At 37.0% G+C, this 72,089-nt stretch overlaps 5 protein-coding genes and 2 long non-coding RNA genes across 9 annotated transcripts in view; 3 read left to right on the top strand and 4 right to left on the bottom strand.

Moving 5' to 3' along the window:
• Positions 1–5,023, top strand: part of LOC103953015 (pantothenate kinase 2) — an 8,667-nt gene extending 3,644 nt beyond the window's left edge. For both annotated transcript variants that reach the window (XM_009364737.3, XM_009364738.3), the window contains exons 10-23: positions 25–137; positions 260–452; positions 1,443–1,651; positions 2,001–2,045; positions 2,202–2,250; positions 2,523–2,605; positions 2,842–2,958; positions 3,072–3,135; positions 3,413–3,559; positions 3,660–3,818; positions 3,898–3,981; positions 4,073–4,267; positions 4,401–4,472; positions 4,617–5,023. In XM_009364737.3, coding sequence (XP_009363012.2) covers positions 25–137; positions 260–452; positions 1,443–1,651; positions 2,001–2,045; positions 2,202–2,250; positions 2,523–2,605; positions 2,842–2,958; positions 3,072–3,135; positions 3,413–3,559; positions 3,660–3,818; positions 3,898–3,981; positions 4,073–4,267; positions 4,401–4,472; positions 4,617–4,706 — 1,620 coding nt within the window. In that variant the 3' untranslated portion in view covers positions 4,707–5,023. The remainder of the gene's footprint in view (positions 1–24; positions 138–259; positions 453–1,442; positions 1,652–2,000; positions 2,046–2,201; positions 2,251–2,522; positions 2,606–2,841; positions 2,959–3,071; positions 3,136–3,412; positions 3,560–3,659; positions 3,819–3,897; positions 3,982–4,072; positions 4,268–4,400; positions 4,473–4,616) is intronic.
• Positions 5,024–5,994: 971 nt separating this feature from the next.
• Positions 5,995–10,383, top strand: LOC103953013 (serine/threonine-protein kinase ATM). Its single transcript, XM_009364735.3, has 3 exons — positions 5,995–6,249; positions 6,474–10,153; positions 10,238–10,383. Exons 2-3 carry the CDS (start codon positions 6,521–6,523, stop codon positions 10,268–10,270), a joined length of 3,666 nt encoding a protein of 1,221 aa, XP_009363010.2. The 5' UTR covers positions 5,995–6,249; positions 6,474–6,520; the 3' UTR covers positions 10,271–10,383.
• A 436-nt stretch (positions 10,384–10,819) lies between these two features.
• On the bottom strand, positions 10,820–12,366 carry LOC103953017 (50S ribosomal protein L7/L12). Of its 2 annotated transcripts, XM_048587829.1 has the most exons (3): positions 12,209–12,302; positions 11,770–11,833; positions 10,820–11,685 (listed from the first exon to the last, which is right to left on the bottom strand). In XM_048587829.1, exon 3 carries the CDS (start codon positions 11,542–11,544, stop codon positions 10,963–10,965), a length of 582 nt encoding a protein of 193 aa, XP_048443786.1. In that variant the 5' UTR covers positions 11,545–11,685; positions 11,770–11,833; positions 12,209–12,302; the 3' UTR covers positions 10,820–10,962. The 2 variants fall into 2 exon arrangements, with proteins under 2 accessions (XP_048443786.1, XP_009363017.2); XM_009364742.3 differs by lacking the exon at positions 11,770–11,833 and having other exon boundaries at positions 12,209–12,366.
• A 1,078-nt stretch (positions 12,367–13,444) lies between these two features.
• Positions 13,445–16,075, bottom strand: LOC103953018 (dof zinc finger protein DOF5.6). Its single transcript, XM_009364743.3, has 2 exons — positions 15,656–16,075; positions 13,445–14,948 (listed from the first exon to the last, which is right to left on the bottom strand). Exons 1-2 carry the CDS (start codon positions 15,704–15,706, stop codon positions 14,016–14,018), a joined length of 984 nt encoding a protein of 327 aa, XP_009363018.2. The 5' UTR covers positions 15,707–16,075; the 3' UTR covers positions 13,445–14,015.
• Positions 16,076–28,389: 12,314 nt separating this feature from the next.
• Positions 28,390–29,358, bottom strand: LOC125478990. Its single transcript, XM_048587937.1, has 3 exons — positions 29,139–29,358; positions 28,468–28,992; positions 28,390–28,397 (listed from the first exon to the last, which is right to left on the bottom strand). The coding sequence occupies exons 1-3, from the start codon at positions 29,356–29,358 to the stop codon at positions 28,390–28,392; spliced, it is 753 nt and encodes a 250-aa protein (XP_048443894.1).
• A 7,362-nt stretch (positions 29,359–36,720) lies between these two features.
• LOC125478861 lies at positions 36,721–37,030 on the top strand. The gene is made up of 2 exons (XR_007259635.1): positions 36,721–36,869; positions 36,996–37,030. It is a non-coding gene; the product is annotated as an uncharacterized LOC125478861 (long non-coding RNA).
• Positions 37,031–58,638: 21,608 nt separating this feature from the next.
• On the bottom strand, positions 58,639–65,348 carry LOC103953025. The gene is made up of 5 exons (XR_007259718.1): positions 65,140–65,348; positions 63,632–63,789; positions 61,036–61,156; positions 59,500–59,574; positions 58,639–58,899 (listed from the first exon to the last, which is right to left on the bottom strand). It is a non-coding gene; the product is annotated as an uncharacterized LOC103953025 (long non-coding RNA).
• Positions 65,349–72,089: the final 6,741 nt, after the last annotated feature.

Here is a 72,089-nt window from a genome sequence, read left to right as displayed (position 1 = left end):
TGATTGGACTGTTCTGCTGTGCAGATAGCTTATCTAAATGCACTACGGTTTGGTCTGAAGCGAATATATTTTGGAGGTTTTTTCATAAGGGGTCATGCTTATACCATGGACACTATCTCCTTTGCGGTTCAGTTCTGGTACACATACAATTTTCTTATCAAGATTTAGACTTTTATTCCTCTTCTTCCTTGTCTTTGATATTGAGTATAATTTGTTTACTGTTTTATCGTAAAGTTTGAAAATATCATGTGTTTTTTAGGTCAAATGGAGATGCACAAGCAATGTTTTTGAGACATGAAGGTTTTCTGGGAGCTTTAGGTGCATTTATGAGCTATGAAAAGCATGGTCTTGATGACTTGATGGTCCATCATTTAGTTGAAAGATTTCCTGTGGGCGGTGCATATACCGGAGGAAAGATTCATGGTCCACCACTTGGGGATTTGAACGAGAAGGTAAAATGTTATCAGAGTTGAAAAGACCTGACCCCAAGCTGCTGATTCTCTGATAATAATGGATCTGGGTCGTATGTTTTTCTCTTGTTTAGTTTCGGGAAGGCATGAATTCAGCTTTAATTTATCGGTCTGAAAAAAATTTAACAAGTTTAATGTCAAAATGTCCCGCAATGCATCACAGCTTTTTTCGGGGAGAGAAGCAAATTAGAGTTGGAAATTTGACTCCACTACAATGATTCTCTAGAATCACATCTTTTTATACTTTTCCAAATAAATAAATAACTGAGGCATCTTTGAAGATTAGATTATTGGAGCAACTATACAGGTGCATATATACTTTCTAAAGGCCAACTTGGCTAAAAGGCAGAAGGGTAGGAATCTATGGATGAAATACCATAAGAGCTGCTAGAGTTTGGACCATAGGAATAGGAAAGGTTGAGCAATCAGCTGCGGTTTCCATCGTTATCAAGGACAGAGCTAGGAAAGTCTGTAGGGGTGAGCTACTTTTCTTTTTCTGTTCGAGGTAGGCTAATTTTATAAAAGAAGGTTGTGCTAGTTTCAAACTAGAAAACTTTGGCTTATAGAGCTGCATGCTATTTTTTGAAATTCCAAAATTTACCCTAGGCTATAGCCCACCCCAGCTTATTCTACCTCCGCCCTTGATTGTTATCGACTCTTCAGTATGTACAAGGCTACAAGCCATTGTTTTTTACTGGTCTCACCATGAATGCTCCTATATATCATTCCCTAATGAGAGGAGCTTTAATCTTATGGTACTTTAGGTCTTTGTTGTCCGGGATTTGATGTTCTTGTTCTTTTTCATGTTACTTGTATCAATTTCTTTACTAGTAAAATTTGGGTTTCTTGTAAAAAAAAGGGAAATGATTATACTATGCTCTGTAATGGAATTCTAGTCTTCGGACAATTTTGTCTTTTCAAGTATGTCCAAGAAATCTTAGAACTTAAGTGAGTCAGAAACCTTGATTGCAGATTTCATGGATGGAGAAGTTTGTTCAGAAAGGGACTGAGATTATTGCTCCAGCACCAATGGCTCCTCCTGGAACTACTGGACTTGGAGGCTTTGAAGTTCCTTCGTCCAAAGGAGGTACTCTCCGTTCTGATGCAAGTGCTTTAAACATTGGGGTCCTACATCTGGTACCCACGTTGGAAGTCTTTCCATTATTGGCGGACCCAAAAACGTAAGTCAACTTATAGATTTTTATTGATCACTACCCTGCAAATATAGTTGCTGGGGCCTAGATTAGATGGTAACTATACCTCTCTGATAGAGTGGAGTTCCATGATCACCCTTCCCGTATGTCCTATCCTCACAAAGTGTGCTTTTTGGAACTTCGACAGTTTCACTCAGTGTGTTGGTATCCTTTACAATGATACAAGTGAGACACTAATATGTTTGGTACAGCCGTGGGGCACGTCTTTTACCAGGATTTGATGATTGGTGCTGAGTCTTACACTATTTTGGTTTTTTTAATCTTACATGTCCTTTTACACTAAATACTTGTTTTGTTTGTTTTTCTGATGTTACAGGTATGAGCCTAACACTATCGATCTCTCAGATCACGGCGAGTTAGAGTGAGTACATGCTGTTAGTTTTCTTTTTGTTTGGAAATCCTCAAGAGTCCATCTGCACAACGCTAGTAACTATAATGTGTTATTTGAAATTGTCTATGTCCAAATTTATGAATGATTAGTTTGTTATGGGTAATTTGAGTGTCTTTCGTGTTATAGGTACTGGTTCACTGTGCTGTCAGAGCATCTACCAGACCTCGTTGATAAGGTAAACATAGCATCAGCTAGAGCATCTGTTTCATAGAACTCTATTTTTTTCTACTGTCTAAAGTTTTATAGGCAACCGGGTGTCCGTCAGTTATAGTTAAATGTGGAAAATATTGAAAAGTTCACTTTCTCTTTGGTTTTTGTTTATGCGGTTTTGCATTTCCATTTTGTTAGTGCTCATTGTGTATTTAGAATCTTCCTTGATAATATTAATGCAAACAGAAATTCAGATTGGATACATTTTCATTATTGATTTATGACTGATTATGTTAGGCAGTGGCAAGTGAAGGTGGAACGGATGATGCTAAAAGAAGGGGCGATGCTTTTGCTCGTGCTTTTTCTGCTCATTTGGCACGGTATCTATGCTATGAGAAATTATATCTAATATTTGTTGTATTATATAACATTCTGGTCTGTTATAAAGCTTGAAACTCCTGGTTCTGTGCGTCATACATGTGCGTACAAGTTTGTAATGCTATCATGTATCCTGTCTGAAACCTTTTTTTTTTTTTCTAAAATAATATGTTCTTGGAGATCAATGAGATTTTTATTTGCACTTATTCCATTTAACATCTTCCAACTGGCTGTATAGGTTGATGGAGGAGCCTGCTGCATATGGAAAGTTAGGGTTGGCAAATCTATTGGAACTAAGAGAAGAATGCTTGAGGGAGTTCCAATTTGTTGACGCGTATAGAAGTATAAAACAAAGGTAAAAGAAAGTCTTTAAATAGTGTAAAAGAAGGTCTTGCCTGATGAAAGTCATTGTTTCATATACTTAACTCGTAGTGATTCTAACCCTCTCCTGGTTTACGAATGCAACAGGGAAAATGAGGCATCACTTGCTGTTTTAGCCGATCTGCTGATGGAGCTTGATAGTATGAGTGAGGTACAATTCCTGTTCTTCATTCAATATGGTGGTTACCAAATGCCATTAAGGTATCAGTTGATATTTATCCTATTCATCTTTCATTCGGTCTTTGCAAAAGTTTAAAGAGTATGGAAGCCTACTCTATTATGGTTGAACTGTGGTAAATATAAATTGTTGTGGGCACCTCGCTACATTTTCAGACGGTTTAGTTTGTTCCTTCCAGCACAGTTGAGCCATTCCAACTGGCACGTTTTGAACTGTTGTTCTGATCATTCGAAATCTTCTTAATTTACAGGAAGCAAGACTACTTACCCTTATTGAAGGTGTCCTTGCTGCAAACATTTTCGACTGGGGATCCCGTGCCTGCGTGGATCTCTATCACAAAGGAACGATTATTGAAATTTATAGAATGAGCCGCAATAAGATGCAAAGACCTTGGCGCGTAAGTGGATTCAAAACAAAGTTCCCTTGTCCTTTCAGTTGTTTCAAATTACTTGCCGATTGGGTATTCGAATGTAAAAGAGCTGTTAATCTTTATGCAGGTGGATGACTTTGATGTTTTCAAAGAGAGAATATTAGGATCTGGAGATAAAAAACCTCGTCCACATAAAAGAGCTTTGCTATTTGTGGATAACGCGGGTGCTGACGTTATTCTAGGAATGCTGCCCCTAGCACGGGAACTTCTCCGACATGGAACGGAAGTAAGTTTTGCTGCCAAGGCTCATTCCGTATCTAATTAAGTTGTGCATTGAAAACATCGTAATAAGATTGATTTTGCAGGTTGTCTTGGTTGCCAACTCCCTCCCAGCTCTAAATGATGTAACTGCAATGGAGCTTCCTGAAATTGTTGCCGAATCTGCCAAGGTCAGTCCACAAGCATGATTAAGTCTTTTAGCCTTTCTTTCGTATATATAAAATGATGAGGCAAAAAGAAACTGATTCTTCTAGTCAACAGCATTGTGACATTCTTCGCAGAGCTGCTGAAGCAGGAGGTTTACTTGTCGATGCAATGGTTAGCACTCTAGACGGTTCCAAGGGAAATTCATCTTCAGTTCCATTGATGGTTGTTGAGAATGGTTGCGGCAGTCCTTGTATAGACTTACGGCAGGTTAGCTCTGAGCTAGCTGCTGCTGCAAAAGAGGCCGATTTGGTATGATCCTTGTTCAAACTACTAAAACCATTGTCAAGCATTACTCATAACATGATAAACACCCGAAGAAAAAAACAGAACGAGTTAGAAAAACTCTTTGAATCATTCTATTGACTGAATACTATTCATGCAGGTTATCTTGGAAGGGATGGGCAGGTCTCTTCATACCAACTTTAATGCAAAGTTTAAATGTGATGCGTTAAAGGTGAGGATTTCAATGGTTGTCGGTATTAACCTTGGTGTGATGTTTCCGTTAGAGATAGTGAACCAAGTGAACTTTGATCCAACCCGCAATAGGATTCTAACGTTTTCTTTTACACTGCAATAACAAGAACAACTTCTAATGCAGCTTGCAATGGTGAAGAATCGAAGGCTGGCCCAAAAACTGATCCAAGGCAACATATACGACTGTGTTTGCAGATACGAACCAGTAAGTTAAAAGCTCCGGTTCGCATCATCTTGTAGCGCCCGGTTGTAAGCCATGGGAGGTCTCGATCTTAGGATACAACCGCTCGATACAAAAACGATTAAAGACTATGATTGTATGCAGATTTACAAGGACCCCGATTCAGTGGCGGGGTTAATGGTTCTCTTCTCTGTATGTTATGTATTTGTTCATTGGCATCCGAAAGGATGCGGCTTTTCGATTGTGCAAACAAATTTGACACAAAATAATGTCGTCGACAAAACTAAAGTACGACGAAAAAGAACTGAAATCGTCACCAAAGGTTATATACTGCGACCAACTAGTTTATATCTTGGAACTTTTTTCTGATTACGTAAAATCATGCTTTTAAATGTGCGGTCCTGATTTACATCCTACGGATTTTATGGATCCGCATCTTTTTCAATTATAATTCTTATAAAATATTATGGTTAGCTCTTTGTGAAGGTTATACTCCGATTAGTTTACCAAAAAAAGGTTATACTCCGACTATACTCTTATCATATTTTGATCAAATTTACGAGTTGCTCAACTATAGTTTGTTTCTACGAATTGTGATTGGAAATTCTCCCTTGATTTCTCTTAGAACATTTTCTTTTATCAATGTGAATTTGCATTAAGTTACAGGATCGACTAACCATAATAATTAGTTATTGAATTCTTATCCTTGTGAATTTACATGGTTCTAGTTGAGTAATCTCTTTGATGTTTGAAGATATTCGAGAAGAAAATTACATTGGAGGCTAATTAGTTGATGTTAAGCTACTTTATGAAATAAATGGGTCAAGCAGTAATGTTGTCGTCTTCATTTAAACGTGTGCTATATGAGTTAACCATGATAATGTGTTATTTCTACCACACATTAGTGATAATTAATCTCCCTTTCATGCAACCGTACGAGGCGATAATGTACTTTTAATCTTCGAATCAAACGATACGTCAAAACAGAGTCAATAACTCTAAAAATTATGGAATAAATATACATCATGCTAAAAAAGACTCAAATCTAACAAAAGTCTAGTCAGTCAGTACTATAGTCTTGTGGTATTCCTCTTCGCTTAGAAGTGAGAGGTCTTAGGTTCGAATCTCGTGGATGGTGAATTCAATACTAAATTAAGTTGCTCATTATGTGACTTAATCGAACTTCTCGCTTACGGCAAAAATATCGATCTACTCAAAAAATCTAACTAAAGTCTAGAGTGCTTACGTTCTCACGTGTACTAAGAGGACGTGCAGGCCACAAAAACCACCTTTAAATACCGACATTTTGCTACAACATAGCCGAGAGCGACTCTCTCCCTCACTCACTCACACTCACTCACTCAATCTCTCTCTCTCTCTCTCTCTCTCTCTCTCTCTCTCTCTCTCTCTCATTCAGTTCGATACGCATCTTTCGCCTCTTTGGCCTTTTCCCCATAGATTCCTCAAAACTTGTAACTCTCGAGGATCTCACGCGCCGACCCACCATTCCAGCTTAGGGTTCGTCTCGGATCACACAGGCTCAGCACTCATGGAGCAATCATACATTTTTCTTGAGGTAATTTCATTGTTTCCTCTTCTGTAATTTCTTTCTGGTAGTTATGGGTCTTAAATTTTAATTTTTTAGAGAAGAAATTTATTTAATATTTAGGTCTTTGCTATCATTCTGCCCTAAAAATTTTGTTTGTTTTTTTTTTTGTTTTTTTTTGGGTGCTGAATTTTTTTAGTGATGATAACAAAGCTTTGTTCTTTTTTGTTTATTTTCGTTTTTTTCTTCATTAGGTTTGATGTTGGGAAAAATCGGTGGACTTGTTAGGAATTTGTAGACAATGGAGAGGCCAAAGACCCCAGAAACCCTAGAAGATCAAAACCCTAGTGGTAAAACCCTAGAAGGGGCATCTGAGTTGTTAGGGTGGAGTGAGAACTGTACTGGGTTGGAGTCATTTCCTGGAATTTTGGGAGGTAGTGGAGAAGGAGTTGGTGTTACCGGTAATGATGCGGCACTTGGTTATGTGGAAGGGGTGACTCAAGCGGTGGAAGCCAAGAAAGGAATCCTGGATGGTAATAAAGGAGAGGATTTGGGATTGTTGGGTATGGATGCAGTTTCTGGTATGTTTAATAGTTGCATGAATGGTGTTGGGGTTGAGGAGGCTTGTTGGCTTAATGGTGGGGTTGGTGGGGAAAATGAGGCTCAAATGGGCTCCCAAAGGTTGCCATCCGAAATAGGAAATGATGTTCTGATTGATTTTGCGGAGCCACAGTCAGATGGGAACGGGAACTTAGAGGATTTGGGTGGTAATGAGAATGAAGAGGGTGGAGTTGATGTGGAAAGCGATGCTCAAATGGGTTCCCAACATTCCCTATCAGATAATGGAAATGACGTGCAGACGGATTTTGTGGAGCCACAGTCAGATGGGAACGGGAACTTTGAGGATTTGGGTGGTAATGATAATGAAGAGGGTGGAGTTGATGTGGAAAGCGATGCTCAAATGGGTTCCCAACGATTGCCATCAGATAAGGGAAATGACGTTCAGATGGATTTTGCGGAGCCAGAGTCAGATGGGAACAGGAATCTCGGGAACTTAGAGGACTTGGGTGGTACTGATAATGAAGAGGATGGAGTTGAGAAGATAGCTGATTATGATGATGGTATGAATGAAGGAAAAGCATTGGGATTGAATGGGATTGACTTAGTTGGGGTTGACTCATCTAGCAAGAAGATAGAAGTTTCGGATGATGGTATATCACTGTTTGTGGATTTTAGTGGCCATCCACCAGATGATCTTCAGGTGGCAAGTTGTCCTGGATTTGCAGGTACAGAAACTGTAGAAGAATTTGGACATGATGAACAGGAGAAGGATTTTGATTATCAAGGCTATGGTTTTTCTGTGGGTGACATTGTATGGATTAAAACCAAAACCCAGACATGGTGGCCTGGTAAAATATATGATCCAGTATATGCGTCAAAGTTTGGTGCCAGTGGGGATCCAGGGGGCTGTCTACTAGTTGGATATTTTGGGATGAGTCATGTAGCATGGTGCCATCCATACCAACTAAAACCTTTTCGTGAGTACTTTGAGCAGATGTCGGGGCAAAGCAAGGCTAGAATATTCCTTGGAGCTGTTGAGAAAGCACTCGAAGAGTTTGGTCGGCTTGTAAAATTGAATATGACTTGTATGTGTGTTTTGAAAGAAAACCACCTGTCAGCCAGTGATGCAGAATCTAACAAAGGAATTCCCATGCCTGACCGCAAATCTGGCAAACTTGGTGAATTTTCAGTTGATCATTTTAATTCTGCAGAGTTTCTTGCGCATCTCAAAAATCTTGCACTGGTTGTTTCCATAGGTGGCACACTTGATTTTGTTGTCAAACGAAATCAATTATCAGCCTTCTACTGTTCCATAGGGCACAGCCAACTGCCTATGCATCTACTCCGGGAAACAAATGATGCTGAAGATGGTGCTGATTGCAAGTCAATGGCTAAACGTAATGTCGACATTCGGGTTGGATATGGAGATACTGAGCTAGATGAAGTGTTCTTGAAAAGCACACCATTAAATAACTCTCAGAAGAATGGAAGAAATGAATTGTTAGACAAGGTTTTTGATGGAGACAATATTGCTGATGAAGGTTTCATCTCAGGTTCAAAATTGAGGAGGAGAAAGGTGAAGAGGGATTCTGACTTTGAATATGGTGATGTTGGAAATGAGGGAATGACTGAAAAAGGCATTGAATCAAAAGAACGGAAGAAGAGCAGGTACTTGTCTTACCCGTACATAAACTTGGGACAGAAGGGATTGCCTGCTGAAATGGATGATGAGGGAGTGGCTGCAAATGTTGATGCCAGCCAGTCTAGTGGATCGCCTTCTAATTTTAAATTTACTGGTGAGAAGTTCTGGAGAAAGTGGTATAAAAGGCTTACAGGTGAAAGTAACATATCCGGTGACCCAAACTTAATAAATGCATCTTCTGCTGAGTTGCTTTCTGAAATCTACTCTACAGCTGTCAACTGCCTATATCCGAACGAAAATAAGACATTTGATTCAGTTGCCTGGTTTGTTTCTAGATTCAGGATTTCAGTATTTCATGATGAATCTATTTGTGAAGCCTATCGTAACAATATGGCTGGTCAGGAAGATGCTAACCCCAACCTGTTGGGATATAGCAGTCAGAACGAGGCAAAATCTGAACCAAAGAAAAGGAGGAGAAAGTCTAAGTTGAAGCATCCAGAGGGCGAAGACACTGCCAGCATACCAAATCTAGTTCAAAGCACTTCAACTGGTACAAAGAAAAGGGGACGACCAAATCTGGGAAGATTGAAGACTAAATCCCTTTCTGGACTGTCAGATGTGAATATTGGCATCACCCCTGATAGCTTTTTGGTGCAAGAGTCGTTGGACGTACACCCTCTCATGCCCTGTGGTAAGCAAAAGAATAGAAAGATCGATGATGTAGCAAGTCCAGTGTGTCTGCAGAATAAACAAACTACAGGAATTCCAGATTTAAATGGGAACAATCTTCTACCTGGCCTTCTCGGTGATGATCAACAGGCTATTGGCACTGCTGCTTCTGAAGGTAAAGTTTTGTTAGAAAATAGGTTAGGGAGTGAAACGGCTTCAGAGCATTTGAAGTCTAATATCCCTGCTGGCTTTGTAGATGTGAATGTAAACAATGTGAAACCTGGTTCTTTGGTTGTAGATCTGCGGGTTTCTCCTCAAGCTTTGTCATGCCTGGACCCCAAACAGATTACTGGCTTACTCTCAGCTGAAACTAGGCCTGCACAGAGAAAGAGAAAGAGAAAGGAGAAAGCAGAACCAAAGCCTCCGGCTGATGGTATTCCAGATTTGAATGGAAGTAGTGCTGAATGCAACTTATTGGGAAAGACATGTCAAGAGTTTAATGGCCTTACGCCTCCAATTAAACCAGAGCGGAAGAGGAGGAGGAGAAAAGGAGAAGCTACCGCTATGCAGCGGAAACTGGATGTGAATAATGGTAAAGCTCAGATTAATGATAAGGCTCTGGCAACTGCTCTTATGTTGAACTTTTCCCCAGGAGTAGCAATGCCTTCAAAAGATGATTTGATTTCAACATTTTGTCGGTTTGGACCTTTGAAGGAGTCGGAGACACAGATGTTGAAAGATCCTGGTAGTGCCCAGGTTGTATTCATGGAAAATGCTGATGCTGGAGAAGCACTTCGGAGTCTAGAGAAGGACAACCCTTTCGGAGGAAACCTCGTTAGTTACAAGCTCTTCCATCTTCCATCTGTGTCCAGGGTTTTAGAACCAGGTTGGTCTCTCCCCACAGGTCTAGCCTCTCCAAGTTTGCCTGAAAAGGCACCTCGCCTCGACTTCATAAGGCAGAATCTTCAGATGATGACATCAATGCTGGAGAACTCAGGAGACAATCTTTCTCCGGAGATGCGAGCAAAGCTGGAGTGTGAAATTAAGGCCCTCCTGCAGAAGGTGAGCTCCATGACTGGTTCTTCTTCCTCTCTTAATTGGAATTGAAGGTTATGGAAGTCTTATATGCGTTGTCTGTAAATGTAGGGAGTGACTCCTTCGGGCAGGCTCTGTAGGTGAATTAATGTTAGAATTGGAACCTTTGTAATTTATTGCATGTCATGGCATAGGCAAATGACCTATTGCATTCGAACCTCTATGTATCTCTAGTAATTCGGCTTTTCGTTATTTCATCTCTCTCTCTCCCTCCCTCCCTCCCTCCCTTTTGTAGTGTTATTTCATCACTCGGTTCTCTCTAGTAATTCGGTTTTTTGTTGTATGGATTTTTCTTATGGTTGTGTTTGGGGTTCTTGTTTATGTTTGGGCTGCAAAGTGAACGAAGCTGAATTTAAAACAATGATGAGTTATATCACACAGGTCGGACGATTTGGTTTTGCTGTTTAGACCGGTTTGTTTATGGTTTGTAACTTAAAACAGGCCGGACCGTTAGGTTTTTCTGTTTAGACCGTTATCTTTCAGTTTCAGCCTGGCCGGAGTTTTGGTTTTCAGTGGTGGTGGCAGAGGACTGCCTCCCACGCCGGACGTCAAAATAGTCGAGCAGTGTTTCAATCTCCAAAACAAAGCTGGAAAGCTTATTTCAAACCAAGCTTTTGCAGAAGAGTCACAAAATTATGGCTTCATATCAAATTTGTATTCACAACAGAAAATTCATATTCGAAAATCGCGAACAACTTTCCGGAGATCATGAAACCCGATTGAGCAGAAACAACAATGCAAATCGTTTCAGGAACACAATAAAACAACTTCGAATGCTACTCCATAACGGCAACTCCTCCAGCCGTCTTTATTTTCTCAATTATGTCACTTGCTTCCTCTTTGGTAACCCCTTGTTTAAGCACGCAAGGTACCTTCTCGACAAGATCCTTAGCCTCCTTCAATCCCAGATTGGTAAATGTCCTCACTTCCTTGATCACCTTGATTTTTGCAGCGGCATCGAACTTCTCCAATTTCACATCAAAAGCCGTTTTCTCCACCTTCTTTTCCTCGGCCTTTGAACCACCAGCTGCCCCTCCCTGTGAACCCAAGTCCAAGCCTTCTGTCGATATTGGTTGCAGCTTCGGATGCCTTAGCCTCTCAGCAAGAGTAGGACCAAGTTGGCGCCGTGCTTCAGGGGCCAGTGCTGCAATTCGCTCAGCAAGCTGAATGATTTTATCTGAAGGTGGAGGCCTAGGACCGTACGGGTCATAGAATGCCGGATATTTGTACTTTTTTGGCTTGGCATTGGGATCCCGGGGCACAAAATCAGGTTGGAAGCAACGAAACTGCAAAGGACCAGTTGTTTCAGGGAGAGTGGGACGGGCACGAAAAGATCTGGCAACTGCAATGAGCCTCATGGTTCTTTTTGGATCAATGGAAAAATTGCCTCATAGAATGAAAGATAGCTCAAAAGGCTGTTATCTGCATTAACCAAGTTGCACCATTGGGTTTATATAGCACAATCTGAACCGAATGGAAAATGTCGAGAAGTCGCCTGTCTGGAGGAAAATAAAAACAGAAGAAACTTCAATTAGCAAAAGGAAGAACATTCCTTATCATTGTAAGTTTTACGAATGCATCACCGGTCCTTCTGCAGACTGATTAAGTCTACAGCTTCAGGATCATGTTACATGTCAATGTACATATCTAACATAAAAAAACAACAACAGGAGAGAATTAAAATTAATGGAGAATTCAAAGGGGCATTTCCACAAACGTGTGGCGTGCAATGACAATGGCTCGTAGAAAACAAACAATTTCCCAGAAAATAATGCTCAAAAGCTATCAATTTTAACAAACTAACCACAATATTTAACAACCCCATTAGCTTAAAAATCCCGCCCTAATCGTTTCGTACAAAATTTACCCTTTTTTACTACAAACTCGTAATATGGCTCTGGGTTTCTCATAAAACTCAAAAACCTCCATAGAAGAAAACAAAATCATCTGAATTCAACAAAACCAAAGGATATTCCAAAGAATAGGAAAGATTTAAGAGAAACCCACAAGGAAGAAACTCACCGTAGCTTTGTAAGTGCGAGCGAAAACAGCAGCCAACTCCAGGAGAGCGAAATGAGGCAGAGAAAGCCAAAAAAATACGTAGGAGATGACTGGAAAAGTGTATATGGTTTGGTTCGGGTTACTATTGGACCCAACTAAACCTATTACTGAGGGTGGATTTGCCTACTTGTGTCCAAGGTTTCTGGGCTGGTGGACACAATAGTTTACTCCTAGACCCAATTCTGAGGCCCCAAGACCCCCAAACCAATTAAGAAAACCTACCCATTTAAGAGTTGAGCCTAATCTCGAGATTCAAATCCACAACTTGAGGTGTGTGGCTAAACACTCTTAACCGACTGAGCTACAAATTCTCTTATGCCTGATGGCCAAGTCTAGAAGAACTTTAACAAAACAATCAAAAGTGTGAGAGTGGGTAATATTTTTGGAAACGTGAGACTTGTCGCAGTCAACGGTGGCAGATATAATCTTAAGAAGGTTTCTAGTTAGAGCGCTGTTATTTGGAGCATATTTATTGATTTCATCATTGACTGCATCTCTAATACAAGTAATGTGAGCCAAATAACATTATTCTTGTCTTATATATTCATAAATCTCATGAATGTACTAGTGTCGAGCGCATTGCATGCCCCACCTAACTTTTTGCCTACATAACTATATTATATATACCATGACAAGGCTTTTACAAAATAAACCTTCTTCAATTATTCAACTCAAGTCTGATCCATAGGGCAAAAAATTATAAATAAAAAACCTTAATTATCAAGTAAACTTAGGAGTTTTTTCTCTTTTATAATGCCAATTAGTAACTTTGTTTGTGTTACTATTTTTTCTTACAAGTTGTGCTAAAATTTTCTTCTCCTTCCATGTCTATTTTCTTACACCAACAATGGGGTCCTCATGGCAAGAAAGAACTCAAAACTCAAAGATTAAATAGTAAGTTTTGCTTTCACTGAAAACTCTGGTTTGCTCTCCTTTTATGTCTCAACCATTCCCAACCAGAAAGGCAGTTTACAACACTTTATAACTTAAACACACTCCAATCTCCATCGATTTGAGATATTTTTCAGTGTGTTGGACACACGGTTTGGTATATCATGTGTAATAATAGAATTGGTTGAAGATTTCAAAAAAAAAACAACTATTTTAATATGACACTTGGTTTGCCAAATTGAAAAATTTCTAACATCGACCATGGAGACAAATTGCACATGAAAAAGAGATAATTAAGACTACTGATTAAGTACTAAATAACACATAATCTATATTTAATTAAACTTTTAGACCATAAAGAAACACCACTATATCTTCCTCGGTATTACAACAAATCCTGGACCTTTGAATCGTCTTTCACTTGCAGCCAATGAGTACAACAAATTGGAAGAAAGACCAAAGACAAAAAAGAAAGAAACAAAAAGAAAATTAATAATACAACAAAAACCAATCATATCTTGCAGCCAAATGCAGTACTCATTTTTGGACTCTCCATGCTCCCATTCACACACTCTTTGTTAAGTCAATAAAGATGAAAGCAATGCCACCTCCATACATAACCACTGCCCAACCCAACCACCCCACAGAAAGGAAAAACACAAAGAAATTAAACCGTTTTTCTAAAAGACGTACATTATCTTGAGAATCGGCAATGTGATATTTTGGCACCTATATGCATGTATGTGATGTCGACTCATCACATACATGCATAGAGAACTAGCAGTGCATGCAGTGGTAGTAGTAGTAAATAACCTACTGATCTCAATGCAGATGATTTATAATTAATTGAAGTCACTAATCACGCCTAATTACTTAATTAGACTAATGGATTTGTTGTGGAGGGGACATAACTGTTCATCACATTGCTCCATGATCCTAGGCCATTGAGGTACCCAAATGAGTCCTTTCCAAGGTCAGAGCAACCAGCTTGGTCTTGCCACTCAAGCGATAAGAGCTTCGTGTTTGGTTTCATATCCATTGCATTAATTTGATGATGATCCTCATGATTTGCTTGATCATATGGCAACATTAACCTCTGGCAACTGTCCATGAAATTACCATTCTGCCCATCAAGTGATGACATCCCAAATGGAGATGAGCAAATGCCATGAAAGCTTGACTGATGATCTAATCCATGACTAACTCCACCCATATTATTTCCATATCCACCCATCATACCCAAATCAGCACCACCCCCCATGAAATCATAGTTCCTGGCATTCTCCACTATAGCCTCCAACTTGCTCTCCATGAAATCAATCGGTCTAGGGTTACTATTGTCCATGAAGCTACTAGGGTTCATATTACTTCCAAGCATCAAGTTATTGAGGTGTGAGAACTGCATCTGATCAGGAAAAGAAAGGTGGAGATCAGTTGGGATGTGAGATATCGACGACGAAGATGATCCGGGGTGGTGGTGTTGGTTCATCAACGATGAAGGGCTCTGATCATTGGGTTTCTTGGAAGAAACTTTCTTGTTCTTTCTACACCCGCCGCCGACGGGGATGTTTCTGAGCGTCCCGCCTTTGGTCCAGTACCTTCTGCAGGTCTTGCAAAAGTACCTAGGTTGGGAGAGGCTGTAGTTGTTGTAGTAGCAAAACTTGGTGTGGGTGGAATCGCACCTAGGGCACTTGAGGGCTTGGTCGTGCTGGGGCCTCAGCCTCCGCTCGACCAACGGCCTTGAGCACGTTAACATGTCACCGGATAACGGCGAGGACGAATCCATCGGAGAGTCCTCGCGAATCGTTCCCTGCAGACATGGAAAGGAATTTAGGAGATTGCGTCAGAAAATATTATTTTTGTACTCCATCACTTAATAATTTTAGGGCGACACTCTTTGTCCTTCCGCTGCATATCAATTAATCAAGCCAACATAAAGCTAGCTAGAAAGTACTACTAACATTTAGTGAAAATAGCTTCAAGAAAATTGGAAACTTGAGGGGGGGAAAAAAAGAAACGGCACAGTCGAAACTACTCTACTTTCATCAAACTATTGTTCACATTATGCTCATATTTATGAATTTAATAAAAATTCTGATGGGAATTTTTTTTTCCCTATATGACGTTATTTTGTTTTTAGGTTATCAATGAGAGTTTCGATATTACCCTATCCACATTTCCCAACTAGCTAAAAATTATAGACTTCTTTGGTTATGAATGTGGTTGTCTCATCTCATCACTAGCTAAAATAATAGCATTTTCCATGGCATTACAGCGCTGTCTATAAGATACTTTGGTCCTTAAATTCTAGGAAAAATGTATATTAGTTATTCTGCTAGCAAATATATATTAGGCGCTTTCAATATATTGCATTTTCAGGTGCGAACTCATGATGAACTGAGGATGGAGCTAGTGGTCACATAATATAAATTAAACTAAATTAAAATGTCTGCTATGAAAACAAAAACAAAAACAGAACAGAAATAAACAAATTGGTGATGATGAAGTACAACGTACCTGTAGCCAGTCAGATGAATCCATGCAAACTTGCAGAGAATTATGACCCATCAAACAAAATTAGCCGAACCCAGAGAGAGAGAGAGAGAGAGAGAGAGAGAGTCCAAGCAGAAGCAACAATTTTAACCAAAATTTTTCCCTCATACACACTTCATTTCCTTAGCTCCCTCCAGTTCCACTAAGCGAGAGAGAGAGAGAGAGAGAGAGAGAGAGAGAGAGAGAGAGAGAGAGAACAAGTATGTTAATGAAGGAAAGAGCTACTGAGGGAATGAATGTAGCTAAGTGATGGGAAGAGGAAGGTTCTTATTGTGTGGGAGGGGTTGGTGTTGGAACTATATAACAAGAAGAAGAAGCCACAAGAAAAAGGCGAGTGTGTGTGTTTGAGTAGAGCTGCTGAGCTTTCTAACCCTACACACACTCTCTCACTCGGCAAGGATATGTAAACACCGTCGGTGGCAGCCCCAATGGCCCCTAGCCTGTCTGCACTCGGACCAACACTGGCCCCACACCTTACCTCACCTTGACTGAAAGCCTTCCTTCACAACGAACGGCCCTGATGCCATCATGGATTTTAGGATTAGACAGCTTGGGCCGTTGATGTCATAGTATCATACGTCAGAGATAACGGCGTGGTCGTAACACTTGAACGATCGTCAGTTTATGTGACATGACAGAATGAGAGACTGAGAATATTTGGGTCCTAGATAAAGAAGGATACCGAAAGAGCACTCCACTTGCGGGCCCAAACGTGTGGGTCCCATTCGCCCTCCTTCTACAAGCAAAGGATATATTCTTCCCACCCTCCCCCTAATCATGTGCAACGTTCTGGCACGTGTATATGTCCACTGTTTTCGTAGACTTCGATCGAGTTATCAACTCCAGAAGTCTAAACAGTTTCATTTCTTGATTAGTCATCCTAATATGTTTCTGATTTGTAAATGTTTGATTTTGAAAATTATTCCTAAACTGTTAAGTGAAAGTTTAAACTTTAAAACACTTGCATTTTTTTTTATGAGTAGATTTATCTTAATTGTGGAAAGACAAACAGATAAGTGTAGTCTCACTAGTACTACATACCCTAGAAACTAAAAAAGGAAGAAATCATTGCCTTTTGTAAAGAAGATTCTGATATGATTTTAGTAAAATCAGTTTAGATTATGTCATAAAACTACTGGACAATATATAGAGTAGTAACTTATTATAAAGATATACAATGTCTTTTACTCTCTAATGTAGAATGACGCTCTCAACACGGGGGTCAATTAAGCGTCATTTAATTTCACAATATATGAGTCATACTTTCAACACGCTTCGTCACATATGGCATTATTTAAGCCTAATATAGATACCTTCATAAAAGAAGCTATGGTTTCACTACAAAACTAATTGATAACAAGAGGAAGTAATGATCCATATTAGCACAATGTCCCTTGGTTCCTTTACCTGGGATAAACTCAATAGTACCACTAACCATATGCCAACAATACAGATATCGATCAATTGCTACATAATGTACGCGTGCGTATTACATTAACTAATATTGTTATAACCCAAATCAAATAACGCTTGGCGCGCTGGTTATGAATCAGGACGAGGGACATTCGAATTGAGCTAGCTCTAATCAATCTAACACACACACACACACACACACACACACACACACACACACACACATATATATATATATATATATATATATATATGTGACATGCATGCATGCCATGGATGCTGCTCGATCTTGATAACCTTGAGGGTTTGATGGCGTGAGGAAGACACTCAAAATCAATGGGGCCCAAAAGTTCATCTGTCATATGACTCTATGAGTAATTAAAGTGGGTTGTGTGCCCACGTTAAATTCCACCGTACACTAACGGTTCCATATTCCTATATACAATAGAAGGTCAGTGAATCCATCTGATATCTGTTTTCTTAATCATTTCATTGTTCTTCTCTCAGCAGCTGCTGCATATCTTTTTGATCATTTCAAACGACTACAACTGTACAAATATCCTGGAATCTGATCACACCATCTCTTCCCGATCAACTTCATTTTATCATTTTTGCTTTGTTTCCCTTTAATTATTTGTTAAATAACTTGGTGTATGTTGAACCAGTTAAAGAAACTTTCATAATAACTTTGTGATGAGCTTGCATGCGGGTTTTGAAAGTGAGCAATCATTTTGCTAAATGTTGAGGGAAGAAGGACCACGTGCTTTTCAACTATATACACTATATTAGAGCCTGGATCCAAAGCCTATGATATTAATCAAAATTGTTATGTTTGATCCCTTTTGATTTAACTTATTTTGTTGATTCAACAAAATGCATTTGATCTAATGAAGCTATTTAGTGAGTTTTACAAACCTTGTAGCTATAAATTATCACTGCTAATTGTCAAAAGAGGATCAAATCTCATGCAAGGGGAGTTGGGCACCAGATCTGGAGATGCATACTAGTTTGAATTAATACGTTGTCTAATCCTTTTTATATATAAGGTCATGACAACCTTATACACCCTTAATTAGGCCATCTTCAGCCAAGGGCTATAGGCCACATTTAGTTCTAAAATTGACAAACTTAGTCTCCAACCAAAGGGTAAAAAGGAATCGAGCTAAAAGAATTAGGTTAAGTTTGGCTCCAGGACAAACTAAGTTTGGCTTCAAAAAGTAATAAAATATGAAGGGGAATAAAATATAGCCCTACACAATTGAAGATGAAAAAAATTTAAAATAATCTTTAAAATATTAATTTTAGAAGATTAAAACATAGCCAAGAGCTATGTTTAGCCCTTAATGACTGAAGATGGTCTTAGCCTTTATCTCGTAACTGTCCATTACGTGCCACTTACATGTCGGTAATTGTGAGAGAGAGATGATGATGATCCTTTGTGTCTCACACTGCATGAATGACATGCCTAATCTATACACGTTTTTATGGTACGTATATAAATAGTTACACATCTAGAGTGAGAGAGTAAGTTACACATCCGGTTGCAGATTCGGCATGCTGTCATTCATGAAACACGTTTTAGGGCAATTTAAGCATCGACCATATGACTACAAAACTGACCCAGTATTAACTAGGATACTGCTTTTTTTCTTCAGCATGGCACATGCTGTGCACTACTGGGGCATGCATGCTTTGCATATTCGATAGCAAAGAATCCCCTATACATATAGAGACAGATCACTTTCAAAGCATGTCCCTTTAATTCATTAACTTAATATTAACAACAGGTCGATGCGGAAATCTTGAGCTTCAAGCTTCTGAAAACCTGTCCCGTAATCTTATCTCTTTATGCATATATTGCTTTGTGTTCGATCCTTTTTTCTATATCTTCTCTTCTCTCACTCAAATAAAAGTTTTGCAAAGGACAGTTTGATTCTTAAATTCTTCACATCTTTATCGATCACTTTTTTTATTTTTCCAAATCCAATGGGAGAGAATGTCAATGTTACGTGTTCTTATTGAAACGGTTCAAATTTAAGTTGCTAAAAAATTACATGGATGTTACAGAATATTTGTCCAAATTTCAAATTCCAGATTGCATGCCCGTAGAAACATGATATGATACATGTATGAAATGGTGTGACTAAAGCATTTCTAGCTAGGGTTAATTTGAGTGGTCCTATCCATCATGCTGGTCAAACAAACTAAACCTCGTTATGGGTGCAGTCAATCAGGTTCTTTGGGGGCCAAAGAATGGACCCTACAGTGAGATAGCTGTCGATCCCTATGCCTTATGCTAGCTAGGGCACATGTATGTAATGATGTGCAGGTATTCGAGCAAAAACCAATACCAACTTGATCTTGGGACCATATAATTGGCCAGAAAAGTTTCATGATGTCACTCTAGGTTATTTGGGTTTTGGTAGTGGTGCTAAATTTAGGGGCTGGGTGTAAAAATCTAAGTAAAGGTAAGTTCAGTAATGTGATTAAAAAAAGATAAATACGTAATTGTATATTCACAGTTTGTTAATAAAAATTTTGATATGAAGACATTATTTTAAAACATTTGGTAATGTATTATAAATTTAGAAGTTGAGAGTAGATATCTAAAACTAAATGAAAGATAATGTTGACGAAAGAGAGAGGGACGCATAATTGTGTGTGTGTGTGTGTGTATATATGCATAAATGAAAGCTTAGATAGCCGACTGGGAACGATGGAGTTGCACAATATGTTTTCCATTTCTGTTTGTTATGGGAGTTGCTTCATTCTTGTCTTGTGGTTGGTTTTCTTGTGAGTTAAATTTGGAAGTTGAGTAGAAATCCCAAAGAAGAGGTAAGATAAATTTACAATCACATAATAAAATATAGTTTTTGTAGTATTAATATCATGTTTTACGAGAAATTTTCCAATACATCAGGAACACTATTTGGTACACCAAATGTTATTATATAATTTATTAAAAACTTAAAATAAATTACAACTAATTGTATAATAACACTTAATATACCTAGTCGTATTCTCGGTACTGAAACTTTTTTTCACATTCTACATTCGTTTTCATGCATGTGAAAGAAAAAAGATTGCGTGTGGTTTGTTACCAATACAACCAATAGTCATAGATTATGTGCACTACTTTCTCTTCAACTAAGAAATAAAAAATGGATAAATATATATAAGTCTGCTGCAAGATCACACCATAGTCAGACTCTTAATAATCGCATGCGCGACACTTCCAACGGTGAATGCGGCGCGCGGCATACGTATATAGCAAACAAGTCAAAAATATTCTCTTTGCTATATAAAACTCCACCTAATAATTGACCAATCTACTATTGGTCGGTCGACAGGATCTTCAGCCTCATTCTGCAGAGATTTTTCAATATGATCATCATACGAGATGGTACGTCACGTATCTCTATATAAATAATGAGTTATATATGTTAAAAGTTTAATAACTTAAAAATTAAAACTTTTCACTACTTGTATAAAAACACGTGATGTACCATCTGTGTTCCCGTCACAACTAAAAATATCTTCCCACTCTGTACGGTTATCTATTTTTTATAATTTAATCTTTCCATCAACTAATCTTTAATTTAGTATTAGTTTTCTCCACTTAAAACTTCCATGCAGATGCTGATGCAGGGAATTCTTTATTGTCACCAAGTTATTACGTAGCAAATGTTTATTAAACGGGTGGTTCGTTTTTTAATTACGTGACAAATATTTATGAGAATTGTTATTAACACTAAAAAAATCTTATTGGGCGTTCTGAACTTTCTATAATTAGAAAGAAAAATACACTTATAAAAAATGTAGAATGAGATTTTTGAAGTGCTAATAACAATTCTCATATTTAGTAATTGCGAAAAAGTTTCTCTGTATAACTGGGTTGAAATGCATGTTGATCAAATGCAACCATCGAAATACAAGGAATGTTTCTATGAGAATAATAAAACGTTGCACCTGGTCCAGTTATCAAATACAAAATTCTATTGTCCACTTAATTGAAGGTAAATTCGACTCATATGAAAGTGCAAAAAACATGTAGGCATTTTACCTTAAATGGTCACTGAGATTTGCATGACACATCACTTTGGTCCCTGAGATCAATAGAAGTGGTCCTGAGATTGTCCACCATTCATCATTTTGGTCATTCCGTTAAAAATTCTGTTAAGTGTCCCAGAGCTCTTGGCTGGAAGTTTGGGCAATTTTCAAAGCTTCGTAACTCAATCGTTTCTTAACCAAATTCGACCCATAATATATCAAAATGAAGATAGGAAAGTGTAGAATAAGATTATACCTATTTGGAAGCCCAGTGGTTGCCGGAGATGGCTGGAAAATAGCCTCAAAGTTGACTGGTCAAAGGGAAAACTGGAAAACTGGCCGGAAACTAGGCAAACTTTAAACATTCATAACTTCTTCAATACTCAACAAAATCAAGTATTCAAAAACGAAAATCATACTTCTTGACGAGACAAAGAGAATGATATCTGTTTGTTTTTTTTTTATTTTTTATGGCTAAATTGCCGTGGTTTGGCCGAAAAACTGCTCGAAAGTGGCTAACTTGAGACCAAGACAGCCACTTTGGATCCGTTTTCCGGCCAAACCATGGCGAGTTAGCCATAAAAAAAGAAAAAAAGATACCATTCTCTTCGTCTCGTCGAGAAGTATGATTTTCGTTTTTGAATCACTTGATTTCGTTGAGTATTGAAGAAGTTATGAACGTTTAAAATTTACCCAGTTTCCGGCCAGTTTTCCAGTTTTCACAGAGAGTTTTCCAGTTTTCCCTCGGACCAGTCAACTTTGAGGCTATTTTCCGAGCATCTATGACAACCATTGGGCTTCCAAATATGTATAATCTTATTCTACACTTTCCTATCTTCATTTTGATATATTATGGGTCGAATTTGATTAAGCAACGATTGAGTTACGAAGTTTTGAAAATTGTCTAAACTTCAGGCCAAAAGTTCCGGGACACTTAACGGAATTTTTAACGAAATAACCAAAATGACGGATGGTGGACAATCTTAGGGACCACTTCTATTAATTTGAAATCTCTGGAACCAAAGTGATGTGTTATGTAAATCTCAATGATCATTTTAACTAAAAAGCTAGAAATGTATATATTGAGTTCGATAACTAATTATTCGGTCCATTTTTCAACCGAACTTTATTATAACTAAGTTATATTTCTATAAAAAAAATTAAAAAAGAAAAAGGCCTATCGTTTGTGAGAGAAGAAAAAAACCTATCCTACTTGCTATTCTTTCTTTGTTCTCTAGTCATACGTCAGAATCATTGTTGTCTCTACTATTTTTGCTACGAAATCTATCAATTGGGTCCCATTCTTGTCCATTGAACCCGCCCAAGTCTCCTTTAGCTTACTAAACCAAAAATTGAGATTCTTTCCGGATTTCTTGACGGAGATTTGAATTAGTTAGTTTAAATTTTGCATTTCTCATTAGCTTATTTCATTAATTTATTTCACACAATACAAAGGTCCAGAGCTCTCTTTTTCTCTTTTCAACAACCCGAATGTCGGGGTCTTTGAGCTCTGCACATAGAGATCCAGAGAGGATATTACTCCAAAGCTAGACACTCTTTGCATCACCTTCTTCTGCATATTTTTGTCCTATTTTGAGGGATGCCATTAAATTTGCATTAGTCAAGAAAATAGGCTTAACATAGCAGTAAAGTTACGTAGCTAACTTATTTAGTGGACTATATAATATTTTTAGATATGCATATTATACACGAGGATTATGTTCAGATCGTGTCTCCTTATCCTAAATCCAATTCGAATCGAAACACTTACCATCATCTATTGGTTTAGGATAATGCTAGGGAAATTAAACTTGTAAACTAAATATTATAAACTAAATGACATAAAAGTTGACGGTTTGATTATTACGTAAGTATTGATTAAAGTGTTTATTTTTTTTATTGATGAAACATCATTTAATTTGCAAATTTAATTTACAAATTTAGTCTACCTGACATGACTCATTGGTTAACATTAGATCTTAGGACCTTAATTTATTGAGAATAGGTTTTGCAACTATAAAGTTTACCTAATTATCCAAATGAATGAGCAATTAACAATACCAAACAATATTATTAAGCCTTGATTACTGATACCATGAAAAGCTATATATAACATATATAATTTTAGGTTTTGCACGTACGTGCAATCATAAATGAATCTAAGATATATAATTGTTTGAATGGTGACATATATCAATATCAACAAGTAATGACAATATGTATACTCAGGTAATGAGAATATAAATGTAAATCACATTTTTTTCATTTTAATCTCTCAATCTGATCATCGTCCCAAAATCATCATTTCATAAAACCTTTTGTTTTCTTTACATCTAGATCTACCTTTGAAGGAGTTTGCTAGCTAAGATTAGTGGCGGAGCTAATATGGAAGTTACTGGTTGTCCATGATACAAACCTAAGGAGTGGGATACCTGCATGTGACAAAGCTAAGGACAAAGCTAAGGTGGTGGGATACCTGCATGTGACAAAGTTACTGTGAGAGGTGGGATACCTGCATGTGACAAAGCTAAGGATTTTCTGGATTCAATTGGAGCAAAGTTCAAAGAGTCCGAGAAAGCTGAGATGGGTGGATTGATGACGACGCTGACCAGATTGAAATTTGATGAAGGCAAAGGTGTAAGGGAGCACATACTGAAGCTTGTTGACACTGCAACAAAATTGAAGGACTTGGAGGTCCCGGTTGATGATGCTTTTGTTGTTCATATGGCATTAACTTCTCTACCTCAATCCTTTGATCAACTGAAGATCACTTACAACACACAGAAGGAAAACTGGTCACTAGATGAACTAATTTCCATATGTGCTCAGGAGGAAGGCATGCTCAAATGAAACACCAACATTGGTGCTATGAACTTGGTGCACGAATCTCTGGAATCTACTGAAATGTGGGAGTAAGAAACTCTTATATGAATTCCATGTATGAATGTGTATATGTATTTACATGGTTGTCAGTACGACATTACAATTATGAAGTGATGGTTTAAGACTGAGTTGTTGTAATAAATATGCATGTGCTGAATGTTTATGATTATTCTGAGTTATATAGCTTATATATCACAAAGTGATATATGATTTTCAAGTCAGTAAAGGGAACTGTGATTATCCAAAGATGATCCATAAAGTTGATTGACTTGAATAATAGAAAAATGAATGTTGAAGGTCATTGAAAGTTTGACATCATACATATTAGATTCAAATGACAATGATTTTAGAGTGCATGTGCCAATGAGTTGCACATGGTTTTCTAGAGTTCGACATTTGAACTGATACTAGTAGATGTGGGGAAGCAAGTTACGTATAACTGGATGTGATCACTAAGGAGTTAATATTGTAATTATGATAACATTTCAATTAAATGATTAGTTTATGTCCAAGTAGGAGAATGTTAGAAACTTAATTGGACTAAACTATCATTTAGTGAAGGATGAAATGTGTTTGGTAACAATACAGTCTGACGTAAGTTGCAAACTTGGAAAAAAATTGCTTCCTATTATTAAGGAAATACGGAAAACAATTGTGGAGATAACTTACATCCCACTTATTTGATGAAACTGCTGTTAACCGACAAAAGCCAACTCTCCATGATAGAGGGAAGTTGGTGAATGTTGATCTATATAAGGACTCCCCGCTCGTAAAGAAAAGTTTTGCGTTATTGGGTTCTATCACCTTAAGAACATTAAGTCTTTCAACGAGTAGAAGATATCCTTTTTCTTGTTCTGCAATGGCTGCCTCTGTAAAAACTGGAAAGGAAATGGAGTTTGCAGAAGAATAATTTCTTACGTAATTGACTTGATATTCAATCATACAATGATACATGGCTTTATACAGCAAATGGAAGGCTACTCTAGGTAAATACATCCTAATTGTTTGCTAATTACATTACGATCCTATAATCACTCTAAATGAATAGTTGACTTATTTTCTTTCCTTTAACACTCCCCCTCAAGTTGGAGTGTGGATGTCAATAACACCCAACTTGTGAAGATGCGTTTGAAAGACGGCTTCCATTGTCGGCTTTGTGAATATGTCGGCAATTTGTTCTCCGGTTTGCACATATGCAGTTTTGATCTCTCTATTTTGAATTCTTTCACGTACTATATGACAATCCAACTCAATGTATTTGGTTCGTTCATGATATACTGGATTTGCAGGAATGTACAAGGCCGCTTGGTTGTCACAGAATAGTTTTGCAGGTTCAGGATGATTAACCCTTAAATCATGTAACAAATACCTTAGCCAAGTGAGTTCACATGTAGCAGCTGCCATGGACTGGTACTCCGCTTCAGCTGAGGACTTAGAAACAATTGCCTGTTTCTTGCTTTTCCAAGATACAAGTGCTTGTCCAAGGAATACACAATAACCTGTGACGAATCGTCGTGTAGTTGGACAACGAGCCCAATCTGCATCACAATAGCCGACCAAATTTAATTGGCCATGTGATGGAAAGAGTAATCCTTGACCTGGAGCTGCCTTTAAGTATTGAAGTAACCTGTGGACAGCATCGAGATAAGGCTTTATGGGTTGCTGCATGAATTGACTAAGGGTATTAACCGAATACGTGATTTCTGGTATTATGATAGTAAGGTAAATCAATTTCCCAACCAACCTGCGATAACGAGTTGGGTCCTTGAGAAGGTCACCATCGTTTGGATTCAACTTTAGTTCTGGATCCATAGGAAATTTGGCAGGCTTCACACCAAGTAAACTATTCTCTTCCAATATGTCCAATGTATATTTTCGTTGGCATATTGAAATCCCCGCCTTCGATCGTGCAACTTCAACCCCAAGGAAGTATTTCAATGGGCCAAGGTCTTTAATCCGAAAACAATTACTAAGAAATTTTTTAAGGTCACTGATTGCCTCTTCATTGTTCCATGTGATGATCATATCATCAACGTATAATAGTATCACTGTAAATGAATTTCCACGGACCTGAGTGAATAATGAATAGTCTTCCCGTGATTGCTGAAAGCCAATGTTTTGGATTGCAGATGAGAACTTGTGAAACCAACTTCTTGAGGCTTGCTTCAGTCCATACAAGGACTTGTTGAGTCGACAAACAACTCGCTCCCCCTGTCGACGATAACCAGGTGGAGGAAGCATGTAGACCTCCTCATGGAGATCCCCATGAAGAAAGGCGTTTTGGACGTCCATTTGGTAAATGCTCTAATGGCGAACAGCAGCAACCATCAAGAAACAACGGACGATGATGAGTTTGGCTATGGGGGCAAAAGTTTCTTTATAATCAATGCCTTCGCGTTGAGTGAATCCTTTAGCGATGAGGCGGGTTTTGTACCTTTCAACGGATCTGTCAGCTTGATATTTAATTTTGAACATCCATTTACAGCCAATGGAGTGATGGCCAGGAAGAAGATAAACCATGGTCCAAGTGTTGTTGGCTTCAAGAGCAAGAATTTCAGCCTGCATAGCTTCAATCCACTGCGGGTCTTGACTGGCCTGCTCATAAGACACTGGTTCCACCAAATGGGAAATATTGTGTACAAAGTGTTGATGAGCAGAAGACAAATTAGAGTAAGAGACATACCGATGGAACGGGTACCGCGTACCGGACGTGGCAGGGGAGATATTGCCGGGAGCAAGCAGAGAGGTATGGTGTGCTTGATAATGTTTAAAATGAGCGGGAGGTCGTGTGGGTCGACTAGATTGGCGAAGTGGGGGTTGGGGATTAAGGAGGGTGAACGGTGATGTTGGTGTGGTAGAGATGAGGGCATCATTAGGTTGTGAGGGTAGGGGTTGGTTGTGTGAGTGTATGGGATTGGTGGTTGGAGAATCTGGGAATGAAGAAGAATGAGGCGTGATTTCAATGGTATGGATAAGAGTAAGTGGGATGGAGGAATTGATGGGATGAATTGGGTCAACGGGTGATGGGGTAATGGTTTGTGGGCCGTGAGAAGTTTGGGATTGAGGTGATAAATGTGATGTGATGTTATCATAAGGAAGTGGCAAAGTGGGCTTATCAGTTTGAATTTCTGGTGGTGAGGTGGAGAATGGAAAAACATGCTCATGAAAAATTACATCCCGAGATGAGAAAATTTTCTTGGTATTGAGGTCATAAACCCGATAGCCTTTTTGACCAAGTGGGTAGCCAATAAAAACACATCGTTGTGCCCGGGAATCAAATTTGTGAGTGGGTGTGAGATTGGTTGCATAGCAGAGACACCCAAAAGTTCAAATATGAGAGTAATGAGGTGGTGTGCCATGTAATTTTTCATAGGGTGAGGTGTGCGAAAACAAGGGCGTAGGAAGACGATTTATAAGGTAACAAGCTGTTTGAAGACTTTCTCCCTAGAATTTTAAAGGAAAATTTGCTTGAAATTGAAGAGCTCGCCCCACATTCAAGAGGTGACGGTGTTTGCATTCCACAACTCCATTTTGTTGGGGTGTGTGGGGCAAGAGTGTTGAAAAACAGTACCACAGTCATTTAAAAATGAACGCATGAAGGTGAATTCTGCCCCATTATCAGCACGTAAGGCCTAAATGGTACAATTAAATTGGGTTTTGACCCAAGAGAAGAATGATTTCAATAAAGATTGTGTCTCAGACTTAAAAGACATAAGATGAATCCATGTGACACAAGAAAAATCGTCCACAATAGTTAAAAAATATCGTGCCCCAGAATGTGAAGTAACTTTGTGAGGCCCCCAAATATCACAATGGATTAAATGGAAAGATGCAATTGATTTTATTGAACTTGGAGAAAAAAAATAAACGAGTTTGTTTCGCTAAGGGACAAATATCACAAACATGCTTGGAATCAAAAAATATTTCTGGGATGGTTTTGGATAAGGCTTGGAGAGGTGCAATGGATGGATGTCCTAAGCGGTTGTGCCATGAACTTGAGGTACGGTTGACGCTATGCGATAGGTGTGGGTTTTGGCTTGGCTTGAGGTAGTATAGCCCATTATATTGCTTGCCCAGGCTAATCATCCTTCTCGTAGCCACGTCTTGTATAACACAAAAATCAGAAAAAAAAAATATCACGATACATTCCAATGCTTGAGTGAGTTTGCTAACGGATAACAAATTAACTCTAAACTTTGGTACATGAAGTACTCCATCAAGAATCAAATCAGAGGACAATTTGACGGATCCAATTGATTTGATTTCAGTTTGGCTCCCATCTGGTAATCCCACAAAATCATGTTGTGTGTCTGATGTATTATGTGTTGGAAATGATTTTGATATATGATATGTCACTCCACTATCCACAATCCAATATAATGTTGAATGTGAGTCATGATGAGTAATATTACAGGTTGGTGTGATTATACCTGTAGCATTGGCGAACGATTGGGTATTACCGTTTCCTTTTCGAAGCATGGCCATGATCTGATTGTATTCTTCCGTAGTGAATGTGGGTCCCTCGATAGGCATTGTTTTGACCGGCTGAGGTGGACTTGTCTGTGTATTATGAGCTGATGGTTTCTTGCCTTTTGGCTTCACATTCTTGCCATGAAATTTGTGGCCCACTGGAAAGCCATTGAGGTAAAAACAATCATCTACAAGGTGTCCTCCGTCACAGTAGCTGCACTTGAGCAGTTTCTTTGAGGACGTCGTTCCCTGAGTGGTGGTGGAACGGCTTGTCTGCATCGCATGATAGTTGCTTAAATTTTCACGCCGAGAGGCTACTTCGACTTGTCTCTCTTGCTGAAGGACCAAGGCATGGACCTTGCGTGTGTCAGGAAGTGGGCTCATCATCAAGATCAATCTACGAACGGTGGCGTAAGAGTCGTTCAATCCCATAAGGAATTGCATGACTCTTTCCTTTTCTTCTCGTTCAGCAAGTTGCTTTAGTCCTTCACAGGTGCAAGTGAGAGGATCGTGGGAGGAGGCTAGTTCATCCTAAAGCGCCTTCATCTTGGTGTAATAGGCAGAAACAGACTGTTGTCCTTTCGGTGTTTGACGATTTCTTGTCGAATTTGGTAAATCCTAGAGTCATTACCTTGTGAAAACCTGTCTTTGAGATCATTCCAAACGCCAGCTGCCGTGTCGGTACAGAGAATGCTGCCAGCAATGTCCGAGTGGACTGAATTCACTATCCAAAGCAACATCATGTCATTGCATCGCTTCCAAGTAGCGTATTTTGCCTCTGTGGGTTTTGGGTTTATGATGGATCCATCGATCAACCCGATCTTATTCTTTGCGCTAAGACCAATGCGCATGGCACAGCTCTATTGTTCGTAATTATGTCCGTCAAGAGGTTTTGAGACCAAGATGAGTCCCGGATTATCCGAGTGGTGCAAAGTGAGTGGGTCTGAGATGTCAATTGACACCTCTGTGAATTTCGTCTCACTTTCACCCATCTGGTTTTGTTTGCAGCGGAAGGTGTGGTTGGGTTCCTAGAGGCACCAAGATCGGTGCTCTGGTACCATGTAAAAACTGGAAGGGAAATGGAGTTTGCAGATGAATAATTTCTTACCTAATTGACTTGATATTCAATCATACAATGATACATGGCTTTATACAGCAAAGGGAAGGCTACTCTAGGTAAATACATCCTGATTGTTTGCTAATTACATTACGATCCTATAGTCACTCTAAATGAATAGTTGACTTATTTTCTTTCCTTTAACAGCCTCAGGTATCATGTTAACATCTGTTAGTAATCTAAGAAACTTGTTAATATTATATACTCCTAGTTTCCCAACATATCTATATTAAAATAAAGGGAGAAGGATTTAAACACGGAACTTCGGGTGCAATGATGAATGCTCTTAACCAACTGAGCTACAAGTCACATGCAAATGACACATGTTTTCAACTCGCTAAACTTTGTAGTTAAAACTTATTAGTGATCGGTTTGGTAAGCTATAAACTGGTCCTTCTCACTAATCTCGGGCTGATGTCACACACAGCCAAGCAGTTGAGTATCTTGTTACCGTTCGTGCCTCGCTGTTTTATGTCCTCCACCATTGCCTCCCATGAATCTCAGCCACTCGGCGAACATCCGAATCATGCACATAATGTATGATCTCATGTGGAAGCAAAGCATCAGCCCTAATCTTGGACTTACAACTCGCTTTCACCTCCTTCGAGTACGTTTCTACTACATAGTCATCCTCCGGCGAAATTTCCCCTTCAACCTCATTGATGAGCCAGTCTCGAACTCTGTCGGCGTAACGTGCTTCTCCTGAGAAAGGCTTCCTAGCAATGCTTTCACACAGCAAAGCAGTATGGATGTCACGGTCGCATTCATCCTCGCTTATTCACATATTCTCATCATCGTCATTAATATCATCATATTTCTTTTGCTCCTTCATCAATTTCGGTTTCTGCTCAATATTATCATCGGACTTCTTCAAGTACTTGACGAAAGTATCTGAAACTTGGTCATGTAACAACTGATAACTGGGGTCATGCTCGCACCTCTTAACCGTGCAACATTAATATTATCTTTTGTCTTGGCAACCATTAAATTATCCAAAGGATTTCTAGGCAGCTGTTGTTTGATCATTGTGGAGGAGGAGTGGAGGACCAGCAAGAGTTGCATAAGTATGAGCCGCCCGCGGCGCCAATCTTCTGGCGATCAGTTGTGAAGCTCCACTAATGTTCTTGACATGGTGGTTCTTGTTTGCTTCACAACTGACAGGATTTAGACTTCACCGATGCTTTAATTCAGTACAAGAAGTAGGAACTAGGGTTCAGGAGGAGAAGGACGAGGAGCCTGCACGCCCTACTTTAATACAGGAGGCGGAGCTAGCTGATCCCCCTGTGTTAGGGCCAGTATCCTTTAGGAATGCATTGTACAAACAAACGTTATAATTTTCAATGTAACTATACATTTGCACGTGATGCTATAATTTCACACGTATTATAATACGTGTTACAATACTAATCATGTTGTACACTTACGCTTTGGTTGACTCGTAGCCGTCCCAATAGGATCAGTCATTCGAAGTATGAGTTTCATTTTCTGATTGTAATTAATAGTGAATTTCAATTATTGTATCTTTCCCATAGGTTACGATTTAGTGAACTGATTTTCACACATCTTTATTAGCTCTTTATTTCTGACTACCAAATTGAATGTATCATGGAAAAAACAGTGGACGTGATTAAACAAGGAAGTCTGAGAAGCTAAAAAGTGTATTTATAATTTCATTTTGAATTAGTTACAATTCAAATGGCAAGTAACTTGTAATTCAGTTGGTTAAAATTACTCGCCCATACACTCGAAACCTGTGTCCCAATTCGCCTCCCCATAGTTTAGATGAACATACTATTTCGTATTTAATGTATATTTCCTTATCGTTTGTAAAAAGAATTACGGTTCAATTGAAACCAACAACATGTCGTGTATAAATATTTGTACTGGGGTGGGGTCCCAAACGATAGAAAGAGAAGAATGGAAATATTTACCAGCATCGTCTTTCCCACTTCTTCGTCGGCCGTATTATCAAACATGAGCAATTATTACCCTTTCCTGTCTTAAACCCCTCTTACCAAACAAACAAAAACCCTCTCTCAGAGAGATTTTTCAATGTAATCGGCACACGAGACGATACACCGTGTGTCACTATACAAATAATAAAATATGTGTGTTAAAAATTTAATAACTTAACAAATAAAATTTCTTACCACTTATCTAAAAACACATGCTATACTGTTTAAAAATTTCTCCCTCCCTCGCAACACTCCACAGTCCACTCGCCCCGCCTTCCGTCTTCCCGCCATTTTCTCCGCCGCAAACCGCCCAAATTCTCGCCTGGGAACGAAACCGTAGCTCCAGTCTCTCATACTCAGACCGGCGGGTTCGTCATCTGAGCTTCGGCGGCCTCCGATGGTGACCTCCAGAGACGTCCAGGAGATTGTCTCCAAGCCTTCCTCCGATAAAGTCAAGACTCGAGAAGTGTCTATTTTTTACTCTCTCTTTTTCTCTCACCCATTTGTCTTTACCATCTGTTTGGTCGCCGGGAAAATGCAGTCATACGAAATGAAAATGGAATTGTTTAAACGGGTAGTAATTGCTTTCAGGAATCTGAAGAACTGTATGACTTAATAGCCAAGAGGATCGTCTGTTCTGATTAGTTATGATGATTCAATTTGTAGAAAAATATTTGAAGTTTTTGAAAGTTGAACAGAAGCTTAATGTCCGCTTGATTTCCCAAAAGTTAGCTTAAACTCGGAGTTCAATCGGGTTGAAAGGTTGTTTCGGCTCCGAATGCCCGAAAGTCTTCTGAAATTTTATGTTCAATAGTGTTTCTGAATTGCAGAGTTGTCTATGCTATTGCGTTCTTGCTGCCAAACACAGTAGTACTTCTCCGTTTTGAGGAAATTGTTGTATGATTAAAGTTTTTGAATACATGGTTAGAAGGAGAAAGATCGATTGGTTTCTGTAAATATCTCGGAAGGAACACTGCAGAGCTTAAACCAGATGAAAGTCCTCACGATATTATGATGATTTTATTCAAGATTAATCGCAAAGTTTGTAGTAAAACACATATAATCGTTACAATAGTGGAGTGAACTGCTTGTATTGTTATTGCAGCCTAGACCTGGCCTTTCTTTATTAATCTGTTGATTCAGTGTGCTTCGTTGGAGATATCCTCCTCAAGCAAGCGGCGATTGCCCAAGTTGATATATGCAAAGACTCTACGGATAGTTGTGCAACAAGCAGAGGATGATAAGTTTTCAGGTATTAAAAGCGGTCAGCGGATTAAGCTTTGATGTAGTGCAAGTCGTTACCTGGTTAAACAGTCTACATCTAATTATGCTTATGCTTGTTTTCATCATCCTTTCAGGCAAGCGGTTGCCCTTGTTAGCTGTGGTTAAAAATCTTTTTAATCATATATGTGAGGTCTTACATAATGATAATGTCCCAAGCTTTCAATCGGAATGTGGGATTATTCTCCGGCATCTATTAGCTGTCAGAGACTATCGATTTCAGATGAAGAGGCACACCTATTGCAGTGAGTAAATGATTTGAACAAATAACCTCAAGCTAATATCTCTTCCCACTGTCGTTATTCAGTTTGTCTTAATTATCTTACTCTGCATTGATAAGGCCTAGTACAGAAGTACATGGAGAAGGTAGACGAAAACTCGAGCTAATTTAATCCCGAGGAGGAGGTTTTTCGCTGCGTTCTTACTCTCCATTCACTTTTGGAGAATCCTCCTGGAGATTTCCCACCGAGTCTTAGGGAAGAGATTGTTGAGCATTTTGTCAAAAAAATTTCTCGCATTAGGTAACCCTCCCATCTTCCCCCTGCCCCCCGGCGATTTGGCATTTCCATTTCTATATTCATGATGGAGTACATGATGTTTTCTCATCTTGCATCTTGCCCAGGGAAGAAGGAAAGATTTCACACAAACTTGTGGACTGTATTAATACACTTTTGTTGAAAAATGGCCCAAATTTGGGTTCTGAATCCTTGGGGATCCATAATGCTGTGCAGCAATTTGTTCCGGTGTTGGCTGACAACCCATGATCGAGCCCATAAGTTTTCTTAATAACGCATTTCAAAGCAATTTTGGCAGTTTATATGTATTTTTGAGTATCCTGAATTCCTAATTTTGCTTGCATTTGTACTTATATATACATATATATATATATGAAGCTTTTAAGAGAAGGGATCCCCATTTTTCAAAAAAAATGAGGACATCCTCTTAACCGTTAGATTTGACTTTAATAAAATCCTGTAGTTGAGATTCTGTGGCTTGTGATTTAATCTCAGCCATAGAATTTCATTAAAGTCAAATCTAATGGTCAAGAGGGTGTCCACATTTTTTTTGAAAAAATGGGAATCCCTTCCCTTAAAGAGCCTGTATATATATGAGTAAATTGTCGATTTACTCCCTGAACTTCCACTTAGCTTTTGATTTCCCCCCTGAACTTTTCTATTGGAAAATGAAGGACTCAAACTAATTTTTTTAGCCAATTTGCCCCATACCATTAGTTTTTCATATATTCCATCCATATTTCTGTTAAGTGAGACGATGTGCACAACATGTGAGGGTAATTAAGTCATTTCACTCTTAAAAATGATTAAAAAACTGAAAATAAATAAAAAAACAAAACATTCCCTCTATTTTTTCCCGCTAATTCCTATCCTCAATTTTATTTTTCCTTTTCATTCCTATGCATGAGAAATGACATATGGTGTTATTGTCTTTATAAGTAGCTAAGTTAGTCTTTTTCTTAAAGCATGTACTACTGTTTTTATTTTCTCTAACAAATTAATAATTTGACAAATGCTCATGGTGTTATTGTCTCAAAAGCAGTGCATTATATATAAGAAATATGTTCATAATACTAATAAAAAAATGCTCAAGATAATTACATACTTTCATAATATCATAATAATCCCATACAATTCCACAAAATGATCATTAAGAAGTTAGAAGTTTACACTGGTAAACTTTTGTTTCATGGCAGCTTGAAGAAGCAAAGCTTCTGCGTGGCCAAGGTCAGCATGAGATGGCCTTCAATGGAGTCTCACTTTTTTCGTTTTTTTAATCTTCTCTTAAATAAATGTTTCAGTAGCCTGTTTTGCTCTCGGTACAAGTACTTATTTCTTGTTTTTCTCACACACATATATATATATATATATATATATATTTTTTTTTTTTTTTTCAAATAAATTTACAGGTAATGGAACAATTTTTTTGGTTTCGTCAACACCTTTCTACAGAACCACAAGGATACATGGAAAAGAAGATTAGGAGTGCGTACATACAAGGTATCTTCTTCAACACTAATTTCATATCACGTCATTGTAAAGCTGAAGGTTGATATTTAATTTGGTGGAAAAGAATTCACCAGCGTTCTTTCTTTGGATGATTGTTATAGTGCAATGAGGAATTAGTTCCCTTGATTGTTTTGCATTTTCTTGAACATTTACAGTTTGAAATTTCCGTTACGAAATGCATGTTATCAGGTTTGTGTCATGTATCTTTAATTAGTGTGAAAATTGCATTATTGATTCCGACTGGATATGCATCTCTTTGTTAGAATATTTTTTTTCCTAACAATGATCTTTATCGTTTAGTTCTTTTTACCTATTGAAATGTCACAATTTTCTTGATGAAATAGGTGGTTCCATTTTTACTCCAAGTACCGGTGTTCTTGAATGGGTTAATGGCACTCTTCCTCTTGGAGAATATCTTATAGGAAAGTAATGGGTACCTTCTTTTAAAGCCAACATGAAGATTTACAACGATCGAATAATTTGGTTGTTCTAATTTTCTTTTTTTCAAATTTCAGCACGAGAAATAGAAGGGCCCATGGTCACCATGGAGTGGGGGACTGGTCATTTCTCAAATGCCGAGAACATATGGCAAATGTAAGTACATATTCTTAAAATTTTGTAACGATTGGAAGTTTATTGTGAGTGAAGAAAACCAAATCAAAAGAGCATCATTGAGAAGGACGATTGCTCTCCTGTTTACTAAACATGGAAAATTTGTAAATTTCTTTTAGAGACAGATGTATGTCTGGATACCAAATTAGTACTCTCATTCAAAAGCAGATGCTCACCTTTAAACAAACTTATATAAATGCTTTGGTTTTCGGCAGGGAAAGGACAAGCGCAAGGCATTCAAGGAAGTTTGTGGGAAGTTCAGGTATATCATTTCTCTGGGTGAACAGCTAGTTTTTCAAATATTAAGCCGGTGAGCCTCTTAATTCCAAATAAAAACCTCATGCAGGCCTGGCGAGGTTTTTGCAACCGGCTGACTGGTTTGAGTAGAGACTTTCATACACACGAAGTGTTGCTGCTAGTTCAATGGTAAGTGATTTATACTCATTCTGTGGCAATTGGTGTTGAGTATGGTCTGTAATAATTTTGAAAACCGTGCTCCATATTCAGGTTGGTTATATCGTTGGCCTCAGAGATCGACATTCTATGAATATCTTAACTGAAAAAACGACTGCAGAAGTTGTTCATATAGATCTTGGCATTGCCTTTGAACAAGGCTTGATACTCAAAACACCAGAACGGGTTTGTACTTTGTGATTATTTTTTCCCTGCTAAGCTTGTTTTCCTAGCTTACTGACATAAATACTTCAAAGTTCTTATATTAAACCGATATTTACATATTCCAGTCAGACTTACAAGGGACATCATTGATGGCATGGGTGTCACCGGAGTGGAAGGGGTTTTCAGAAGATGCTGTGAAGAAACTCTTTCTGTTATGAGGACAAATAAAGAAGCACTACTAACCATTGTTGAGGTATGTTACTCGAGTCAATTTCTCTAATTAATAACCAAAATTCGCAGCTTCTCACTTCTCTCGATATCTGATGGGTTTTCGATGCAGGTTCTTATCCATGATCCACTTTATAAGTGGGCTTTATCACCTCTGAAAGCTTTGCAGCGTCAAAAGGAAATTGAAACTTAGTAGTCTGTATACATTCAGCATATGCATATCCAATCTAAGTCCAGGACTAAGGGGGTGGAATAAATTGGAGGGATCACAAAATATCAAACGTTTAATGCAACCAGCCATCTCAGTTGACGTTCTTAAATTGTTTCACCAGTAGCTGTTCGTTATTGCTTACACTGAATACATTTCTTTTTCTTGGTTAGGAAACGGATGATGACGAGAATTTAAGGTTTGAAGGCTCTCAAGATGAATATGAAGGTAACAAGGATGCTGCACGCGTGCACTGATGCGTGTAAAACAAAAACTCGATGGATATGAAGAAGGGGAAAAGCGAAGCATACATGGACAGGTAGTTCTCGTGCGCCACAGTTTCATCAATGTACCTATAATATGGAACAAGTAGCACCAATGAAATTTAGTTGAAGATTATATCTTAGCTTCGGATATCTGTATTAAGAGAAACCCGACTTTGCAGGTTCAACAACTTATACAAGATGCGATTGATCCCAAGCGTCTTTGTCAACTGTTTCCTGGATGGGGAGCATGGTTATGATGATTTGATTTCCTTCGTCATCTTAGTTCCAAAAACTTTGAATCCTCTTTGTACAGGCGGCTTTTGAATGTATTTCGTTTTGCAGCCGTGGGGCAAAAATGCCTAATTACTCCGATGAAAGTATATACCCATTTCCTTTTTTCACCTTTATGAACTTAAAAAAGTAATTTTCTTTTTCAAATCGAGAACAATTTACATGTTATAGGCATGCTATTATGTGACATTTCATTCCAATAAAATAAAAATATGTAACCAAAAAATTTGCATGTTTTTATTTTATTACCACGAGTCATAACATTTTTCAAGAGGCTAATTTTACACTAGACATCCGGATTGTTTGACTTTTTCTCTTTTTTCAGTGCCTTTGACCCAAAAAGGATCAAACTGTCATGACCAAAAAACTGGATGGAAGTGCCAGCTTGGCGGATTTACTCGCGAGTACAACTCTAGTGGTTCAGCTTGAATCCTTGTTCGACCCATGGAGATAGAGACGAGGACCTTAATTTATGCCCATGGCTTCGCCTCCAAGTCCAACCCTTTCTATCTTTCACTTACACAAAACAATCTTGTGTTGATTAGGGGATGTTTGAGATTGATTATTAGAGCGTTAGAATCATATTTAAATTGTTCCGTAAAATTTTAAAAGTTTATAATTGGGAGTAAAATCATTGACATATAAATGAACTGAGAGATGATTCTCTTTAAAAGTAATTTCTTAGAAAAGAAAACCGATAATTAGAGATGGTTCTCCTTAAAAGTAAATTCCTCTGCACATTTTTATTTATTTATTTCTAATTTTTATATGAAAATTTTTATTTGAACCCATACAATATTTTTCTACACTCAACTTACTCTTTACACCCATATTATTTTTAGTTAAAGAATCAATCTCTCTTTGAACCGAAATTTACTATCTAAACTACCCTCACAAACTCAATTCAATATATAAAAATTCATCTTTACACCCATTTAGAAAATAAAATCCCAAATGAGTGAATGAAGAATTAAGATGTTGTCATGCCAACCAATTGTTATAGATGAATTGATCAACAACATCAATTGTTTTTTGAACTTTTGCGACCTTGGTTTGGAGTGCAAGGTTGTTTGGAAATGATCTTTGCCAAGCTCTTAATAGAGTAGTCCAAGTAGCTAGCCTGAATGTGACTTGTGGAATTGAGTGATGAATTTGTAATTCAAGATTAAACATTATGAGAAATAACTCATGTATTTTATTTCTTAGTGAATAAGAAATTACAACAGGTTTATATACAACTAAAAATAGCTTAGTAACTAATTACACCTAGTTAACTCACTAATATAGTAATTAGTTACATGGACAGTTGTAACAAACTTGTAACAAAAAATACAACCAACTATTTATGTGCCTCTTTACACCCCCTCAAGTTGAACAGAGGAGGGTCGAGTGAAAGCTTGGATTGAAGATATTGGAACCGAGCTTTGGAAAGAGATTTGGTGTGGATATCAGCAACTTGGTGCTGAGTATTGAGATATTGCACTCAGAGCAACTTGGCAAGAACTAATTCACGAATGTAATGGTAATCAATTTCCATGTGCTTTTGTGCGAGCATGAAAGACTGGATTTGAGGCCAGAGAAATTGCAGAAACATTGTCACACGAGTGGGAATGGTAGTGAGTTAAAAAGCAACATCTCTGAAAATTTTACACACCCATGTGAGTTCAGCTGCTGTGTGCGCAAGAGATCTATATTCGACCTCTGTAGAAGATCGAGCAACTGTATGTTGCTTTTTGGCACTCCAACTAATCAAGTTTCTACCCAAATATGTACAATAACCACTCTTAGACCTTCGATCAAACACACAACCTTCCCAATCTGCCTCAGAGTAAACTTTAAGATGCAAGGAACTCTTCTTAAACCACATTCCTTGATTAAATGTACCTTTTAAGAACCATAATATCCTTTTGACAGCTTGAAAGTGCGAATCACATAGACAGTAATTGGTAGACTTGATTCACTGCAAAGGAAAGGTCAGGTCTTGTCCAAGTGAGATACTGTAGTGCCCCTACGATAGATCTGTATTCTTTAGGATCAGCCAAAAGCACTTCAACATGATTAAGCTTCTGAGTTCCCAAATGAGTAACACAAGGTTTACAACCTTCCATGTTTGTCTTGACTAAGAGATCTAAAGCATATTTGATTTGAGACAAGAAAATGCCCTCATTGGATATGTGAACTTCTAAGCCAAGAAAATAGTGTAATGGTCCCAAATCTTTAACTGGAAATAAGGAACTAAGCTGCTGAATAAAGTATTGACATAGAAAGGTATTGGGACTAGTTGCCAATATATCATCCACATATACAAGGACTGTCACAATGAATGGTTTAAGCTTCACAAACAGAGAGCAATCAGATTGAGCATTTGTGAAACCAAGAGATTCCAGAGTTTGAAATAGTTTGTCATACCATTCCTTAGGAGCTTGCTTCAATCCATAGAGGGATTTGTTGAGTTTACAAACATATGAAGGTTTGAAGGGATCACAGAAACTTAAGGGTTGTTGCATAAAGACGTCTTCCTGGAGATTACCATGGAGAAAAGCATTGTTGATGTCAAGTTGGTTTAAAAACCAATCATATTGCACTGTAAATGTAAGGAGAATTCAAATAGTAACAGGTTTGGCAACTGGACTGAAAATCTCTTTGAAATTAATATTTCTTGTAATGAAAGCCCTTATCAACAAGATGGGCTTTGTAACGATCAATGGAGCCATCAGGTTTCCTTTTGATCTTGAAAACCTATTTGCAGCCTACCAGGTTTTGATGGGGAGATGAGGGTACAAGAGTCCAAGTGCCTGTGGATTTGAGAGCTTGAAAATTTTCAAGCATGACTTTATTCCAGTGATCATACTTGAAGGCTTGCAAATAAGTGGTAGGCACAAATGAACTGGAATCAATAAGATGTTTTGTAGCTGCTAACACTTTAGGCTTGAAAATTCCTGCTTTAGACCTAGTAATCATTGGATGAGTGTTTGTGGGAACTGAAACTGGTTCAGAAAATTGGAGAAGTATGATGCTCCTGAGAAGTAGAGTCTTGAGGTTGCTATGAGACTAATGATGTTGATGAGTTGTCCCAAAAAAAGCCTGGACTTTGTCCCTGAGATGAATGACACACTTTTTTTATGAAAGTTGCCTCGGCCACAATTATTGCCCTAGAAATTGTTGCGATTGTTGTAGTTAGAATGTTGGACAACATATGCCTGTGAAGGAAGCAATGTAGGTAAGAGACCTTGCTGGAGAGGTGGAGCTTGAGCAGCAAATGCTCAAAATGGTTATGTGAGAGAATATGAATGAGCTTTCTTCTTCCGATGCATGAAAAGCTCTTTGTTCATGAGTAAGCCATGAAGTTCATCTAAGGAAGTAAATGAAATTCGAAGCATTATAGAATCAATGAAGGATTCATAATCATCTGAGAGACCATTTAGAGTGATAGCAATGAGATCTTGTTCTGATACCGGGGCTCTGGTAACCATAAAAGCATCAAAGATGCCTTTGGTACGTTGCAGATAATCAGAAAGTGACATATCTACTTTCTAAATCACATGAAGACGCGATTAGAGCTGATGAATGTGTGCCGTCGAGACTCTACCAAATCTTTGTTCAAGAACCTGCTATAATTCTCGAGAGGAAGTGACCCCGACGGTGAATGGAATGAGATCTTCAGAGAGGGTTGAATTCAACCAGATGAGGATATTTTGATCCTTTTTCAAACTAGATCTCAAAATCAGGATTATGAACTGCAGTACTTGCACCATATTGATCAAGAAGAAAGGGCAGTGGACATTTCTCTGATCCATCGATGATGCCTGTAAATTTGTATCGCCGGAAGATTAGAGTGAAAAGAGCTTTCCAGGCCAGATAATTGTCCCTCTTAAGCTTTGTAGGAACCATACAATTTATGTTTTGGAACTCCGACTATTGTCACTTCGGCCAACACTCAAGATTTATTAGCATAAGAGATCCATTAATACAACTAATCACTTAGTCCAATACTTATTTTTTCTATTTGGCCTAAATAAATAAAACTGAAAAGTTCAAATTATAAAATCAGGCAAATAAATTTGAGAAGGATAGAGATTTTAGAGAGAAATGGATGAGAAAGAGAAATAGGGAGGAGACCTTGGGTGAACAGGTGATTGACGACTTTGTTGGGGGAGTACCTTATTGCAGTTTTTCACAATTTCCTTCAAGCCCTGTATCAACAATTAAAAACCAGATAAACATGACATGACTTAAGGACACTTGTGACATTCCACATCGTTCAGGGGTGAGGATCATATAAGCCTTATATGTATATTCTCATCTCTACCTAGCACGAGGCCTTTTGGAAGCTCACTGGCTTCGGGTTCCGTAGGAACTCCGAAGTTAAGCGAGTAGCACGCAAGAGCAATCCCATGATGGATGACCCACTGGGAAGTTCTCATCTGAGTTCCCCGAAACAAAACTGTGAGGACATGGTCGAGACCCAAAACGGACAATATCGTGCTACGGTGGAGTCGAACTCGAGATCTGGTGGGGGCCTGGGTCGGGATGTGACAACACAAATCAGAACAAAAAATAACCTAATTTTGGGACAAACCTGAGTGGTAGGCAAAGCTCTTATTTATTTATTATTTATTATTTATTTTATCTAATGCCAAGCTACTGATATATGAGGGTGTGAGACTTGTGAGATACGATCTAAATTACTTTTTTCAACAATGAGTAATTTTTTGAGCAATGAGTAATACTCTTTCGCACTATTACAAAATCTCTAAACAAAGGAAGAAATGAAAGTGGATATAGCTATACTATACATCAAAAAACCAAAACAAAATCCCAGCTTGATTCCCCGTCTTATCCTAAATATAGTTGGCTTCAAATTATATTACTTTTACACACAATATATAAGAACATCAAATTATAATCATTGATATCACAACTATTCCTAGGATTTGCTTTTGATATTTGACTAAACATATATCTTTTCCTTAATAATAATGCTTTTACACGTTTTTAATTGGGTTTTTTTTTCTCTAATTAAGCTCACTACATTATTCAATCATCTTCTACTTCTACAAATTATTACTAAAAAAATAGGTAAAACATCATCTTCTCTGTGAATTTGTTTTTCCTAATTAATCTGAATGTTTTGAAAATCCAATGATATTCTCATGGACACCCATGAAATTCTTTCTATGAACAAATTGGAGACATGAATACCACAGCCACACACACGTAATTATTCCAAACCACTATACAAAAATATTATAACATTATAATGTACTAATGGTATTTGAAACCATAATGCATTCAAAGTAATAATCAATTGAACACGCTAAATAAGTGGAAGCATTTATACCTCAATTCAATTTCAAGTTTAAATTTCTTCTTGGAAAAAATTGACCTGCAAAACCAAATTACATTGATAAACAAAAGGAATGAATTTAAAAAAAAAGGAATGAATTTAAAAAAAGCAAATACAATGCAAAAAAAGAAATTCAATTTAGCTTTGTTTGTATTAGTCCGTTCAAACAACCATAAACATTCGAAAAAAAAATTGAAGAACCAACCTTTTTTGCAAAAACCACTGGTCCACCCTTCTAAATTTTAATTAATATACTTAAGACGAAATTAATCTGAAATTAAAACAAACATCAGTACTTAAATCAACCAAAAATTTAGAACAAATACAAAATGACACAAAAACATACATCCTCAATTCCTTTCTATAGGTAAGAAAACAAAAGATCTGTAAAACAACCAAAACCTCATTCCACATCAACTAACCAATAGCTTGAACTGTCCAAAAAAAAAAAAAAAAATTGATTTTAGAAATTCTTCATGAACTTTTTATGTGATTTCAGTATTTCATTTAATTCCTTCTATCTCAGATGTCTTTATGATTTTAGAAATTCTTATATTAACTTTTTTTGACAAAAAAAGAAATATTACTTTTTTATTTTTATTTTTATTGTCAGTAAAAATTTTCTGATTTTTCTGTCTTATGATTATTTTTTGGAGATACTGTATTAATTTTCTTTGACTGTAAATTTGGGGGTTTGTTAAGGTACAATGTTAATATATTGATTTTCTGATTTTGGGATTGGAAATTCTGAAGAGGTTGGACCACTGGACACTTTTGAATTTCTCAAGGTATGTCTGTACGATTGGTGGTTGATTACAGGCGAAAATGACGTTGGAGGGAAGAGGCTAGCATTTGCTGGCGTGACTTCTAGAGAGTGAGATACATTTCCTTGTTCTGGGGTGTTATTGATTTTAATTTTTGTAATAAGATTATTTTGAGCTCTTAGTTTTATAATTCTGCTTTTGAAGGAATTAATTGTTAATTATTATGTTGAATTTCAAGCACGAAGCCAGGAGAGAGTTTCGTCTGCATAAACAAGTAAAAGATTCGATATGACTGTGGATAGCATCTGTGTAGGCATCAAAGGGTTCCGTCTGATGCTTGATATTTGCTAATATTGCTCTTCTTTACTGATTTCGGTTGACGTTGTCAATATAATTTACTGATGAATGTTTTTTGGTACAAATTTAGTTCCGAACTCGAGATGTTGAAAAATATAAGCACTTGAGAGCGTTGGGGACTCACAAGTGTTGTAGGCACTGGGTTCCTGTGCTCAACTATTTTTTGCTCCAATCGGTGCTTCTTTTGCTGATGATGCACCTCTTCCACCTTCTGGTTTTCGCATCATTCTTCTTTATTATGGGAAGGTTAGCCTCTAAACTAAATCCCATTCCCAATTGATGTTTATATGACATAATTTATACAGTACTATGTCTTTTAAGGAGACGTTCATTAATGCTCTGAAAAATGTTTCAGGAAGCTTCCAGTCCAAATCGCACCTTGGACTCTGTTCGTTATTTTATGTTTGTATGTTGTTGTTCTTTCTGTCATTGTTATTTCTTTAGTTTTTTATTTTATTTTTTTTTAACTTCCGATGGTTGCTAAATCCAAATTTTATTCTTTTTTTGGTGTTTTGGCAATGCTCTGTTTGGATGCTTATGTAAGAATTCTATGTGGACTCAACTACTTATAGATAAAGGAGAAAGAATATGTTGGTAATACAAATTAATAAGAGTTTGGATACGTGGAAAGCTACATCATATAATTGAGGGGTATACTTTCATCGTGCATTTGAAAGGAAGCACTAATCACAACCACCTCTACACGATCGGGATTTGAAGCAAAGGGAAAATAACCAACCCTCCATGATAGATGGGAGTTGGCTGCCATTGCTTCTATAAGTGCAAGAGTTCCCTGCTCACAGATAAATACGTTCAGCGTTCTTGGCTCTATCACCATCTGAACATAAGGTCTCTTAGTGGGTAGAAGAAACTACTTGGCATCCATGGCTTCTTTAGGTTTGAGACTAACGATCATTTGTAAATTTGAGACTAACGATGGATATATAAATATATATGTATTGTGAATTGTGATTAGAGTTTCTGTTAATTTACTTAAATTCCAACATTTGGTATCAGAGCCAAATTAACAGGCTCTAATCCTTCGAACATTATTTTAAAAACCCTGACTCTTTTGCACCTGGAATTGAAACAAGTCAGTTAGAACTGGTTCTATATTTATTGCTTCTCGAAAATTGAAAGTTGGGTTTTTTGTTTATCTGTACTAATCGCTGCTTCTTCAGAAAGATGAAGGTTTACTCAAAAGGAATAACTAATTTCCTATTTACTTTCATTGTGATTCAAAACCCATGAAATGTTCACATTCTTTTCCAAAGAGGAGAATGTATAAGTTGTCAGGTGTTTTTAATCAGTGTATAGCATCATATTGATCAGGCTACATTCTTGCCCAAAGACATGATATAATTGCATGATAAGATCATGTAGTGATGGTTGTACAATAAAGGGCAATGGCAGTTTATATCTCTTGCTCAAAGGTGTGATATAAACATGCATTTACAACCACTGACAATGTTAGCTTGGCTTCGTCAGGTATGTCTTCTAGCTCTATTTGTATCATTGTTATCTAAGGTTCATGCTAAAGATTAAGGTTTCGTCAAACATGCCTGAGGCAATATGAGGCTTTCTGGTTTTCTGTTTCAATTACCAAAGTCTGTTTTTAGCTGGAATGAAATGTTTATGCTTCTGGGTATAACTAGCTCGATTAGGTCGAAAGTAGGTTTTGGCTTTGCCCAAAATGAATTGAGCACTGGCTGTTTTGAATTTTGATCCCTTCAATATCAATGATCTGAGAGTTTATCTTGGGGTATTTTGTTCTTTATTCTCGGGGTATTTTGTTCTTTATTCATTCTGTTTTATCTCGTCCGGCTGTTGTCCAATTTTTTGAGAATAAAATTTGTGTTTTGGGTGCGAAGGCAGGTACCATCACATGTGATGATTGAAACTTTAGTTTCGCTCATCCATCCGTAAGCATCACACTTTCCACTTCACTGGAACTTTATAAGTTGGAGTGAGGGGAAATATTGGGTTTCTCTTATTAGTTTAATGCCTCCTGTGATAACTCTTTACATGCTTACTTTATTCGAATTTCATGTTACATGGACACAAGGAGCAAGATTTCACTGGTTTGACTTGGGTAACTTCCTAATATTGTTTGAGTGGTATGCCGCTATACAATGCAAGCCCTCATGTTCCATTGGTCTGGAAAGTCTATTTTTATTTATATGGGGAAATTAATAATTCATATGGCACTCGTTAAGGATAGTAATCAATGATTTGTAGTAGAGGTTCCAAAAATAGCTTGGTTTCTCCTTTTAAGTGCCTAAGCATCAACTAGTCTAGATGGTCTAGATGGCCCTAATCAGGATTGGCACAACTAATATGAAGGCACTCGTCCCCTGAATGTAGTCAAAGTGATGTCTTAAGATTCTCCTACTTAGGTTGTAAGCTTATGCTACTAAGCTCGATATAAATGTTGCAATATGATAATTATGCCATAATTTGTTTTAAATTTTTTTACTGTTTGCCTCAAAGTTTGGTTCTGTCTTTTCAGTATTAGTTTTGGTTGTAAGGAAAGAAAACACAAATACATAAACAATAAATGGCAGTTTGTCTTTCTTGCCCAAAGGTTTGGCACGAACATGTATTTATGAACTTTGAATTTCTTTGGATACTGATAGTCTGTTGTCTCTTAAATGAATTATCGTGCCCTTTGTAAAGTTGTTTTCTTAAATTGATCCTGGATTTGTAGTCTTGAATATTGATCACTATTCATGTGTGTAAAGTTCCTTGGACGCAGGTTGAAAGGCATGAGGATAAAGATAACTCAGCTCAAAGGTTAGTGAAGCTAATAGTTTTGTAGGAGCAACAACAATGATAAATCATTCTTGAACAAATGTTTATATAATTTTCCACCAAAGTGGGAATTATTAGGAAATTTTGTTCAAGGAGTTTCTTAAATGAAATTGTAACCAACAGTTTATTACATAAGACTAATCTTTCCAAAGAAAGACATAATGAATGGTTCAAACCGTGGTAGAGTGTACGGTATTTCATGAAATTCCGAGACAACTTTATGTTTTACTCCAATGACATTGGGTACTCGTGGGTGTGCAATATTTAGTCCTTGAAAGATCCGCTGCAGTATAATTGTTTTAAGTAGAACAAATCTTGACTTTTACTTCAGTATTGGCCTTGAATAATACAGAGATTGGTGGGTCAAAGTGTGAAACCATATTTATAGGCAGGACTCTTGGTTGAGTAACTATTGGGTGATGTTGTGCATACTTTTCATACTTAGTCAAACTAATTTGAAAATTTTCAATTGGTATGTGAACCGAAACTTGTTGGAATAATATGTTTCAATAAACTGCATTTTCCTTTGCCCATCTCCACCAGAAGTTAAATTTATCTCCGTGTTGGTTGCTTTTTTCAGTTATTGGAACTTGATGACCAGTTTTAGTTTCCTTGAAACCTGTTTGCCTTTGGTTTGACCGTTCTTTTCTTATATGGCTTTGGTTCGATGGTTCTTTTCTTATCCTATGAAAAGAGTTGAAGACTATTTCTTTTAAGTATTTTGTATGAGGATGCTGATTCCTTTCTCCCATTCACACTCTGAATTGCACAAGAATTCTTGTTTGTTTGTTTGGAAAAGTAAAATCAATTATAGTAAATCCTAACGTAATTGGGACCAACTCCTGGAGTCTAGTTTTGGACTTCTAATCATGGTGTTTAAAATTTTAAGCAACTATCATTCGTAGTTTTCGTGAAATAATAAATTAATGATTGTTTTGCCCATGTGGGAGAATAAGTATAAGAAATTTTGGGCTTCATGCTCATTAACCTTTTTTACAGATATTGAGTTCTAAAAGATTGTGGGAAATGGGAATTGTTCTTGTATTGTCACAATCAAGTTGAAAGAATGAACTAAAGTTAAATTTTCCTTTTCTGATGAAAATGTTTAATATTTTTGAAACTGGTTGCTGAAGATTTGGAGTTAAATCACGATCTTTTAAGATACAACATGATTAAATTGCATGAATATATATAATGTATAAATGATGTATATGTGCATTGTCTATCTTCCTTGTCTCATTCATATGGTTTCATTGGATGGTTACATGTTGGTCATTATAAAGAGTTTGAGGGCATTAAGAACAACTGTTAAATATCGGTTCGACTAATTTCTAATTGATTTGTACCGTTTGATTTTCTTTGGTCTGGCTTTGTGTATCCATCATTCATGTTTAAATGAGTGTTAAAGGAATATTATGCATGAAAGATTAATTGTGATACTGTTGTGATTTTATCATTCGTATTTATTCATGAGTGTTTGATTCTTGAAACAATTTTGTGAGACTAAAGCTTTTATTTAGTTGCATTTTGAGAGTGCTCATGTATGTACGATTATTAGCAGTACTTGCAGCTAGGGTTAGCTTCATTTGAAGCATTGAAGAATTTCGTTGGAAACTGATGAAGAGGATCATAAAATGAAGATGTTTGCAGACACATAAAGTACATCTTTATTTTCTACTTCATGACATGGTTATTCATTGAATAATTAGTTTATATGCAAGACGAATCGAGGCTTCATTGGAAGCATTAAAGCAAACTCCAATGAGTTTGATAATGGACAAAAGATGATTGTTTTCATTGGAAACATATTACAAAATGCATTAATCATCTTGTTTATCATGTTTTGATGGTGTTTTCATGTGGGGAAATGAGACGTGTCGACAGATGACATCGACACAAGACTGATTCTAGCTGACCCATTGACAAACCCACTGGCTGTGGGAGTTTTAAAGACCATTTTTTAAATATGGGTGTGCATAATGGTTACTAATATGCTGAAATGTGGGAGTAAAGGAAGCCACTACATGTTTTGTTGTATCTTCCTTTACAAGACTTTAGTTAATTTTCCTTCAAACTTAAGAATTGACAATGTCATGTGGGTTTAATTTGTTACATGCAATTAAATAACTGATCATTTTTCCAAAGAACATATTGATTTAGTTTGTTATGCAGGAATATGAGAGGCTAATGTCCAGTGGTTAAGAATGAAGCCTTGAAACCGGAATTATGAAGGTATACTGGGTAGAATGTGGGAGGGTTTGGTTGTGATATGAGTAGTAAATTACTTGTATGAAATGTATATATACAGGTATATCAATTGCATCATATAATATGGTTTTGAGGATTGTGATTCTAGGGTGCGTGCAGTATTAGTACATGCATTGCTTTCTAGGGTTCAAGTCTCAAACGAATATTGATAGATGTGTATATGATGATAGCTGCGATAAACTCAAAGGTGATCACTAAGGAATAATTTGTCATGGACATATTATTTCAAACTATAACTAGTTAACGTCCATGTGGGAGAATGTAAGAATTCTATGTGGACTCAACTACTTATAGATAAAGGAGAAAGAATATGTTGGTAATACAAATTAATAAGAGTTTGGATACGTGGAAAGCTACATCATATAATTGAGGGGTATACTTTCATCGTGCATTTGAAAGGAAGCACTAATCACAACCACCTCTACACGATCGGGATTTGAAGCAAAGGGAAAATAACCAACCCTCCATGATAGATGGGAGTTGGCTGCCATTGCTTCTATAAGTGCAAGAGTTCCCTGCTCACAGATAAATACGTTCAGCGTTCTTGGCTCTATCACCATCTGAACATAAGGTCTCTTAGTGGGTAGAAGAAACTACTTGGCATCCATGGCTTCTTTAGGTTTGAGACTAACGATCATTTGTAAATTTGAGACTAACGATGGATATATAAATATATATGTATTGTGAATTGTGATTAGAGTTTCTGTTAATTTACTTAAATTCCAACAGCTTAGAGAAAGAGGATTTACTTTTGGATATGCTTATAAGAAACTACGATTTACATTTGGTTTTGGTTCTTTACTGATGGCATGTTGTGATGGGGTTTAGTAATTTTTAGTATTCTTAAATTCTTTTTAATCTACAAAATCAAATTGCCTATTGAATTAAATTGATATTGCATAATGTCATCAAGTTTACACCGACAACAAGGAAATTACTAGCTTAGAATTAAGGGCTCTATTAGTTTATTCGAATTTGATGCTCTCATATGGTCGACAAATTTATATAGTTGTCTTATATTTTATAAGAGAAATTTAGTACATTGGACAACATCATTCATCTTCTATGTTTGTTTTTAATTGCTTTTCTTAATCTATTTTTCCGTCAATTATTTTTTCTGCTATGTAATCTCATTTGGTTCGATTTTTCTACAGGTATTCATCTAAACAAACTACTTCATCCGTGTACACTCTACATCACTGCTCAGGTATAGAAAATAGAATTTTACGGCTTAATTTTCATGTATTGCATAATTGGGAATATAATATATACAATCCTTGTTCTCCAAGGTAAACTAAAAAAGGACATAAGAAATATCCTTCCTAATAAAGGACTCTAATATTTACACAATATTTACATTCCTATTCTAAACCAACTCACGCAACACTCCACCTCAAGTTGGAGCATAGATGTCACATATGCCCAACTTGACAAGTGAGTCACCAAAAACTCTACTACACACGGCATGAGTGACAATATCCGCAAGCTGCTCTTCTGAGTTCACAAATGGTATTGACACAATTTTCTTCTCGAGCTTTTCCTTAATGAAATGTCGATCAACCTCCACATGCTTCGTTTTGTCATGTTGTACCAGATTCTCTGTAATTTCTCGTGCTGGCTTATTGTCACAATACAACTCTATAGCCTTCTTTGGTTTGAAACCAAGACCCCAAAGAAACTTACGTAACCAAGGAACTTCACACACTTCATGCACCATACCTCTTAATTTGGCCTCCACAAAAGACCTAGACACCACATTCTGTTTCTTGCTTCTCCAAGTAACCAAATTTCCACCAACGAACGTAAAATATCCAGAAGTAGAACACCTATCAGTCACATCACCTACCCAATCATCATCAGTGAACCCCTCAATTTTTAGATGACCAGAATTTCTATACAATATTCATTTCCCTGGGGCTAACTTTAAATATGCCAAGATACGCATAACAGCAGCCATATGATCCACACTTGGTGAGTGCATAAATTGACTCACCACATTCACTGCATAGGCTATATCTGGATGGGTATGAGCTAAATAAATTAGTTTACCTACCAGCCTCTAATATCTGCCTTTATCCACTGGTTCTTGATCCGGAAAAATCCCTAAGTGATGTTTCTCCATAATAGGCGTATCCCGTTTTTCCTCCAATATCATATCCTGGAGGAAAATGTATACACACTTCCTCCTCCAAATGTCCATGAACAACCACATTTTTTACATCAAACTATTTCAATGGCCAATTCAAATTTGCAGCTAATGAGATAAGAACTCGTACCGTATTCATCTTAGCTACTGGAGAAAACGTTTCTTGGTAATCAACATCATACGTTTGAGTATATCTTTTTGTTACCAATCGCGCCTTATACCTGTCAAGTGAACCGTTAGCTTTGTACTTAACTGTAAAAATCCAACGGCACTTAACTGGCTTCTTCCCTTTCTGCAACTCCACTATTTCCCATGTATTATTTTTCTGCAATGCTTTCATCTCTTCATCCATTGCTTCCACCTGTTCTTGACTCTTCCAAGCTTCCTCTACCCGAGTTGGCACTTGAATTGACTCCACATTGTTTACCCAAGCTTGATGTTCAGGTGAAAGGTTTTCACATGACACATAATTTACTATGGGATACTTTGCTTTTCTTTATGGAGAGAACCTGTCAGGAGGTACACCACGATTTTACCTTGGTGGCAGTTTATATATACTTATAACATCATTAGTTACATGAGCATCACTAGTACTTACCTCAGGGATATTCATAGAAGACGTATTGGACGATGGCACGATCGAGCTAAAGAGAGAGGGAAAACTATGGCATAAATCTCATGGCTCCTAGCTTCGTCAGATGCTCGCGGTGAGGCTAGCTCAGCCTCGGTAGCAGTTGGTTGAACATCACCTGCAGCACAGAGGCTCTTAGTACAAGTTTCCTCAACGAAAATCAGTGGCTGCCCATCTATATCATCTTCGGGAGAAAGCAACTGAGACCTTGTTTCCTCCCTTGGCACGGTATGATCATCTCCCCCTGAATGACATACGTCTTGGACATCTAACCACACAAACACACCATCAAGATCACAAATAACATTTTCCCCCTTGGGATCGGAAGGTGAGAATACGGGAGAATAAAAATACTCAGATTCAGAGAAAGTCACATCCATGGTGACATACATGTGGCGGGTTTCAGGATGATAGCATTTATAACCTTTTTGTTGGGATGCAAAGCCAAGAAAAACACACCGAAGAGCATAAGGATCCAATTTACTACGATGAATCTTGTGGATATGAACGTAAGCAACGCAACTAAACACTCGAGAAGTAAGAGTGTTGGTAGAGACAACCGGAACATGTTCTGTTAGAACTTGGAGTGGAGTACGAAATTCTACAACCCGAGATGGCATGCAATTGATGACATACACGGCATACGTAACGGCGTCCGGCCAAAAACGCTTAGGCACTGATGCGCCAATAAGCAATACAAGAGCAGTTTCCAAAATATGACGGTTTTTCCTTTTAGCCACCCCATTTTGTTGCGGGGTATAAGGAAAAATGGTCTCACGGAGAATTCCTTGATCTTGGAAAAAATAAGAAAGCTCAAAGTTAACATATTCACCCCCGTTATCAGAACGAAGAACCTTAATAACGGAGGAATATTGTGTAGCCACCATCTAAGAGAAAGACCGAATAATCATACTAACATCACTTTTATGTTTCAACAGATAAACCCATGTTATATGAGTGCAATCATCAATAAATGTAATAAACCATTTAATTCCCGAAGTAGTACTAGTAGAGGAAGACTCCCACACATCAGAGTGTACAAGCGCAAATGGAGAAGATGTTCTATTCATACTTGGAGGGAATGAAGCACAATGACTTTTGGCTAAAATACATACTTCACATTTCAATTTTGAGTCTTCAATACCACTGAACAAATCAGGTAATATATGTTTCAAATAACCAAATGATGCATGCCCCAAACGACGATACATTAACAATACCTTCTATAGATTACTATTACGTGACACACGAACCAAATTAGCTCTTCTAGGAACCACGTCATCCACATAATATAACCCCTCTCTCTTAGTGCCACGCCCAATGATCTCTTTTGTCTGAATATCATGAAGCAAGCAAAATTAAGGATACATTAATACAACACAATCTAATTGTTCAGTGACTTGAGGTATAGATAATAAGTGATGGGAAATGACGGAACCAATAAACAATTATGTAAGGGAATAAAGGGTGTAAGAGACATTGTTCCAGCTCCAACAATAGCAACAGTAGAACCATTGGCAGTTGCCACATACTCTCTATAAGGACGTGTCATAGAAACAATTCTAATAATTCCAACCCAAATGGAATATTAGTTGACTTAGAAATGATTTTAATGATTCAACACACAAAAACCTAATTATCCTACCTGTAATATTTTTTGGAAAACTTTTTTGGGTAGAAATATACAGTACCAAGGTTGGCGATATTTCTTCTTCATTGTGTTACGAAGTCGATGTGATGCTGAATACTTTCTTTCCAAAATCAGGTTTGAGTGGCACTTTAAATACAACAAAACTGAAAAAAGGATCTTCAATTGTTCTTTTTGGATTTAGTTCTATTAGCATTGCTGTAAGTGTGGATAAACTTTGTTGATCCAAAATCATTTATTATTTATACTTATACATGCTTTGCCTAGGCTGCTAAAGATGTAAGTAATTTAATAGGAAAAATTAGAAATAGATTTATGCTTACAACATTATTTCTCTAGATTTAATAGAAATTTGGAGTGAAAGTTGCCGTTTATATCAACATAGATAGTCAACTTTTATACAACCTTATAATTTATTAATTTGATATGTAAAATCAACAGGTTAGTGCTGTGATGACCAATGACAAAGTTGACAAGAGGATAGCAAATCCCAAAGTTGTGTACATGCAATCCTTTAAATCAGGTTAAGTTGTGCCTCAAATACGCAATCTTCTAAGAAGTTACTATATCGCTGATTAATTGTGTTGTATATTATTATATAATAATGCATGTTTTATTTAAGAGTTACCTATAAATTTCAGGTTTTTGTCCACATAGGATTAGAATATGGTTTTGCCAATCTTTGCCGAAATTGAGAACGGATTTTAGTTCATTTTGCTTATCAGTTTATCTTACTTCTTTGAACCAAATGCAAATTCCAATCTTGCATTGTTAAGCCCTGAAATTAGAACAAAAAAACTTGCTTGAAATTGAAGTTTTCTCTAATTGAGAACTCATTTTTCTTCTACTTGAAGTTTTCTTTGATTAATTTCTGAATAATTTAGAAATAGGTATGTTAAATTGTGAATTATGATTTCAAAACCCACGGTGGAGCGCATGCATTTTTTCTATTATTTACTAAAATGGTGAGGAAATCCTTCCATTATACTGTCTATATTCAGTTATAATACTTTCATTTGCATACAATTGATGTTGAATACTTTCTTTCCAAAATCAGGTTTGAGTGGCACTTTAAATGCAACAAAACTGAAAAAAGGGATCTTCAATTGTTCTTTTTGGACTTACTTGGTTCCATTGGCATAGCTGTAAGTGTGGACAAACTTTGTTGGTTCGAAATCATTTATTATTTATACTTATACATGCTTTGCCTAGACTGCTAAAGATGCAAGTAATTTATTGGGAAAAATTAGAAATAGATTTATGCTTACAACATTATTTCTCTAGATGGCTAAATAGCCAAAATGGTCCCTGAGATATGCATAACACATCACTTTGGTCCCTAAGATTGAAAATCAATAGAAATGGTCCCTGAGATTGTCCACCATCCATCATTTTAGTCATTCCGTTAAAAACTCTTTGGGCAATTTTCAAAGCTTCGTAACTCAATTGTTTTTTAACCAAATTCGATCTATAATATATCAAACTGAAGATAGGAAAGTGTAGAAAAGGATTATACCTATTTGGAAGCCCAATGGTTGGCAGAGATGGCTGAAAAATAGCCTCAAAGTTGACTGATCCGCAAAAAAATTGGAAAACTCGCCAGAAACTGGGTAAACTTTAAACGTTCATAACTTCTTTAATACTCAACAAAATCAAGTGATTCAAAAATAAAAATCATACTTATTGACGAGACAAAGAGAATGGTACCTTTCTTAATGGCTAATTCACTGTAGTCTGGCCGAAACACGGCTCGAAAGTGGCTAACCATTTTCAAGCCGTTTTTCCGAAAAAAAAGGGCGAGTTAGCCATCAAGAAAGGTACCATTCTCTTCCTCTCATTGAGAAGTATGATTTTTGTTTTTGAATCACTTGATTTAGTTGAGTATTGAAGAAGTTATGAACGTTTAAAGGTTACCCAGTTTTCAACGAATTTTCAAGTTTTTCCGCGGACCAGTCAACTTTGAGGCTATTTTTCGGCCATCTCCGGAAAATATTGGGCTTCAAAATAGATATAATCTTATTCTAAACTTTCCTATCTTCATTTTGATATATTATAGGTTGAATTTGGTTAAGAAACGATTGAGTTACGAAGCTTTGAAAATTGCCCAAAGAGTTTTTAACGGAAGGACCAAAATGATAGATGGTGGACAATCTCAATGACCATTTCTATTTATTTTCAATCTCAAGAACCAAAGTAATGTGTTATGCATATCTCAGGGACCATTTTGGCTATTTAGCCTCTTTAGATTTAACAGAAATTTGGAGTGAAAGTTGCCGTTTATATCAACATAGATAGTCAACTTTTATACAACCTTATAATTTATTAATTTGATATGTAAAATCAACAGGTTATTGCTGAGATGACCAATGACAAAGTTGACAAGAGGATAGCAAATTCCAAAGTTGTGTAATGCAATCCTTTAAATTAGGTTTAGTCGTGCCTCAAATATGCAATCTTCTGAAAGAGTTACTATATCACCGATAAATTGTGTTGTATATTATTATATAATAATGCATGTTTTATTTAAGAGTTACCTATAAATTTCAGGTTTTCTCCACATAGTATTAGAATATTTTATTCATATTCTGGACATGGTACATGTTTTACAGTAAATATGGCTATGCAGCATCAATGAGGTCCCAATTCCTAGCTTGAGCAAATTTTCAACTACCATACTATTGTAGAAAACATTATGCATGTTAATAGTTGTGGAAAAACAGTCGCCTATTTTTAATTTAGCTCCCACTTCTATTTCAACTTATATTCTGGTTGAGCTACTATGATACCTCCTTAGAATGTTGTTTTGTTTTTTATTAATAGTGATGTACTTGCTATTCCTTGGGGAGCACCAAGTCAGGACTTCATATCCATCATATAAGCATGACCCAGTTTATAACGTGGTGGATTAAATATTGGATGCCTAGGTACGACTTCATATTAACAAGGAGTCTTAACATTAATAGTGATTGATGACCATGTAAAACTCCTAAATTCTCTATTGAATATTCAATTACAATAAAATGCAGATATATATAGTAAATCAATTTCCACTTTTATTGCCACATAGCTTAATTTATTTTATTTTATTTTTATTTTATTTTTTTTGACCTTTTGAACATATTCTTAGACTAGCGGTCGTAACAATGCAGAATCCTAACTTCTTTATGATGGGAATCAACAATTCAAATGCAGTGATCATGCCAATTTATAAGAGCAAAGGTTAAAATGCAAAGCGACATGTACTTTAGACAATTCTCAAAATCAAGTTCAACTTTGTCTCAAGTATGCATAAAATTATTGTTGATACCTATAGTAAATTTTGAGTTAAGCTTTGATACAAGTTACGTTATCATTGAGATTTTGTTGCACTACCTCCTTTTTCTACTTATGCTACAAGGAATCATGACTCGATTTTGAGTCTCTCATTTTAACCACATCACCACCAACCACTACTGCACCTTAGATACAAATTAAATAACCATCACTCTCAAATTCATATGAAAAACTCATCATGTGAATTGTATATTGCTGGTACTTGGTACTTAGAAATCCAATCTTGATGAATTATTTAGAAATAAGGCTTCGTTTGGCATGCCGTATAAGACCACCGGATAATGTTAATAATACGGAGCGGATGTTTGGTGAGCTTCGTATTAAATAAGCACCGGATTATTTAATCCGGCCCCACTTTTTTTATCCCCTTTACACCCGCTTGTTTATCCCATATCAAACCTCTGTATTATTTAGTCAGGTGCATCTCTCTCGTTCACACTGGCTCACTCCATCCCTCTCTTACGCACTCTCATTCAACTCTCTCACATCGCCTGCTATCTCTCGTTTACTTCCAGGTTCGTCTTCGTCGCCATGTTGACATCCCACCTCTTTGTTTGCCTTTGATTTCTGACAACAAATTCTTCCGAGGAAGATGATGATTCAAATTCTTTCGATTTGGGCTCCGACAACAAGAAGGACGATGAGGAAGGGAGCTAGGCTCCGACGAGGAGGGGTATATCAATTCGGATCTGGGCTTCGATGAGGAAGGGAGCTGGGCTCCGACAAGGAGGGGGACAAGAATTCGAATATAGGCTCCGAGTTCTCGACCCTGGCCGCTACTCCTCTGCAATCAGTTGCCGAGGGTGGGATTAGTGCGCGGGGAAGATGGTGAAGAAGGAAGATGCGACTGAGAAGAGTCCTGGTTTTTTTTTCCTTTATTTTTTATTTTTTATGTTAATTTTAACAACAATTATTGTGAATTAAAAAAAATTATTATAGTCCGACATATTATCCGATGCATAAATTAATCCGATACAATACCAAACGCCTGACTAATTTAGTCAGTATTATCCCACGACTATTTATCCTATCCGACTGAAATAATCAGTACAGTCCGAGCTGCCAAACAAGACCTAAATGTGTTAAATTGTGATTACGGATTCATAACCTGTAGCAGAGCGCAGACAATTTTGCTAGTTTAAACTTACATAGCATAGACGAGATCTGAAAAGTCGCCACCTAAGTTGACATGCACTATCGTGGATGGGATGCATTATCAAACACACGTCCTTTTCCCCACAAATTAGAATATTAAACAGAACTTAAAATTCGAACAAGAGATACTGTACCCCTTTTCTGATTGGAAAAATAAAAGCTCGCATAGTCTAACATCAGAAAGACATCTAAAGAAAGACATAATTTTACTAATCCAAGTTTAAATGGTCATATGTAAAATGTAATGCATGGTACTTCATGAAAACAACTACATAATAACCAAAATACTCTTCGATTTTATTCATTTCTTTAAAGTGAACTAAAACAGTGAATTCTTACAACAGAATAACATGAAGGGTTATGTTAGACCTTTATTATATGTTCACAAACACATTTGCCTGCGAACAATAGAGCAAAGCTACAAAAGGAAAACTCGAACCAAACATCGAAACGTTGTAGTTATTCAGACTGGTTCAAGTGGTTGTAACTGTAAAGTTAGTAGTGTTTTGGAGGTGGAGGTGATTTGTAATGATTTTGGGAGGTGGTTTAGATTCTAACAGGAGGAGGAGGAGACCTATAGTAATATCTAAGGATACGTGATGGGGAGGGTTTAGAGTGGTATGGAGGAGGATGAGACTTTGACAGTGGAGGTGGTGACTTGTGCACGTAAGGAGGGGGTGGTGATGACTTGTACATGTAAGGAGGAGATTTGTGAACATAAGGAGGCGGTGGTGATGAAGAAGGGGGAAGAGGGGATTTGTGGATATATGGTGGAGGTGGTGAGTGAGTAGGTGGTGGTTGAGATTTGTGCACATAAGGAGGTGGTGGTGAAGGAGAAGGTGGGGGTGGTGACTTGTAAATTTTTGGAGGAGGTGGAGAATGAGAAGGTGGAGGAGATTTATGATAGGGTGGAGGGGGTGATGGTGATGGAGGTGGTGACTTGTAGTGCGGTGGTGGATGTATTACATACTTTCGTGGTAGGGGTGAAGAATAAGTATAAGGCTTCGTGGCAAGAACACTAGTTGCTAAGAGGCACAAAGCCAGATAATAAAACATTGACATTTCTGGCAATTCAAGTTTTAGTTCTTGGAAACTTGTTTGTTGTGAGTGTTTTGTAAAAGGTTCTCGCTAGCCCTTTTATAGTAAATATGTGACATCATCTGTGACATCATTTGTGACATCATTTGTGCCATCATTTGGATGGATTAATGCTTTGAATTTTCTACGTAGCAAGACTTCAGGATTTATGGAATTCCAGTCAATAACGTCACCTGCATGTTTCAACCCATGACTTTGGGTTCCCGCAAAGATTTCAACATTGATTTTCATGGCCTGCATGAACAAGTCAAATTGCATGGTAGGTAAAGTGTTGTACAACAGGAGATTGAAATTGTAAAGCGTCTTCAAACTAAACAGGTGAACTTTTTCTCTGGCAATTAGTGAAGCCAGCTAATAAAACTTGTACGTTGAAAGTTCACAAAGGTTGTAATCTTTTCCCTATTAATTATTTATAAAAGTTTTATTTTTCATGTGGAGTAAACAATACACATTATTGTCTTCGAATTTAAACTTTAGAATACACTAGCAAAGGAGCCCGCGCGATGCTGCGGGTTTTTAAATCGTTAGGCATAACAAAAACAGTTGGTGCAAAGTTGTAATGAATAGTTTGAAACGAACAGTTTCTTGACATGTTCATGCTTCGGTAAATAATATTCATCAGCATATGTACAAACCAAACTAAATTTATTAATCTAAAAAATTATTTGCTTCCTCTACCCAACCCAAATTAATTCATACAAAATTTGCACAACACAAATTAAGAGATCAAACCAAATCTACACAATTCAAATAAGAGATCAAACCAAGCTAATCTTTTCCTTTTGGAAAAAGCAGCATACTCTTGGGAGAAAAGTGAGGTAATTAGTAGTGTACCTCTAATCAGACCTCTGTAAATCAGGTCGGCCTTCATTGATCAAACCGCACCTGCTTTCTGAAATTCTGAAATATCTATCAAAATGAAATCACACAAAATCAAATTTGAAAAACAAACCATACTAATTCAAATAAGAAATACACACAGTTCCCAAATAAAGAGCATGGTTCAAGTTAGTGATTTGATTTAGGCACAGAATGCAATAGCAACCTAACTATTTATATAAATTAAAAATATTTAAATATATACTTCAATAATGTTTACAGTTATTCTCTACTGTAAGCAATTAATTTTGTTTAACAGAGTTCATTATTTTGTAAGCAATTATTTGTTTACAAATTCGAAAACGATTTATTCACTTAAGTTCCTGATCAGAATAACATAAATATTCACATTAACAAAGAACTTGGAAAATGGTATGGACCTCCAACTGTTTACATCTTCCCATCTTGTCTAAAAATAAACACCACATATGGGTTTTTCCACTGGATGAACACTTCATTTTCTATATTCTATTGTGTTCACTTTCTTTTCATTTTTTTTTTTTTTTTTTTTTTTTTTTACCATTCCAATCTGTGCATTTTTCTCTTTCAGTATGCCTTAACTTTTGAGTCCCTATATGCACCTACTTTAGTACCCTCTCTCTCTCCAGCTTTCCCTTTAACTAGGTTATCATAAACCCATGCTCACTTTCACCCAACAACAAAAGAAACAGAAGGAGAAAGGAAGACACCACATTTAATTAATTCATGATTCTGTCCAATTAGCTTTGATTGAACTAGAAAACCTAAATCCTAAGCTCTATATAACAACCTGCATTTAAACTGTCAAGTGATTAAAACTGCATTAGGCTAATGATTTTCAAATTTAAATAATCAACCATTACAAAGAGTTGCAAGCATCACAATGCATAATTGAAATATTAAAAGAATAATAAATCTCTCCCCACCGAAAACAGTCAGATTCTCATTCTCATCCAAGGCCCCGATGATGTTTAAATACTCTATGGCGTTTTGCACTTGTAAAAGATATCAAGAGACAAAAGGTGAATTGCAGATGAACAACAAAATTTACAAATAAGCACAACATCATTTCAGGGGGAACAATTTGGGGTCAGCCTTGAGCTGCATGTGTGCACGGTGCAACTAGCAACTAAACCACCATATGCCTCTAAGATAACAAACATACATTAATAAGCATATGCACTGAATGCTAGGGAATTATCAATCTTTAGCTCTAATCAGTTTTAAGAAAGCAATGCTACAATGAAAAGCAAATTACAACAATTCTCAATAAGCTTTCAGATCATTTTAGTTATGACAACTTAAATATTTCCATGTGATCTCAAATAATTGGAGAACCTCACATGATCCATCATCCATGTGATCTCTCTTCTTTTTCAAATGGGTAGTCTCCAATCGATTTAATATCTACTGAGTAACACTCAAAGATCAATACTTTAAGCAAAAACATAAGGGGTTCCATTTATTTCCCAAATAAAATCAATGGTTTGCATAGAAATTAGAAAAGCTGACCAGTGAGCGAAGAATTTGACTATGGAAAAGGAGGTAGGGGTGTATCCCAAGGACTGCATCGAAGATGGTGGCGTTCAAATCGACAGCGAAGTCGCAAGCTGATGTTCAAATTCCTGATTTTCTGTAATGGTATAATGATGTTTGAGTGAAAAGAACAAACATTAGGCTCATTCATATCTCTATCAGTACAATTAATTTGATTAAATCATCCATAACTTTCTTACAATAAAGCTCTATATTTCTGTTTAACCGCACTAAAAAGCCTGTTTTTCACTCAAGAATCTTGTCAATCCATCTCACCAGTAATTCTTCAAAAAAATTACACACATATTTTAATTTAACACCAACCAAGGAGTTTTCAAATTAGGAAAAAAACAAAAAGAGGAAAAACTTACCCAAAAAATAACAGGACTGTCGGAACTGTCGGTAAATCTGAGACTGACCAAGCAAGGAACCAAACCGCAAAATATCCTCTTAGCCAGGAAAACTCTAGCACAGGAACAAAGCCAACCCAAAACCAAACGGTTACAATTCCATCCAAAATTAATCAAAACACAGAATAAAAATCAAAACACAGCAGTTAGAAAACATACCTCAGTTGTAGAAAATTAACTTCCCAGCGATGCAAAAATAACCGGTGCTCAAACGGAAAACAAAATCCGAAATAGATCCGACCAAAATCAGTGCAAATCAGACATAAACAAACGCAAAAACCGCGTATATGATCTCTTGCCTATTCCTCATATTGATTCTACTTGATATATCATTAGTAGGATCGCTAAATCATGAAATTATTCAAAAATCCTATATCGTAGAAAGTTGAAAATTGCAGGTAATCAAAAGCTCAAGAATCTTACACAGAAGAACTAAGTTTCAAATAATTAAATATATAATTACGAGAGAAACGATACCTGTGTATGGAGGTGCTTCAATGGAAGGGAGAGAGAGAAAGAGAGAGAGAGAGAGAGAGAGAAGCTCCGAAATCGGGAGGAAGAAGCCGCGAGTAGGTTTTTGATTTTTAGTTGCTTCGGCGAAGGAAGAGGTGAAAGAAAAGAAGAAGAAAGAGAGAAACGAAAGATGCTTCCAGCATCTTACGGAACCCACAGAGGTGAACCCCTTTGATTTTCTTTTGCTAAGCGGGAGAAATGGAGGGTGAATCGATGTGTAGTTGGTTGCGAGATAGTGACAGAGAAGTCGATGGAAAAGAAGAGTCCAGAAGAGGAAAAGAAGAGCAAGGGAAAGCTAAAGAAAAATCGACTACACACAGTCCAAATGGAGGATTCCATCGATGACAGACGCGGGTAAGCAATGGGCAAAAGCGGCATTTCAGCGCCCCAAAAACCAAAGGGAAGAACAACCGGAGAAAAAAGTCAGGGGCAAAATCGTCCGCCCACTGGTCATCCACAGTACCACTTTCACTGAGCTTTAGTATATAGTAATACGTATGAGAAGAAAAAAAAATTCTTTCAAATAATTATATAATACTTATTGACTAACTGATTAGCAATTCAAGATAAAAATTTGGGACATGCTTGATATTCTACTCAAAAACTTGAATTGTTCTTAAAAGCAACTTTTAAGAACATCTCTTAGAAACAGTTTTTTTTTTTTTTTTTTAGGTTTCAAAAACGTGTTTGGCATTGAACTTAAAAACTATTTTTGAATCTAAAAATTTGAAAACTTGTTTGGTTTAACTCTTGAATACAAGATTTTTTTTTTTTTTTTTCCTTCCAATTATGTATTTGTTTTAAGATATACAAAACATATGAAATTAAACCTTAAACATACTATTTTGATATTCATGTGCTAATACAACAAATATATGTTCGATAACCAAATTAAACTTCAAATCTTAGACAATAAATATTACATTAAAACATTCTAGAAAACCAATAAACTATGAGACTAATTGTTATTGACGTAATCAAGCCACATTGATCCGGCTATGTGGTCTCTAACATTATTCATGGCATTGTCGTCATTCAAATGCATGTTTTCCCCATCTTGATTCGCCCCCGAGCTTTCTTCATCTACCACATCAAAGAAACAGAAAATTCACAAAGGCTCCTATTGAAAGTCTGCATCCGAAACCACATAATGTCTGCAGTTAAATTACAGAAGTAATTGTTCCTTCTCTCAAGAGAAGGGTACATGGGAAGTGCTCCTATTGGCAAACACCTGCCGTAATAAATAGAACATCGAAGTAATTGTTCCTTCTCTTAAGTGCTTAAGAATTTGTTCTAGGCGTTTATTTATCCCAAAATTTGGTTCTGTATCTCATTATATCAATGTAAAGTGGGAGACCTGAAAAGCAAATTACATAAAATTAAAAATTAAAAATTAAAAAAAAAAAAAATACTCTCCTAGTTGTTTGGTTTGGTATTGTTGTGCTTTAAAAAAAAACAGTTTCTACTGTGCTGTGAGAATAAGCTTATTTTTGCTGCATCGTGTTTTTAGCTTTTTTTCACCTAAAACTATGAAAATAAGCTGTTTTTAAGTGTTTACCAAACACCTTTTTGAGCTCAGTTTTTTTTTTTATATCCACTTTTTATAAAAGAACCTCAATACCAAACCAATATTAAGTAGTAGAATATACCTGAAACGGGCAGAAGAGTAGCCACGATAGAAGACCACTGCTTTGATGGATTAATATTATGATCAATCCAGTTTGCCCATGTCCTCAAAGCTCTTCAATAGGCCTCAGATGCATCAAACTTTGGATAAAGATAATATCCCTCTTTATAGTAGCTTTTCCTGTTAGAAATAACTGTCATATTACTCCAGTGTTCCAGTATCTTTTACAGAAGTAAAAATGGCCTAAAGAAGAGTTCAGGCACCGCTCAACCAGACTACGTTTCAATTAGTTGTCATCAATATAAACCAACCAAGTAATTTTCACGGTAAGAAATGCAAGGACATCATATTACTTTTCAGCATTTCAAATTTTATATACCCTACTATGGATGATCTTATGTTTTCAACCACCCAAAAAAAATTAAAAAAAGGAAGAAACACCCAAAACAAACCAGTGGTTAACACCCCTGAATGAACCAGAACACAATATTCCCATCTGCAGAACAAATGTAAGAAACTACATTATATTGATCCACTGATTATCAGAAACCCTCACAATCACTAAGGGTACTTATCCAGAATCATGGTAGAAAAGATAATTGCAGCAACTTAGTTAAATCTTTAATGCGAGACCAGCCACAGGAGGGCAGATGAACACAATTAGAAAGAAACATGGTAGAAAAGACATCACTTTCTGATCTTTTCTAACAGAACTTGCTACTAACTCAAAGAGTGACATTAAGTAATCAAACTTCAGATGACCGGGATCAACTACCGAAGGCTATGGACGCTCTATCAGAAATTTAGGGGGCAATTAGGATTGTTTCCAAACAACATAACATACTAAATTTAGGGGGCAATTATGGCTGAAATATTCTAGATCAGAGAAAACAGTACGAGGCAGCTCCACCTCAATGGACTTAGGCAAAGTTGAAATAGATTCAACCACACATAACCAGATTAAGTCTATGAACAAATACGGTACTTGACAACACATTAAAACCATCCAGAAAAGAGTTGGCATGGAAATGTTTGCATCAAATCCCTTCATGATAAACACATGCAATGCTACCGGTTTAGCATCAAATCCTTTCATGATAAACACAACACAAGAAGCGCCACATGATTATAAGTTACATCCAAAAACAGTCATCGAACCTTAAGTAACATCTCATTCAACCCAAACTCAATTAGACTTGACAACAAATTCAGTCCACAAAAATGACAGTATGACTGAAATATCCCAAATCGGAGAAAACCCACATCACAACAAATTCAGTTCACAAATCAATCCTCATGGGCACATCAGAAAACATAAATAGAAGAGTTTTCAGATTAATTACCAAGCTATGAGCTCGATCGAGCTCGGTTAGGTTAATATATATACACAGTACACAAATGAATCACACCAATTAGATAGATAAACTCAATTTCTCACAACCCAACAAAAAAAACACATAAATCAACTTTCACTTCATTTCCTCCATTTTCCAAGGAACCAAACAAAACAGTAAGAGAAAGACCCATTACCTTGATCGTTTCTTGCAGTGAAGAGAATGGCCCAGTTTCGTCAACAATCAAGCACTCAGAGATTCGAGGCTTAAAAGCTATTCACCGGAACCTTCAACCTATTGGCCGGAATCTCTTGGTCGTTCGTCGTTGGTGAGGCGCAAGGCGTGGTCTGCGCAGCGCAGGTCTCTCAGACCTCCATCGTGGCGCAGGGATATGAATTCGTGAAAAAAAAATTGGGCTAAAAGCTAAATATTTTAACCCGAAAAATTTAGTTTTTTGCCCAGAAATAGTTTTTCTGCTCCAACCATTCTAGCCTAAAATTTTAGCCAAGGATTATTAAAGAATAAACTTAGGCTATTTTTTTTGTTAAATTAATTTTTTTTTTTAAATAAATATGTAGACTATCGTAAATTAATTTTATGAACATTTTAATCCAAAAAAAATTTAAATTCCTATAAATATTGGGTGGAGTCCATTCCGATTTCTGGGCTAAATTTTGAGGGGAATTTGGCATTGGTTTAGCATTTAGCATTTAACCCAAATTTTCCCCTTGGGTTGGAGTGGGTTTGGGGTGAAATTTTGGGGGGGTAATTTGGTTTTTAGCTCACCATTGGAGTTGGTCTAAAACATGACACGTTGTTTTCAAATTATATTTTTGAGTCCAATTTTGCAAAATGGACTTACCAAACAGGTTTTTTTTACTTTAAAACTTAAAAATTGTTTTTGATTTAAAAATTTTGGACTCAAATTTGATACCAAACAGACCTTAAAGTCTTGCTTGCGTTTAATGTGTCTTGGCAAGTGATGACTCCTTCAAGACACTTCTAGAGAAATTTGAAAATTTACATTAAAGATTTGGTGCATCTTTCTGTATGTATATAAGTTGGTGAGGAAGAAAACCAAAATTTCCAAAAATGGGACTATGGGCTCTAACTAAGAGGTCAACTCGTCTGTGGTCATCAAATAAGGAAAAAAATGGAAATGTTGTGGCATGTTTTACTGAAGGGAGAGAGTGTTACAAAGAGAGATGGAGAAAGGCTTGAGGAATTCTGTGTGTTATTTCTCATGTCTAGTGCTCTTATTTATAGTAAACTAGATAGAATTCCTTGTTTTGCAAGTAATACAATCATAAAGGGATAAGATCTTCAAGTATCCTAAATACAATCTCTAAGTGATTTAAACAATCATACATGTTCTATAAATAATATTAGAACACTCTTCCTTGAGTGTGTAAATACTCAAGTAGATGGCGCATCAAATCTTCGGACAAATGTAGAAGCAGCTGATGAAGTTGTCTCGTCTAGTCAGCACAAGTAGCAAACATGAGTCTCCAATGGAAAATGCATGTAGGAGTAAGTCTCACCAAATCCTGCTAGGGTAAAACCAAATGGAATAAACTCATAGTCTAAGGATAAAATGTGAATTAATGCAATATGTTGATACTAAACATCTTTAGACGCAACTAGTAGAAAATGCACACAAGAGCATGACTAGTGTCTTGTCAAAACCTCGTCAGTTTAGCAAAAATTCAGTGGGAAAAATGCTCTTGATTAAGGGAAAAGAGTACATTAAGGTCAAGTGAGTGTATTTCAAGATACTCTCCTGAATTTGGCAAGCATTGCATATGAGATAGTTACACATACAATTCCTTGGACAAACTTCTGGAAAATAGACTTTAGCAGTGATTTTGCGAAGAGGTCGATAAGGTTGTCTTGGGATCGGATATGCTTGACTTCAATCTTCTAATGCTTTGCTAATGTGAGAATGGTGCAATATGCTTGATGTTGGCTTTGTTGATGTATCATGTCTTGGTTTGGTCGATATATGCCACATTGTCTTCATGTATCGTCGTTGAGACTCAACGATGAATACAAAATCGCATGTACTTTAAATATGAACAACAAGAGCTCTCAACTCATGTGTGGCGTAGTGAGGTACAATATGCTAGGCATGATTTGAAGATTTTGTAACTTAGGTCCATTTTATAGACTTCCAAGATATTGCGGTATCCTTAACGGTAACGACATAACCATTTGGGAATGTGCCTTGTGAAGCTTTGTGAGGGTTTAATAAGTAACCAACATCATCATAATTAACAAGACAAACATCATTTCGAGGATTAGGAGTTGGATCCACTCGGGATGCGTAGGTATGAGTCTAAATCCATAGTAATGGAAAAATGTCAATAATGCAAATTTAGTGGCACCATGTAGGTGTACTGTTGTATCTTTACAAACAAATCAACATAGAAGGAGATGTGTAAAACCCCACCCCCGATTTTAAATATTGTTTTTGAGCCTTAATTAGTGAGCCAGGCGGGACCCACCTTTCTTTTTGGTCCCCAAGTCTCTCTTCCTCTTAGGCTGCCACGCGACACCCTCTCTCTTCTCTCCGGTTGACCTGGTTTGACCTGCTGACTTTGACTTTGATCGGTCAATGGCCAATGTTGATGTTTTGATCGTTTTTCGGGTTTTCATCTAGGACCCCTCATAGGCTAATTTCAATGTTTTGGACCCATTTCTGACATCCATTTCTTGAAATTAAGTAGTTTGAGTAGAGTTTGACTCAATGAACCCTTTATGTGCTTAGGTGCATATATTGCGGTGTTCTGTGTTTTCTAGTCTGTGCAGCTTTTCGACGACGAAGTACTGTGAATGGACCCTTTCTTAAATGCATGTTTTTAATTGTAGAAACGCATACATGAAAATCATGATTTACTGAATACATTTTGTGAACGTTTTATGAGAAATTGATTATCATGCTATACTGAGCTTATTTTGGAATACGATATTTTCTATCGAACCCACATTCTTGTAGGGTATTTGATGGATGACGATATACTATTTAGAACATGTTTTCACACACTTCTTTATAGTATAGATGATGGATGACTTTATACTATGAATATGGTTTTGAGATATATGTACCTATGTTTGGAAAGATTATGTTCAATGTTTTGTGCGTATTTAGTGGTCATTATTCCACCTAGGGCGAGGATCTGGTGTTGGCATGTAGGCCAGGATAAATAATCCCTGGCCTTGGGTCGAGGGACATAGAGTTAGCAAGGGGCCTGGAGAAATAATCTACATACGAGATATGTTTTATGAGATGTTTTATGGCATGCTAGGGTTTCGGAAAACCTATCACTTATATGCTATTAGTTTTCATAAAACTTTAGGGATTAGTATGTTGATAACTGTTTCAGTATATATATGTATATATATATATATCAAATTGGTCCAGGTCCACTCATGTTTGTTTGCGCCCCCTTAGGACTTAGAATCGAGGCGTACAATCCTAACGTTAAGGCACTCCCGCATCGGCATCTTCGAGTCTTCTCGGTGTAGGACCCATTCATTTGTTCATTCAATTTTATAAGTATTTCTGTTTAGTGTTCTAGTTAGTGTATGCTCTGAACACGTTCCTCAATTGCATATCAATTATATTTAAATTTATAATTCTTATTTATTTCTTGTTCTCATACATCCTAAATGGCTTGCGTCACCTTCGGGTGTCGGCCAACATGTGACACCTTTGGGATCAGGGCGTGTCAAGATGTCTTATCTAATGCAATGAGCTAAGTACAACAAAGCGAAAAGTTGAACTTAGATATGGAATTTTGGGTTCCACAACCTCTTCAATGATCTCATCTTCATTTAGTGTGTGAACGATCATGAGTGTACTTAAGAGTAACACATTTGGAGTGTGGTTCGACTGATGGACCAAAATACAGTCTGAACAATGCTTGAACTTCAGGTCAAAGCATAAACAAGTTTTCCCAAGATCTGTCATCTCAAATTTTGTTTTCATATGTAAGGTAGTTTTCTCAACCTCTCCCAGAGTCTTAGTGAGATTCATGTCATTGATATAGACTTCAACTCTAGAAATTCGGATTTCTTAGTTAAAACGCAAGGGCATGGTATATTCTCATATCCCTCACTAATCAAATAATCACTTAGACGAGTCTACCACATTCACCCTGATTGCTTCAATTCGTAAAGTGAACACCTCATTTGAATTGAGATGGTGTTATGTGGTTTAAAACTTATGAGCCAGTCCATGTTATTCTTCAGGAATTACATGTAAATCTTTGTATCAATATCACTGTTGAGACATTATAACCACATTCATAAACTGAACAGTCAATTCTTTGAAAATTGTTGCAGGGCATTTGAGAAAAGCTTTGCACCATAAGACGTGCCTCATGTTACACTATTTCATTCATCTCATTACACTTTTTTCTCACTTGTAATACAACAAGACTACATTGGGCGGCGTAGGAACAATAGGTACAAACACCCTTTGATAAGGAACATAATTTGGCCTGCATTGTTTTATTTCCAATTGGCCAATTAGTTCTACGTTGACTACATCAACGGCATGTGGTTCGATATTGTCATTTTCATTTATGCCAGTAGCTGCAATATAAGTGAAACGTCGTTGATGATAACCTCATTCCAATTTCACATCTCACCTAAACTATTATATAGGACTGAGAACTTCAGGTAATCTGGATTAATATCATGAGATGAATGGTTGAGACAAAAATTGAGAAAGGATTCACTTGTGCCATGTTTCTTCGCTTCTGGGCAGTTAAACCTTTCGAACCAACTGATTTGTTGCACTTTAGGTCAATGAAAAATTGATTAGCTAGCCGTGTGAGCTGGGGCTTTCAACCCAGGATCCCAGGCCCAAGCTCAGAGGCTCAAGCCTAGAGGCCCAATACCCTTTAGACCTGACTTGTTGATTGGCCTATGACCTGGCCCGTGACCCGACCCGGACCTGTTGACCCAATCTAACCCATTGACTTCAGTCAATGTTGACTTTTTTAGGTTTCGGTCGGGACCTCTCCTAGGCTAATTTCGACGTTCTGGATCCGTTTATGATGTCTGTTTTCCCAAATTAAATCGTTTGAGTATAGTTTTATTAATTGGACCCCTTATATGCTTAGGTGCGTTTATTACTAGCGATTCGTCATTTCTATTTCGCACAGCTCTTTGACGATGGAGTATCTGTGAGTGGACCCCTTCTAAAATGCATGTTTTAATAGTAGAAATGCATACATGAAAAGCATGATTTAATGGCCACGTTTTATGAAACATTTTATTAGTAAATTAGATCCACACTTTATGATTATCATGCTAACTGAGAATATTTTGAAATACCATACTTTATCGAACTTATGTTCTTGGTAGTATATATGATGGATGAATATTTACTATTTATGAACATATTTTTTACACTTCTTTGTAGTATATATGATGGATGACTATATGCTATGAAGATTATTTTGAGATATATGTACCTATGTTTGGAAAGAGTGTATTCAATGTTTTTGTGCTTATCTAGTGGTCACTATTCTGCCAACGGGTGATGAAACTTATATTGGCTACGGCCGGGTGTGGGTTGGATATTGGATATTGTTATATGGCTACGGCCGGGTATGGGTTGGATATTGGATATTGTTATATGGCTATGGCCGGGTATGGGTTGGATATTGGATATTGTTATATGGCTACGACTGGGTGTGGGTTGGATATCGAATATTGATATATGACTACGGCCGGGTGTGGGATGAATATTGATTTATGGCTACGACTGAGTGTGGGATGGTTATTGATATATGGCTACGGCCGGGTGTGGGTTGGATACTGGTATATGGCTACGGCCTGGCGTGGGTTGGTGGCTTCGACCATAAGTTACTGTTATATGATACCACTAGTACGCACAGTATATACGATATATGTTTTATGAAAGGTTTTATGCCACACTAGGGTTTTTGGAAAAACCTATTACATATTATGCTATTGATGTTTTCATAAAACTTTGGGGGTTAGTATGTTGAATAACAGTTTCAGTATTATATGTGTATATATATACACATATATATATATACACACACACATATATATACACGCACATATATATATATATATATATATCAACTTGGTTCACTCATGTTTGCTTTGTGCCCTCTCAAGACTTAGATTTGAGGCGTACAATCCTGGCGTCAAGGCACTTCCGCATCGACATCTTCAAAGCCTCTCAATGTAGGACCCATCCTTTTATTCATTCAATTTTATATTATTTCCTTTCTTGTGTATAGAATTAGTTGTATGTTCTGAATACGTTCCTCATTTGCATATTAATTACTTTTAAATTTATAAGTCTTATTTATTTCTAGTTCTCATGCATTCTAATAGGGCTTCGTCACCTTCTAATATCGGTCAGCACGTGCCTACCTTGGTGTTTGGGGAATATCAGGGTTGGGCATGTCAGGAAATCCCGAACTGTCCCGAAATACCGAAAATATTTAGAAAATCTTGAAATTCAAGAATACCGAAATTTTGGTTTGGAATTGGTCTTCGAATTCCTGTCCCGAAAGTAATTGGTTTGAAATTCGGGATCTCATTATCGATTTGGGATCACATAATAAACCACCCATACGACCAAACACCTCTTGAGCTTCTTCCCTTATTCCGGATTAGGGTTAACTCTTTTTGGCAATCACAGAACACACACACACTCTCTCTCTCTCTCTCTCTCTCTCACATACAGTACATACATCACAGGTAAAAAAGCACCAAACTTTTCACCATCTGGTCAAACCTTTGATTTGAATACATATGCTTCTAGCCTTCTTCGGTGTGTCAATATCGCATACTTTTTTATCTGGGTTCTCGAAAGTATGGACCTTCAATTACTGTGCTGCATTGCAAAAAAATGGAAAAAAAATTGGAGCTTTAAAGGTTTGCAGAGCTAAAGACTTCAGCTTTCAAGTTTTTGCTCATTTTTTCTTTGTTGTGTTTAATGAATTTTCCGAAAATATGGCAAATTGGTTGTAGATTTCGTGAGATTTTTGGCGGTGTAGCCAAAATGCTGCTACATGGTACAATTCCACTAAAATTATAATACGTGAATTCATTTTTTATTAATATAAGTACATCTATCTTGTTGTCTGCCAATAT

This window comes from the organism of the source record quoted next, unplaced genomic scaffold, assembly GCF_019419815.1.
Source record: "Pyrus x bretschneideri cultivar Hongxiangsu unplaced genomic scaffold, Pyrus_bretschneideri_v1 Contig27, whole genome shotgun sequence".
NCBI lineage: Eukaryota > Viridiplantae > Streptophyta > Magnoliopsida > Rosales > Rosaceae > Pyrus > Pyrus x bretschneideri.
Note: the sequence above shows the minus strand (reverse complement) of the source record. Positions and strands in the feature narration are given on the sequence as shown.

Coding starts and splice junctions, on each gene's coding strand:
- LOC103953017 (XM_009364742.3), bottom strand. CDS start 11,544: ATGAGGCTCATTGCAGTTGCCAGATCTTTTCGTGCCCGTCCCACTCTC.
- LOC103953013 (XM_009364735.3), top strand. CDS start 6,521: ATGGAGAGGCCAAAGACCCCAGAAACCCTAGAAGATCAAAACCCTAGT. Junction 10,154..10,237: donor TTAAGGCCCTCCTGCAGAAG/GTGAGCTCCATG, acceptor CTGTAAATGTAG/GGAGTGACTCCTTCGGGCAG.
- LOC103953018 (XM_009364743.3), bottom strand. CDS start 15,706: ATGGGTCATAATTCTCTGCAAGTTTGCATGGATTCATCTGACTGGCTA. Junction 14,949..15,655: donor ATTCATCTGACTGGCTACAG/GTACGTTGTACT, acceptor CCATGTCTGCAG/GGAACGATTCGCGAGGACTC.
- LOC125478990 (XM_048587937.1), bottom strand. CDS start 29,358: ATGCGCATTGGTCTTAGCGCAAAGAATAAGATCGGGTTGATCGATGGA. Junction 28,993..29,138: donor CAAAGACAGGTTTTCACAAG/GTAATGACTCTA, acceptor GCACCTGTGAAG/GACTAAAGCAACTTGCTGAA.